Source organism: Pseudophryne corroboree, chromosome 7 (genome assembly GCF_028390025.1).
Source record: "Pseudophryne corroboree isolate aPseCor3 chromosome 7, aPseCor3.hap2, whole genome shotgun sequence".
Classification (NCBI taxonomy): domain Eukaryota; kingdom Metazoa; phylum Chordata; class Amphibia; order Anura; family Myobatrachidae; genus Pseudophryne; species Pseudophryne corroboree.
Genome location: NC_086450.1, coordinates 299,072,230 through 299,144,318, shown reverse-complemented (window position 1 = coordinate 299,144,318; position 72,089 = coordinate 299,072,230).

Sequence of the window (72,089 nt, the reverse complement as noted above, 5' to 3'; positions counted from 1 at the left end):
GGGAGATAGAGCAAGGCTGTTACTTCAGAAAGAGGCACGGTGGATACATTTGTTAAACACGGTGTCTCCCTTTGGCTTAAATGAGTCATTATCCTTTAATTGTTTTCTGTAAATTAGCCTTCTCTTTATAAATATAAATAAAGATATAAACATCTGTAAATAAATAATATCCCCTTGCTTGGACATTGCGGAACATACTGGCATTGTTTTATTGTTCTAACCCTGTCTTATACTTATTTATCAATGATATTAATAATGTTTCATTGTTATATATAAATGTTACTAAAGTGAATGTAACATTGATATGCTGACACATCCAGTGCTTTATGATATTTTAACATTGTATCCGGTACTCTTCATGTATTTTGTAGATGTTTCTATGGTGATGGTGTACACAGTGGCCGGGAAGCGTCATCAGCTGGGCAGGCGTGTCAGTGTGAGATGACGCAACCGGATATCCGCTTCCGGGGCTCCGGAGATTGTTTGCACGTGTGGTGAAATGTATATGTATAAAGGTATGTTTTTTGTAAGATGTATTTTGCTTCTGATGAAGGTTTGAATAAACCGAAACGTAAAGCGCTAAAGGGCTTCTGTGGTCATTTAGCTTTGAAAAGTCCGTGAGTGCCGCCTATCTTGGCTTTGTGTATTTTGTGAATTATCACCTTGGATGGCACCAGGCATGCTGTTTATTCCTATGGAAGTGAGTGCCGAATTTTTACTATATATATATATATATATATATATATATGTTGCTTTTATGGGATTGAACCTGGGAACCTTGATTTACTACATCAAAGCTTTAGTCCACTAGACCGGGGGTTCTCAAACTCGGTCCTCAGTACCCCACACAGTGCATGTTTTGCAGATAACCCAGCAAGTGCACAGGTGTATTATATTAATTACTCACTGACACATTTTAAAAGGTCCACAGGTGGAACTAATTATTTCACTTGTGATTCTGTGAGGAAACCTGCAAAACATGCACTGTGTGGGGTCCTGAGGACCGAGTTTGAGAACATGTGCACTAGACTACCTAAATGTGAGGACTCCATCCTGAACTATGCTCAAAGTACTACCACACTACTTACCATGCCTGCAACCCTAGACAAAAAAAATAAGGTGTGGCTATTCTTTTCACTCAACACCTTACAATTGACTTGCTTGATTCCCACCAGTAATGTACATTTGTTAGTGTCTATGCTCCAAACCAAGGCCAACCTGGCTTTTTCATAGTCTAGATCAGTGTTTCCCAACCACGGTCCTCAAGGCACACTAACAGTCCTGGTTTTAGTGATATCCAGGCTTGAACACAGGTGACTTAATTAGTATGTCAGTTATTTTGATTTAACCATCTGTGCTGAAGCCTGGATATCACTAAAACCTGCACTGTTGGTGTGCCTTGAGGACCGCGGTTGGGAATGCCTGGTCTAGATGCTCTCCTCTTTTACAAATGACAGGGCCCTCTCATCATCTCTGTTGATTCTGATGCAGTCTTGTACCCCACATTGGATAGGTCTACCCCAGGCTCCACTGGTTCTAGAAGAGTGGATCTCCAAAACTCTAAGGCACTCCATAGTCTCATTAAAAGCAGGAGCAGATCAAAATTCATCACTCTGCTCTTATAACCAAATTACCTGACTCGTAATAAGACATATATATGAACTCCACACATAAAGGAGTCAATTTATACTTGTACACCCTCCATTGTTTTCCACGGACAACTGCATCCATGACCACTCTTAATTGCAGTCTGAACAGTGAACCTGCTCATGTTTGCAACAATTTCAGGTTGTCAAAATAGAGTACATACAAACTACAATTTTGGATTATTGTTTAATTATACAAAATTATAGATTTCTTACACCTGTATGTACTCTCTATGGGGTGTTTTGTAGAGAAGCCACATCTCTCAACAGTATTTAACGAGGTTATTTATCTCTGAGAGATATTCTATTGTTCTTTTATATGTTATATTTTCACAATAGAGAGATTAGCAGAAATATTATTTGCTCTACTTCCTATATTGGATTGGATTTGGGCAGCACGGATGAAGTAATGGTTAGCATTGCTGCTTCACAGCACTGAGGTCATGGGCAGAGGCATAACTAGGGTTTTCGGAGCCCAGGACAAGATGGAAAATGCCCCCCCCAAAAAACAAAAAACAAAAAAACAAAAGAAGCATATGCGGCGAAAAAATGGGCATGGCCACACACCAGAAGGGGTGTGGCCATGCACCAGAAGGGGTGTGGCCACTGAAAATGGCCCACAGTGCCAGTTACATTGCCCCACAGTCCCAGATACATGCCCCACAGTGCCAGTTACAATGCCCCACAGTGCCGGATACATGCCCCACAATGCAAGATACATGCCCCACAGTGCCAGTTACATTGCCCCACAGTGCCAGTTACATTGCCCCACAGTGCCAGTTACATACCCCACAGTGCCAGATACATTGCCCTACAGTGCCAGTTACATTGCCCCACAGTGCCAGTTACATTGCCTCACAGTGTCAGATACATGCCCCACAGTGCCAGATACATTCCCCACAGTGCCAGATACATGCCCCACTGTGCCAGATACATGCCCCAATGTGCCAGATACATGCCCCACTGTGCCAGATACATGCCCCACTGTGCTCCCCTCCCCGGTCACTCACCGCTTGTGGCTACTGGCTCGCCTCTGATATGTGAGGGGAGGAGAGCGCAGCGCAGCGCCTCTCCTTCCCCTCACCGCTCCAGGTCTCCGGCGGCTGTGTGGCGCCGGTTCGCTAGCCAATCAGAGCTCGCGGACCGGCAGCCAATCAGGAGCCGGTCCGCAAGCTCTGATTGGCTAACACTGCCGGAGACCGGACACACGCAGCGCTGCTGGCAACGCTGCTGGCAGCGCTGCTAGTGCCGGCAGCGGCGCTGAGGGGAGGCAGAGATGCAGCGCTCTCCTCCCCTCACATTTCGGCGTGACCGGGGCGAGTGGGGCATGATGCCCTGGCCACCGGCGGCGCCCCCCCTCTCCTGGGCCTGCCAAGGCACCCAGGGCACGTGCCCCACTCACCCTACCTTAGTTACGCCTCTGGTCATGGGTTCGATTCCCACCATGACCCTAACTGTGTGGAGTTTGTTTATTCTCCCTGTACTTGCATGGGTTTCCTCCGGGTACTCCAGTTCCCTCCCGCAATCCAAAAATATACTGGTAGGTTAATTGGATCCCAACAAAATGAACCCTAACATGAATGTGTATGCATGTACATGTGGAAGGGAATATAGATTGTACGCTCCACTGGGGCAGGGACTGATGTGATTGGCCAAATATTCTCTGTAAAGCGCTGCAGAATGTGTGTGCGCTATATAAGTAACTGGTAATAAATAATAATAATTTAACTGTAACCTATCAATCTGTCGCATGTTGCCTAGATGTGTTTGTATTTTTAATTTGAAATATTAAAAGCTAAATTTTATCTACATAACATTCTAAATAACGTGTTCCCCAGAAAATATTTATAGTCCTTTTTGTTCTTTATGTCTATGCAGATTTATATTGCTCTTGTTGTGAGTCAAGTAATGGGTCAACCTGGAAAAATAGACGAGAGCGAGTATTGGTATATTTGAATGAAATAAATGGTTTAGAAGAAAAATTATCCTATTATTAAATTATACTAATCTATTTTTTAATTAAATAAAAAATTTACACACAGGTACATGGATTCAAAGCAGCTACTATGATAAATAGTGATGTTACAACTATACCACCATACCTGTAGGTGAAAAATTACTGTCTTTTGATTCCTACATAGTAAAACCTTTCTATTAGATTTCAGAAAGTGAAAACAGTTTTCAACAATCGCTAGTGCCTGATGTTGATAGCAGTTACAGTAGGACCAGCATGTGTAGGTAAAGTCTGCAGGACGTTTTGTAATCCTGCCTACAGTATCTCTGTTCGGGCTCTTCATATTAGACTTTCTGCTTACACAGCTGCAGTATACTGTAGTTTTCTGAATATGCCACCTGTTGACTGAAAAGCGGTACTGCACTATATTTCAGCCTCTTTATACATGGACCAACATATACGTCTTGGCAGAGAAGACTATCTCATGCAGGCCGTGGCACCATTTTCAGAAAGGTAAATGTGGAAACATCTGTATCTCAGCTGCTGGACTGGAGTGCTCGTTCCTGGCTAATCTGCCTCCTTGCTCAGCCTGACACCTTTCCTCAACTTTGTGGATTATCATTGCACCCTGTCAGCACTGCTCTCAAACCAGCCAGCATGCTGCCGGATCTTCAGCATGGCTGGTGGGAGTTTCACCTCTTCACTGCTTTGCCAGCATCTCACCATGTATCCTCCATTTGGGTGCCTACAGTCCCCCCTCATCTGCTGCCTCTACCTCTATGATGAAGTGCTCTCTGACTAGACTCCAGCCCAATGTACAAGGAGCTGTCCTAACTGCTGCAGAAAGTTTTCTAGCTCCAAGGTAAGGAGGAAGTCTGAGGTAGCAGTAGGATCTGAGGCCACTAAACACAAAAAAATTAGGTAGGATTATGGAATAATTGGGAATGTGGATAATATAGACCTGATTCTGAGATGCACACAATGCCAATATTGAATGATCTATGTTTTTCAACTGCTCATGCATCTAAAATGTTGCATGACACATGCATCCCCTGATGTGTACACTACTACTTGGACCAGTATCAGTGACTGACTTGGATCAGTGAGAGCCATATATCCATGTTGATGCCACCTTAGCTTTAACAGCTGTCAGAAGCATCTGACAGGGCCCGACCCATCGATTTGTAAAAGAACCAGAATGTAAGAATTGTCTTCTCATGATTAATTTCCAGCTTTTATGGAGTGGAATGTGAGAGGCAGTTCCAGTCATAGAGACTAGCAATTCATTTAAATGATTAGCCTTTTTAATCATAGTCTACAAAAATCACATTCGCATCCTGAGCAGTAGGTATGTCTGTTGAAGAGCTATTCATTAAACTAGTTTAGTTTAGTTTTTAGTATCTCAAAAGTCATCTTGGGATGGTGCTAATGGCATGCAGAAAAGGGGCAACAAGTAAGTCTATTGAATAAATGTAACCATACTTTCTTATGGCCTGCAGATTGCAAATGTTACTTAATACCTAAGAGGTCACATATTTTTTTTAAATACAAGTCAAGTAAAATGTTCAGAGGAAATGACCTGAGGTTTTCCATATCTGCACACAAATAATCTTAGCTGTAATACTTGCTGTCTGTTGTCTAGTTGCATACAAACCAAAGATTGTTTATCGGTTATAACATTAACAATGTGTCAAAAGCCTTTGCAGTAGCACCTGCCCTACTGATTGCTGTTATTTGTTTAGGCATTAACAGGGCTACCAAAAGTTAAAGATACAGACCACCATCAGCATGAACAGGTCAAAAAGAACGTTTTTATATCTGTGGAACCTGTGCAGCATGCACCATCACCCGAAACAGAAGCACAAAACCAACACACCAGGTTATGTCCATATGCATCAATACTGTGTTGGACATCAAGAGCACCATAACCTGCCACAGCAAAGGAGTCATTTACATCCTTGAATGCCCATGTCTAAAACAATATATCGGAATAACTATCAGGCAATTAAAAACAAGGATCACCGAGCACATATGCAACATCAAGAAGAACTCAGGAGACCACCCATTATCAGCACACTGCAAACAATTCCATAAGTGTGACTGGACTACTTAAATTCACTGGACTCAGGGAAGTCAAACCAAACTGAAGAGGATAGGGACTACATCAAACATATCAACAAGGAAGATCTCAGATGCATAATTAGTATGGACACATTAACACCAAAAGGACTGAACCTCCACAATGAAGTGAGATCTATTATATGCAAATGAAGAAATCCAATTGCCAGCTATCTATTACACAGAGTGTCCCACCTTTAAACATGAAACAACATTTACCATAGGCATCACTTCAACCCAAATTTATACTCCTGATACAGTATACTCTGGACAAAATATTCATCATGAGAAGTGACACATACAAGTAAGAACTACAACAAAAAATCGTTAGTACAAAACATAGAGTGATCTAGTTAACTACAGAATGCCATACATCAAGATCAACAAACTACAAAAGACAATTAAAAAACACAAAATCAAAAGCGAGTTCTATCTGACAGATTAAGCCCCATTTTATTAATATTATCGAAAGGAAAGTGGGCACAAGTATGACATCCTAACCCCTTCCAGGCACAACTGACACCTCATTATTCTCCCAGAGGAAGGCCCTGAAACACTGAAACACGTTCGAGCACATACTCACATCCACTGCCCGAGCGTCTGAACTACAGCCTATACACCAGTACCAAAGCAAACCCCCATTGTGGTCACATGACCGGCAACACCCAGAAGCATTCACTAGTTGAGGAGATGATAGTCGTGTGACACGGAGATACCAGGTGAGTCTCTGTATGGGTAGTCACACGGTGATAAATTCTAAACAAGAGCTTTCACCAATGGGCCCAACTGGTAGACAACAACCTGAACCAAGGCAGCAATCGTCATCTGCGGACTACCCCATAGGGAACCAACACAGATTGCCATTCTGCAGCATGGACAGTCAGTCCAGTCCAGTCCAGCCCCTGTTGTAACTTAACCTACCCCATTCAAATCCCTCCAGACGAAGATGGGAGAATGGTGTAACTTAACCTGCCCCACTAAAAACCCTCCAGAAGAACATGGAAGGATGTACAAAACTATATGAGGCCAGCTTCAAAGGTGCACAAATAGTTTCTAACAAAGTTGGATGCCACTATTTTCCTATTTTCGTTTTCATTCTATGAACTCTGACATTAATTGGAACTTTTTTTTATCAAAAACTCATAACATCCTGCAATATAGCATTTAGGACACAAAAAGGACGTTAGCAGTCAATTAGTCACTGTACAGCCTAACCACCATCTATTGCCAATGTTGTTATATATTGTTGTATTCCTGCTTGTGTAATTTTGACACTAAGGAGCAGATTTTCATTTTCTAAAAATGAATAGAGGTGATGTTGCCCATAGCAACCAGTCAAATTCTGTCTATCATTTCTCTATGGCATTCTAGAAAATGATAGACAGAATCTGATTGGCTGCTATCGGCAACATAACCTCTTATAATTTTTAGAAGCTTTAGTAATTTTACCCCTAAGTGTACCATGATAATAGATGTTTAATTGTTGAGCCTATATATTAAGAATAAAGAGTGCACAGTAACATTAGCATACAAAGTTAAATTAGCATAGTTCCTAACATTTAGCATTCAGAGAGAGGGACTTTTACGCGCGGCAAATCCGCACCCGCCTGCCCGAAAAAGGAGACGTGGCCTCTGGAAAATGGGCATGGCTTAATGGCAATGCCCCGATCACTAGCCATGACCCCATTTTTGACACAGTGGGGGCATGCCCAGCACTCTGTGAGCTGCTGGCATGCCCCCTCTCCCTCTGTCTCCTGTGAATAGACACTGTGCTCATGCACACAGCGCCTATTTACTGCTGCTCTGCTAAGCAGAGCAGCAAGTGACAGAGCCTCCCAACTGGCACCCCCAACATGAGACACTGCGGCCCACGGTTGATACAGCGCAGGGCTGGTTATATACCTTGTGGCACCAAGACCAAAAGTTTCCTTTGGCACTCACCCCCCCCCCCTCCCCTCCCAACAGGGTAAACAGAGTTGGTGCGCGCCAAAGGTGCGTGGACAGAAATAAAGGCATGGCTTCATAGAGAAGGGGCATGGCCACAGTTATGTCCCCTGTAGTTTTGCCCCCAGTAGTTTTGCCCCAGTAGCTGTGTCCCTTGTAGCTTTGCCCCTGTAGCTGTGCCCCAGTAGATTTGCCCCCCGTAGTTGTGCCCCCAGTAGCTCTGTCCCTAGTAGTTGTGCCCACAGTAGAATTGCCCCCTGTGTTTGTGTCCCCTGAAGATGTGCCCCCTGTAGTGGTGCCCCCTGTAGCTGTGCCCCCTGTAGTTGTGCCCCCAGTAGCACCGCTTACAAACACAAAAAAAACAACAGCACACAATACATACCAGCCCCGCTCCGGTTTTCCGACCGCTGCTGCGCTTTCCTCCATCTCTGGCTGTCTGCTCCTCTCTGTGGGAGATACATTATGATGTCTCTCCCATAGCAGCACTGCACACACACTAGAGGTCAATTATGACCTCTAGCGTCTGACACTGGTGCCGGCTGCAGTGTGCGCCCACACAGCCCATGGCGCCCGCTGCAGCAGGGGAGTGGGATGCGGGTGGGCACTTGCGGGGTGACTGCCCTGCTTTCCCGTGCATAGAACTGCTCCTGGAACAGTCCCAAAAAAGGGACTGTCCCGCGAAAATTGGGTATAGTTGTGACCTACAGTATGCATTGGTCTGTGGTAATTTTCAGAATTACAACATACCTGCACGTGTCTTACATAAGGGTTGAGCCATATAACCTACGACTATGGGCCTAATTCAGAAATGATCACTGCAGCAAATTTATTAGCAGTTGGGCAAAACCATATGCACTGCCGGGAGGCAGATATAACATGCAGAGAGAGTTAGATTTGGGTGGGGTGTGTTCAAACTGAAATCTAAATTGCTGTGTAAAAATAAAGTTATTACCCTGCACAGAAACAAAATAACCCACCCAAATCTAACTCTCTCTGCATTTTATATCTGCCTCCCCTGCAGTGCACATGGTTTTGCCCAACTGCTAACAAATTTGCTGCTGTGATCAACTCTGAATTACCCCCTATGTTATAAGTTTTAATTTGTGTGTTTTGTGATTTATGTGTAGCTTCTGTGTAATAATTTGCCATTTCTGAAAGATATTTGTTTTATATAAAAGGAATACGGGGGGGTCATTCCGAGTTGATCACTAGCTGCCGTTGATCGCAGCATAGTGATCAGGCTAAAAATCTGCACTTCTGCGTGTGCGTATGGGCTGCAGTATGCAGGCGCAAAGTACTCTCACAAAAAACTGTGTAGTTTTGCACAAGGTCGAGCGAGGCTTTTCATTCGCTCTGCTGATCGGTGAGTGATTGACAGGAAGTGGGTGTTTCTGCGTGGTAACTGACTGTTTTCCGGGAGTGTGCTAAAAAACGCAGGCGTGCCTGGGGAAACGGGGGAGTGGCTGGCTGAACGCAGGGCGTGTTTGTGACGTCAAAGCAGGAACTAAACAGACTGAATTGATCGCAAGGAAGGAGTAGGTCTGCAGCTACTCTGAAACTGCATGAAAACATTTCAGCACTGTTCTGCTAACCTTTCGTTCGCACTTCTGCTGAGCTAAGATACACTCCCAAAGGGCGGCGGCTTAGCGTGTGCACTGCTGCTAAAATCAGCTAGCGAGCGATCAACTCGGAATGAGGGCCACTGTGCAGGCTAAGTCTTGTTAATTGGTTTGCTTTCTGCATGCCATCATGTGAGTTATAGTTACGTTACCAATAAACTCATTACCAAATGTAATGGCTGCTCTTGTGTCTGTGTATGCAATAGAGAATATTGTTATTACACTGTCTAAAAGTAAATTTCCAGAATATGACATTAATGGCTTTGTGCAAAATATGTATCTGCATTATTCTTGACATCATGTGATGCCCATCACCTAAGGTGGTCCCACCTTTTTAATGAAATTGACTAAACATGTTTTTATAAATGTCCACTAAACACACTGGCATATCTATAATGGGTGAAATGTGTGCAGTGCACCCAGTCCTCTGAGTCCAGGGAGGCACACAATACATCTATTTCTTTAATACTCACCTCCCTGGAGTCCCTGTTGGTGGCAGCAACAGAACACAAAATACTGGGAAAATGTTGTGGTTGCCATTCTCCTGGAGTTTTGTGCATATGCAGCAGAGAAATCACTGGGAAAATAAACAGCGTGCCATTTTTCAGAGATCTGCGCATGCACATTAGAGTCTGAGCTCCCAGTGCTCAGACTCTACATGGCTAGAGAGGAGGGGGCCTGTGTGTAGTCTCTGATTGGGCCCCCTCCTCTCCGACAGCATAGTAGACTCTGCCATTGTGCCAGAATCTGCTGTCCATGCACTGGTCCCCTGGAACATGGTGCCTACACCAAAATCTCTGGGACATCTCTAGTGCACATGCAGGAATCAATGGAAAATAGCCGTGGCAGACATTTTCCATGTGATATTTTCCACTGTGGGCCGAAGGAGGGATAAGTAGAATTAATGGATGCAGGGTGTGCGGTGTGAAGACTCCCATGGACTCAGGGGGCCCGTGTGCACCGCACAGTTTACACCCATTATAGATATGCCAATGGATCCCAGACAGAGGTTTCACATGGGTCACTTTCTCTCTTAAAATGCCCCTGATAGGAACGACACATTGCACTTATTCCAGAGCAGGTCTGAAATATCACAGGAAATGTATATAAATGTAGTATTTCAACCAAAGCCTATATTTATTGGTTAAGACATATCAGGACCAGTGACAGCTCCAGAGGTGGGGCTGCAGCTCAGTTCAAAACGCAAATAGGGAAGCAACATTGACTGCCATTCAAAATGCTGCCAAACACTGCTGGCCAGGACTCACTGGCAGTTGCTATGGCTCCCTTACTTGAATTTTGAACTGCGCTGCAGTCCCACCTCTGGAACCACCATTGATCAGGACTAATACAGAGTTGCACGCTGCAGCAACCACTTTAGCTTATTTTGCTGTGACTTTATGTTAATATTAGTATAAGTCATTTCCATGTGGCAAAAGAGCACTTCTGAATGTTCAAGGACTGATATGCCCACTATGTGTGTCTTTAGATGCATAAATCCTTCTTCTCAATAGATGCTACCATTGGATACATCACTGAAACTTTCACCTGTCCAATGCTAGGTGTAAGGTCTCCATCACTGGGGTAAATTTACTAAGACAGGAGTTTTTTTTAGAACTGGTGAAGTTGCTCATAGCAACCAATCAGTTTCTACTGAACATTTATCTAGCAGCTTCTAGAAAATAATATAATCTGATTGGTTGCTATGAGCAACATCACCCGTTGTAAAGAAACTCCCACCTTAGTAAATTTACCCCAGAGAATGGCCTCCAATGTAAGCATCTGACTTTGCAACCCTTCAGTGATATGCCTGCAACACTCGCATAGCACAGCCATAAGACAGTGCTTCTCAGAATAGCTACCTCCCAGTTACCGCCAAGGAATGCATAATATATTTCTGAGACTATGTATCTCAATTCTGCTGTGTCTCTGTGTGTATACAAGAGAAACACTAATGTCACTGTAACTGTCTACAAGGGATATGCTGTGAGGTAAATTGTTTAGGAGGTGCTGGCTATTATCAGAGCCAGATTTACACACATATGAGATCAAGGGTTCATGTGGACATTATACAAATTCTGGAATATGGATGAGTTTTGATCAGAGATGTGCGGAAAAGGTAGGCCGGTGAGGCACTGCATCCTCTGTCGTAGACTTTTTACTCCAGAGTTTTGATTTCGACTCTACCAAACATAACTACAGAAAAAATATAAATGTAAACAACTTTCCACCTTTCTTCAACAACTTTTCTTTGTTTTATTTTCTTTCCTGATCTGGCATTACAACATCTTCATCAACTCTTGATCAAGTGTCTCCAATTGTTCTTGACCAAGTGGTTCATTCCTCTCAGGAGTGGACAATATGTAAGCTAATGCATAGCAGATTAAAGGAATGTGCAGCGTTCAAAATTCATGATTTAAATGGAATGCAGTTACATTCCCAACAGTCGGGACTGCGGCAGTCAAAATCGCGGCACTGAAATCCCAACACCTATTGAAATGCAGGTGGATGGATTACCGACCTCCGTATAGAAACTCCACTTAGGTAGTGGTCCATGCCACCACCCACCCAAGGGGGAATAGATTAGTGTAGCAACTGGAAGTTGCCACTGGGCCTAAAGCATGGTGAGCACAGTGAGCCCATAAGGGGACATGCTGTGCTCCAGGTTGGGATTATTACTGTTGGGATTTTGGCGTCTGTATTTCGACTGCCATGATCCTGACAGTTGGGATTTCATACTGAACCTATTTAAATATACTGCTAAATATCACTCATGTGACTGTCATTTCTTAAATTATTCTGGGCATATCTTGTTGAAATAAATCATGGTAGTTTGCTACAAGTGCGCTTCAACACTCCACCTATAAAGTGCTTTCATGTCATTGAGTATGTGTACTATTACAGCCTTTTAACTCCTTGCCTGTAATTTAATGTCTTAACCTCTTCCAGGCACAACTGATGGATTCAGTATGAAATTCAACTGTCGGGATCCTGATAGTCAAAATACACTGACACCTCATTATTCTCCCAGAGGAAGGCCGTGAAGGGCTGAAACATTTCATGGCGTATGTGCACTATCACAGCCTTTTATCTCCTTGCCTGTACTTTAACCGACTGTATGCATATTTCAATAGATTCACCATAATTATCCTTGGTTGATTATTGCAAGGAGCTCCTTATGTACAGTATCTAAGCCAGTGGTTCTCAAACTCAATCCTCATGACACCAAGCACTTCATGTTTTCAAGGTCAACTATACACAGAACCGGCCCTAGGCATATGCAAACTAGGCAAATTTGGTATGCCTAGGGGCACAAGCAGCTTCTGTTGATTAAAATGATATGCCACATGCCTATATTCTGTGTGTGAATGAGGCTGTATCTGCATATGTAATGCTACGTTATAGTGTATTCCTAGAAATCACGGTAACATAGCATTTCATATGCAGATACAGTCACAGTTGCACACAGAATATTTACATGTCACATAACATTATAATCAGCAAAAGCTGCTTGTGCATCCTAGTCACATATCAATGCAAAATTTACTAATTTTCATAAAATAAGGTGCCAGACATTAGCAGAGCTGCCAGCTGACTCATGCCAGGTGTCTCATGTTGCATGGTATATTGAGGCAAGATGTATGAGGACACATCTGTATCCAAGCAGAGGCAGAGGTCACAGTGTTAGCAGCCATGTGAGTGTTGTGTGCAGGTGGGTTGGTTGTGCAGTAGCATTCAGCATATGTGTAAGGGGCATTATGTGTGTCATGTGTATAAATGCATTAATAATGTGCAGCATATCTGTAAGGGGCTTGGTGTGTGTTATTATGTGTATAAGTGCACTAATAATGTGCGGCATATGTGTAAGGGGCATTATGTATGTCATTATGTGTATAAGTGCACTAAAAATGTGCACCATATGTTAAAAAGGGAAATTATGTGTGTCATTATGTGTATAAGGGCATTAATAAAGTGCAGCATATGTGTAAGGAACATTATGCGTTTAAGGGCATTAATAAAGGTTAATATAATGTTTAAGGTGCATTATGTTTATTAGGACATTAATAATTTGTGTCATATGTGTAAGGGGCATTACTGTGTGGTATTATGTATATAAATGCATTACTAATGTGTGGCATTATGTGTATAAGGTGCTCTACTGTGTGATGTAACTTAGAGAAAGGGCACTACTGTGCGGTCTAATGTGAATAAAGAGCAATATGGTGTGGTGTAATGTGAATAAGGGGCACTACTGTGAGGATTAATGTTTATAAGGTAAAGTGGTACTACTGTGTAATGTAACTTGATTAGGGACACTATTGCATGATAAAATGTGAATAAAGTTGCACTACTGTGTGGTGTCATTTGAATTGGGGGTACTAATGTATGGCCATGCCCCTTTTCAGCAAGAACACACCCCTTTTTGGGCTGTGCGCCGAATGTGCACACTGTTCCTATTTAAAATATTGGGGGTAGGAACACCAAAATGAGGATTGCTATGGGTGAGGGGTGATAGTGCTGGGAAAGGGGTGCAGGGTCAGAGGCAGAACTAGCGGTGGTGCTAGGGGACACCAGCCCAAATCTTGCCTAGGGCATCATATTGGTTAGGGCCAGCTCTGGCTATGCATCTTTAAAATGTGCTAGCTGGTAATACACCAATGCCCAGCAAAGTGATAGGGAAAATGTAAACTGTTAGGGGTCCTGAGGAATAGTTTGAAAAATGTTAATCTAAGCTATTGTCCATCATTTTCCTACCCCTTGACCCATGTTCTCTCTATTATCATATTCCTTGGACCCTCTCTGCCTATTTCCCTCTCCTGCATTAGTTATTTGGTACCAATACTTGTTTTTTGTTCTGACCTTGACTCTTGGATAGACCTTTAAACTGCCATTCATCCATTTGGATAATCCATAAACTGCAATGTTACCCACCTATTTCCATACCAGTGTGCTGATCTCTGCTCTTTGATTTGACATCACTTTTTTTCATTTACCTCACTTCCAACGTCTCTAATTAAAATATCTGTATTCCAACTACTGATCCCTGGCTTTTTGTTCTGGCCTGCATCTCAGATTAACCCTTTAAACTGCCGTTCAGCCTATATTGTGCATAACTGTGGGCTGACTGCTGTTCTTTCACCAACATTGCTCTTTAGATCATCCATAAACTGCCATGCCAACCATTCTTGTCCATAACACTGTACTGACCTCTGCTTTGTCATTTGGTCATTCTTCTCAGATCAACTACACTCTCCACATGTGTAATATTGACCGTCCATCAACAACTGGAAATATAATACTATTATTGGGACATGGACAATTGAATGCTGCCTCTCGCTGTCATCCAAGCGTAAGTTACATTAGTAAACTCTCTCTCTCTCCACATGGGTTTCATTTCAATAAATAATCAATTACGGAATTATGTTGTAGAATCCAATTCTAAAAAATGAAACTATTGCTGATCAATAATATAGCTCCTATATTATTTCTCATCTATTAACTACCATGACCCTCCAAGCTTTTTGAAGGGCTTGCCTGCAAAATAATACAAAATTAAATCATGACTATACAGCCCCCTGTATAATGTATATCTGTAACAGTAATAATAATGATAGGAAATAGCAAACTCATACTCAGCAATATATAAACCATCTTCATCTCTATTATTGATGTAGAAAACTGTCCTTTACTGAATGTCATGCAAAGTATCATGATTATTTTTTTAAATCAGGAAAAAATGCTAGGAATAGGATTTCTGCTGGTAATATCATCCCCAAATATAAAAGAAAAGCATAAACAAAAACCTGGCACTATATGAGGATTTTGCTATGCCTACAGTATACACGTATACATGACAAGACATAAGTGGAAAGAGATAAGCTGCCAACCAATCAGCTCCTGTCATTTGTCAAACACAGCCTGTAACATGGCAATTAGGAGCTGATTAGCTAGTACTTTATCTATCTCTACTTTATCTCCCTCCAATGTTTACTAAATGGACCCCTATATTAACTAAAATTTTATTTGGTTAACTAAACAGAACCCATCTTGAAATGTGTAATTATATTATTTTAGATGGATAATAATGAATCAATTTTGATGATATGACAGTGTAATTGCAAAAAACATTGAAACATTCTTCTCATCTAGTCATCTTCCAGTCATTTTTTTGTTTTTTGTTTTCCAAGTTTAATATCAAATACATTTGGATTTTCAGACCGATTTATGTCTTGTAGTTTAATCTATTTCTCTACACAATGAAGATTGAAAGGGTTTGCTAAGCTTGCAATCTTTAAGGGCTAAACCAATTCACTCATCTTTATTATTTACTTGGATTCCTCTGGGATGTTGGACAGGTAAATGTTACACTTGTTCACTGAATCTATTGACCGTAAATTGCCCTTGGTGAATTACAAACCAGTTGATTCTGTAAGCTGGTTTTCATGTTAACTTGAATGCTTTATCAGTCCTATAGTGGATTGGTCTTTACAAATATGTATTTTTGTTGATGTTTGTCTAAATGCTAAAACAAATCTGTTCATAAGCCTGATTAGTCTAATAATTAACAAGTGTATTATGTTTCTGTCCTGAGTGGGAACATCTCCAATTGATTATTGGCAATATAGAAACATTAAAAATTCTAAAAATTAATTACAATAGACTAGCTGATGTGCCCAATTTCAACTGACAAAGGTTTGCTGGGTGGAACATTTTACCCCTTTTCACCCCCTTAGGGGTGCATAGTGGGTGGCTGCAAATAACCATCACAGTTTCCAGACCACCCAGCAGGTCACATGTTCCAGGTCACCCAGCAGGTGCACAGGGAAAGTACACCAACTGTCACATTTTCCTGAGTACAATGTTGATGCAATGTAATTGCCAGGTGGACGTTTTGCTACTTAACTTCAAAACAAAGCAACCAATTACATCAATATTTTCTACAAATCTACAGACCAAGAACTTTAATTTGGTATATGAGGTGCCCTGATCAGACAACGACATCATAAATATGTCACTTATAAAAGTCATCCTTCTGCTATTAATACTGTGTATAGATAAAAATATAGGTTTATTAAAAAATGAAGGCATAAATTTATATTCTTTAGTTCAAGTACCAATTTTTTGTAAATCAGAAGTTGCTAAGATACCAAATGATAAGTCTGGGTAAAATAATTGTGTTCGTTTGCTGTAGAACTAAAGTGAAGATGTTCAGTTACTATAAGGCAACTTTGTAGATTGTTACTGCACTGGACAAAAATAGGACTCATTGTTATGGAGCAATGCTGTGATGCTTGTAGGTTTGTTCTTCCAATGACCTGTTTTTGTAGCTACAGAATGACCTGTTTGCTATATACTGAGCCCTTTAAATTTTATGTCACAGTGGTGCCTGAATTATTTGTCTACACGCTTCTCCATAGGCTGCAGTTGAATTTCTAGGACATAAAGCACTGAAATAAAGAAAAAGAACCCATCCCATAATATTAGAATTGTGCTAAAACATGCTTTTCTCTCATTGAAATTTAAATACATTACATGATTTCCACCATTGTAGACATAGGCTGCATTTTGCACACTGAAATGTTTATATCGCTTGAGGATACAAACATAATGTAATTGTGAAGACAAAACTATTATACTTCTCAGTCAAGTAAAACCTAGAAAAACCACGTTCTTCTGTTGTCATAGTTACCATGACCCAATATAGAACAAACAAATAATGCAGTATCATCTACACACTGTGTACTTGAAAAAAATCTATAAATATTTTTGAAGAGTGACATGGCATAGTTCTGGGTATATTAATATAAACATTGCCCCAAAAGCTACAACTCAATTATTGCGTGTTTGTATATACTATATATTAGACAATTTTGCTCTCATGTTTATAGTCTTTCAAGGAGTAGATTTTTTTTTGTATGTAAGCAACAGTGGATTGTTTATACAATAAATATTATACAATTATACTTACAAATGTGTATGAATATTTTGTAAAATAACTTTGGTATTCATTTTAAAAGTAGGTAAATAATAATTCATTAAGTTATTTGGACCTAAAACCTGAAATATGGATGTGCACACTCTCTGTGGAAATAAGTGCCCCTACTATTGTTTATAAAAACAGAAAGTAAAGTGATTTAATTTTAATAAAATGCAATGTGACCACTGTCAGCTGGGCTTTTGCTGACTCGTCCCATGCAACTGTGTCTGCTGCTGCATCCCCCAGTGATTTCAGAGGAGACCCATTATGCACATGTGCAGAATGGGTCTCCTCCTTCTCCTTAGACACCCAGACAGTGATGTTGTGGTTTGTGACAGCCAACAAGACCGGCAAAATTATGCCCCAGAATGCTGTTTGAATGGCACTCTGATGCACATGCACTGAAAACTGAAAGGTCAACAAGGGAAACTTAGTCCACCCTTGAGCAGTTTGAGTCCAAGGTCAGCCACAGAAGGGGGTATTGATGATCAGTCCACATTAAGACATGCTCCTCAGCTCCCTGTTTTAGGAGGGAGGGACAATGCCAATAGATAGGGGCATTTCTGATGGGGGGGGGGGGTAATAGGGGATGTTCTTTTGAAACTAGAGGGTGGAGTTTTACAGTTATATAGTGACACATAGAGGGAAATAATAATGGGGAGGGGGCCGCTTTGGACCCTGGTGGTAGGGCTTGGGTTTAACCACTTGGAGGGGGAATTTACTAAAGTTTGCTTATGATCTTTTTTGATTGATTGAAAAGCGCTCAAAATTTATGTTGTACTTCCAGGGTCAAATCACACATTTATTAATATTTAAAAACCAATATTAAAAAAATCACTTGTTAGCAAATGTGTGTTTCAGCCCCTGAACCCCAGAATAGATTGTGATCAAATTTTGTCAACTTAAAATCAGTCAGAATTTACTTTTAGTAAATTTTCCCCTAGGGATCTGTCACAATATATTGACACTTGTGCTGTGGGAGATAATTATACAATGTGGGCCTATGGACATGGTGGAGGGAGGCGGTGCAAGACCACCCCCAGGCATATTTCTTTTCAATAAAATATTTAATTATCTTATTAACAAATGGACTCCACTCTTTCATATTATGTGGCTCAATAATAGCTTTTGTCTGGTGATCATTTGTGATCATGTGGTGATCATTTGTGATCACTAAGCTACATAAAATTCCGTATATGTACCCTGTTAAGTGAATAATTACACTTGTAATCGTTACGTCCCTTATATATGAAAGAGGGGTTCCCCTCATTCAAATTATATGGCCCCCTTAGCAGCTATTGTCTGGTAATTAGCAGACAATATCACCCAGTGCTATGGCAAAAAATAGTTTTCCATAAATGGAGAAAAGCACAGTGTTCCCTATCTCCCTCATACTGACCTGTACATAAATGGCAGCTTACTAGCTTGAAAGAGCGGGTCTCTTTTCAAACAATATACCTGCTTAGTAGTTATTAAGTTTGCATGTTCATTTCAAGTGCCTATTTTTTTGTCAAAACCTTCACATAGAATCTTGCTGTTTACTATTTTGGCGAGGTGCTTTATTGGTGAAACAAGAACCTCAAAGTAATAATTTACGTTGTTATAAGGAGCGGGATGTACTAAGCGGAAAATGCAGTAAACCCCCTGTTTACCGCATTTTACTGATGTACTATCCCCCGGCCGCCAGGTCAGCACCGCAACGGGGTTCACCAGCTTTAGCTGGCGATAGTCCATAGAAGCCTATGGGCTTCTCTCCGCGGCACTGTGTGAGGGATCCGATCGGATCCCTCCCAGCATGCCCTGCGGCCGCCCCCGTCACCCCGCGCATGCGCAGACTGACTTCTGGGGCCGAATCCCGGAAGTCAGGATGCCGCTATGCATCGCGGAGGACAGCCCTTATCAGTAGAGCTGTCCTCAGCAATGCTGATTGCATATGTTAGTACATATGCGATCAGCATCGTGGCGCAGGGCGGCGATGGGTGGCGATGTACATTAGTACATCCCACCCAAGATGACCAAAAAAATTCACATTTGCACTTTCTGTAAAATTTCAATAAAAACACTTTTTGGGAATATCAGTTAACAACATGTTGACATGTTAGAATGATTAAAAAGATTAATGGTATTTTCTGAAAACATTTAATCTTCTGAAAAAGAAAAAATAATTTTTCTAGGTTCTGCATAAAAAAATCACTGATATTGAAGTTGTAATGTAATGAGTGATAATATTACAAAATGGCCTCAGCACAAATTTAAGAAAACCCTCTATAGCAAAGGGGTTAATACTGTGATACTGCTGTGAAAATGTCAATCACATGCTCTTTACAATAAAATTATTGCACATTAAGGCATGAGGTGGAGGCAAATACACCACACCACCGCTACAACTGGTATCCCAAAAAGGAACCTTAGATACACTCCCTGAGCTTGTGTTGTTCTTGTAGATGAGTATCAATCTCTTTTTAAGAAAGAGAATCACTATTAATTTTTTTAAATTAGAGTATATTTACCATTATATGCATATATTATACATCCCAACATGAAATATCGTGGAGCCGGGACTTCCTCAAGGGGAGAAGCCGCGAACACATGAAAGGGGCTTGGCCTCTGCAAAGGGGGCATGTCTTTGTGGGAATGTCATAATCACAATCCACGCCTCTCGTCTTGGTCACTGAGGAGGCATTTCCAGCACTCTTATGTCTCCTCAGTGACCAAGACTCCTTCATTATGCCTCCTTCATTATGTATACTACTGTATAAAAATTTGGTCTGTATTTGGCTCTTCTAACCCCTTTTTATGTTTATTCCTATTTTAGCTAATAATAAATAAATATATATATATATATATATATATATATATATACTGTATATCAGGGCTTAAAGTGTTCCTGGAGAGGTGTGGAACTCCTTTACCCCACCACCTACACCACCCCCTCACTTTAAGCAGGGCCAGTGTTAGTGTTTTTGGCACCCCCTCTAAACTAAAACTTAGAGCCCTACTTCCCATACTTTATAAAGGGACATTGATATCACAAAGAAGAAGAGTGTTCACAAAATAGTACCCCCTGATTCATATTACACCACATAGTAATGCCTCTTCTTCAGGTTACATCACTCACTATTGCACTTTATTCACATTGCACTAAACAATGGTACATATTATGACACGCAGTAGTGCCTCTTAAATACAATTCCCACATACACAGTTCAAATTGTGGGATACACAATTCCCCCATACACAATTCCAATGTGGGATACACAATTCCCACAGTAGTAGCACCCCTTACACATAATGCCCACAGTTGTAGAGCTCCTTACACATAATTACCACAGTAGTACCACTTATACACATAATGCCTACATTAGTAGTGCCGCTTATACACAATTCCCACAGTAGTAGTGCCCCTTACACATAATGAACACAGTAGTTCCACTTATACATATAATGCCCACAGTGTGCCCCTTAGTCACATCTCTGCATCTGTCACTCCAGCAGCACACCACCTGTGTCCCTTTAGAAGTTCCATGTCCTGTATCCCTCCAGCAGCTTCCCCACCTCTCTTGTCCCTCCAGCTTCTTCTCATCTTGTCATCAAAATGCAGAGATCCTGCTCCTCTTCATGGGCTATCTTGACTTCAGCAGCGGTGACAGTATGATATCACATACATCATGCCAGAAAATAATCCACTAGGACCTGAGGAGGGGATGAATGCTGGACACAGCATGTGTGAGTACCAAGAGGGGTGGGCTGTAAATGGAGGAGGACCATGGAGCCACCAGGACCTGAGGAAGGGGGAGGTGGCTGCAGCTCATCAGTAACACTAGCGCCACCTGCATCATCTATTGGTGTAGGTGATGGGGCAGGTTTTTCTGTTGGAATAACTGTTCAGGGCAATGGAGGAGGTAGAACTAGTTCCCCCTACCATTACAGGTGGTGGAACTCAGTTCCCCCTCATCCTTCCAACTTTAACCCCTTCTGTATATGTATGCTGATACTTATTCCAGTATCATTTACTGATGCAGCTATGTTAATATACCCTGTACTTGTCCTATATTGTCTTGATTTGTAAGCCAGTCTTTTCTTATTTTGCTTATTTGTTTATGTACTCTGTAGCTGGGTGCTGCAGATCCCTTGTGGCACCATATAAACAAGGTTAATCATAATAATAATAATTATATATATATATATATATATATATATTTTAAGTTGTAACACTGTAGGGGTGCAAGGCGCCTCTTCCTGGGGAATATGGCAGCACGCAGCAGCTGAGGAACAACACAAGTCCAGTTTCTGGTACAACTGACCCCGGCCAGTTTTATTGAAACAGAAAAATAAAAATAAAACAAAACACCAAAAGAAAATACCTTGCCTGTCCGGCACTAACTAAACACAGGATATTCCTAACTGTCACTAAACAAAAACACAGAGTTCTCCCGTAAATACTGTGTAGCTTACTTGTGTCAAAAAGCGTGTTCCTCTCACACAGCTTCTGCAGCCTTCCCAGGCAGTCTCCCCATACTAATCAGGCTAGCAGCCCTATAACACTCTTACACAGCTGAAACCCTGATTAGCCCTCTGTGAGGCCAAAGACCCGAACTGGGCCCAATGTCTAGAACTCTCCTTATCTCTCTCTTAGAGCCTATACCCAGCTTTTACAGCAAACTGAAAAGGTTCTGACAAAACCAAAAGCATTTTTCCTAGAAGTTAACACTTCCTAAAACATGTAAGACAAGAACCTGGGACAAACATACCTGCCCTAAAACACTATCCCAGTGTTCTTGTCACATATCCCCCTCCCCTGTTTCGACCTAGGGGCCGGAACACTTGTAGCCCCCAAACAGAAGATGCGTGACAATGCATCTGCGTTGGCCAATTGTGTTCCCGGTCTATGTTCGACAGTAAACTTAAAGTCCTGCAACGCTAGAAACCATCTAGTTACACGAGCATTCTTGCCTCTATTTACATACATCCATTTTAAAGGGGCATGGTCTGTCACTAGTCTGAATTGTCTACCCAAGAGGTAATATCTCAAGGTATCTAGTGCCCACTTAATGGCCAAAGCCTCCTTTTCCACAATGGCATACCTTTTTTCATGCTCATTGAGTTTCCTACTCAAATAAATGATAGGGTGTTCGTCCCCATCTCTGGTTTGGGACAGCACAGCCCCTATCCCTACCTCTGAGGCATCTGTCTGTACCACAAATTCTTTTGAATAATCTGGTGTTATCAATACCGGTTGTGAACACAAAGCCACTTTTAACGCTTGGAACGCTTTTTCTGCATCAGGGTTCCATTTCACCATATTTGACTGCTTCCCTTTGGTAAGGTCTGACAACGGCACGGCTGTGGTCGCAAAATTGGGAATAAACCGTCTATAGTACCCAGTAATTCCCAAAAAAGCCCTTACCTGTTTTTTATTCACTGGACGAGGCCAGTTTTGAATAGCATCAACTTTATTCAATTGGGGCCTAATCAGACCTCTGCCTATGGTGAAGCCCAAGTGTTTGACCTCCTCCATTGCGAGGCAGCACTTCTTTGGGTTAGCAGTTAACCCTGGCTCTCTGATTGAGTCCAGTACTGCTTGTACTTTAACCAAATGGGACCCCCAGTCTGTACTGTGAATTACCACATCATCCAAATAGGCAGCTGCATATTTTCTATGGGGCCTCAAAATTTTATCCATCGCCCGTTGAAAGGTTGCTGGAGCCCCATGCAACCCAAAGGGTAACATCTTATACTGGTACAGCCCCTCCGGAACCGAAAAGGCTTTTTTTTTTTCTTTGGCGCTATCAGATAAAGGTATTTGCCAGTAACCTTTGGTCAGGTCCAATGTGGTGAGAAACCTGGCTGTTCCCAGCCTTTCTACAAGCTCATCCACACGGGGCATGGGGTATGCGTCAAACTTGGACACCTCATTTAACTTACGAAAGTCATTACAGAAGCGTATGCTACCGTCGGGCTTCGGGATGAGCACTATGGGACTGGACCACTCACTGTTAGACTCCTCTATCACTCCAAGTTCTAACATGGTTTTAACTTCTTTAGAAATAGCTTCTCGCTGAGCTTCAGGAATCCTATATGGCTTTAAATGAACCCTGACCCCTGGTTCTGTGACAATGTCATGTTTTATTATGGTCGTTCGGCCAGGCAGCTCTGAAAATACCTCCCTATTTTGGATGAGAAATTCTTTAACCTGATTGTTCTGATCAGCTGATAATGTCTCTGACACCTTCACTGCGGGAAGCAACCGGGGTGAAGACACCGAAGGGCAAGGCTCCGCTGACAGAGACAACCTATCTTTCCTGGGTTTGATTAAGTTAACATGGTAGATCTGTTCGGGTTTTCTCTTTCCCAGCTGGTATACTTTGTAATTAACCTCATTCACTTTTTCCCTAATCTCAAATGGACCCTGCCATTTAGCTAGGAATTTGCTTTCTACAGTGGGTACCAAAACAAGAACTCTATCTCCAGGAGCAAATTCCCGTATCTTGGCACTCCGGTTGTATACCCTCTGTTGAGCACTTTGGGCCTGTTCCATGTGCTCTCTGACAATAGGTACCACGGCTGCAATCCTATCCTGCATTTGTGATACATGTTCAATAACGCTTCTATAAGGAGTGGGCTGTCCTTCCCACGTCTCTTTGGCAACGTCCAACAGCCCTCTGGGGTGTCTACCATACAACAAATCAAATGGAGAAAACCCCGTAGAGGACTGAGGAACTTCTCTGACGGCCATTAACAAGTAGGGCAACAAACAATCCCAATTTTTTCCATCTTTATCAACCACCTTTTTTAACATACTTTTTAATGTTTTATTAAACCTTTCCACCAACCCATCAGTTTGGGGATGGTAAATGGACGTCCTGAGGTGAGTGACCTTAAATAATTTGCACAATTCTTTCATGACCTTTGACATAAATGGAGTACCTTGGTCAGTCAAAATTTCTTTTGGTATTCCCACTCTACTAAAAACCTGCACCAGCTCCCTAGCTATCGCCTTGGTTGTGATAGTGCGTAAAGGGACAGCCTCAGGATATCGAGTGGCATAGTCCATTATTACCAGGATATACTGATGGCCCCGAGCGGACTTTAACAAGGGCCCCACGAGATCCATGGCTATTCTGTCAAACGGGACCTCTATAATAGGCATGGGAACTAGTGGGCTCCTGAAATGGGGTCTAGGGGCATGATACTGGCATTCAGGACAGGAAGAACAATATTCAGACACTTCTTTATAAACCCCTGGCCAAAAGAACCTTTGTAAAACTCTTTCAGTGGTTTTTTCTGCCCCTAAATGTCCTGCTGTAACGTGACTATGAGCTAAATCTAGCACCGTTCTCTGATAAGGCTGGGGTACTACCAGCTGTTCTACCACATCCTCACCCTTTTTGACAATGTGGTACAAGAGCTCATTACAGATGGCCATGTGGGGATACGTAACCCTGTCACCTGGTACCACAGGCTCCCCATTAACAATCTTAACATTCTCTCTAGCCTTTATCAAGGTAGGATCCTTTAACTGTTCAGATGCAAACAGATCCTTTTTTACCTCCAGGTCAGGCACGCTTTCGTTTCTAACCACTATGTCTCTGTTCCCAGCAAGAGGGTCCTCACTGGACTCCCCATCTGTCACTTCCCCAGCCAAACTGGCAAAAGGCAAAGGGTCAGAAAGTTCCGAAGACACACCTACATCCATACAATCACCGGTATTACCAACTGGCTCTTCACTTCTCACATCTGCTGATAAACGTGATTCCCACAGTTTCCAGAAATGAGGAAAATCCCTCCCTATTATGGCCTTATGCACCAAGGTGGGGACCAGTCCTACTTTAACCATTGCTGACCCACAACAAGTTTCTATATTCACTTCAGCAGTGACATAATACTGGGTATCCCCATGTATGCAAGTTACCCCAATAGGTATTTGCTGGACCTTTAAGGGGTTCACTAACCCAGTTTTCACGAGGGTAACTAAACTTCCTGAATCTAGCAAGGCCTCTACCCGGTTACCCTCTAAGAACACATCACACATTTGTTTTTCCAGCTCAGGTGAAGGTACCACAGTACAGGCTAACCTAGCAAAGAAAGACATTCTGCGACATTCAAAGGCAGCATCACATTGCATGGGTTCTTGCATGACTGGGCAATTGGCAATAACATGAACTGGCATACCACATCTAAAACATTTAACCACAATATTATCAACCCGTTTGGGCAACATAGACCGTTCTAGCCCCATTGGCCTGTCTCCAGGGCCAGTGTTTACAGTCTCTCCAGCCTTGCGTTCTCTTAACCGCCCAGCAACGTTTTCCCACGGAACAGTCTTACCAGTCTTTACTGAAGGGCGCTGTCGAGGATCTATGGGTTGCTGGGTGGTCATCAGTAGTTCCTTTGCTGCCAAATACCGCTCTACCATGTCCACTAATTGGTCAGCAGTACCCGGGTTTCCATGGCTCACCCACTTGCGCAGGACCATGGGCAAAGATCTTAAGTAGCGGTCCATGACGACTCTTTCAACCATCTGGGGACCAGTTAATGTCTCTGGCTGTAGCCATTTTTTTGTTAGCTGAATAAGGTCGTGCATCTGGGAGCGCGGAGGCTTCTCCATGGCGTACACCCAACGGTGCACCCGTTGTGCTCGTACTGACACGGTGACTCCCAGGCGGGTCAGGATCTCCATCTTTAGTTTATCATAGTCCCGAGCCTCAGCAGGGCTTAAATCAAAGTACGCTTTTTGGGGCTCACCTGACAAAAAAGGTGCCAGCAGACTGGCCCACTGCGCTTTCGGCCAGTTCTCACGCCCGGCAGTCCTTTCAAACGTGGTCAGGTATGCCTCCACATCATCAGCCTCTGTCATTTTCTGCAGGAAGTGACTGGCCCGTATAGAACTAGAGCTGGTCGGAGCACTGACGGTCACATCTCCAATCCGGGCTGCAAGGCTCTGCACCACTTCTGTTAAAGCCTCCCTGTCCTGACACTGTTGCCTGTAAAGTTCGTCAATAGCCACCTGCTGCTGTCTCCTATTTTCCTCCATAGCCACCTGCTGCTGTCTGTTGGCCTCCTGCTGAGCCGCTGTAGCTTGCAGCAAGGCTTTAAGCAGATCCTCCATGTCGACAGATTTTTCAGGCGGCCTTGTAGCTGCTTTCACCCAGGACATATATTAAACCCTCAGGGGTGAGTCTCAGTAACTTCACACTGGGCTGTATCTGCATAAACCACCGTTTTCTGCAGGCCTCACAAAGCTGCTGCTTTCACTTATGCGCAGAACGGCTTGCCCGCATTCTCCACCAAGTTGTAACACTGTAGGGGTGCAAGGCGCCTCTTCCTGGGGAATATGGCAGCATGCAGCAGCTGAGGAACAACACAAGTCCAGATTCTGGTACAACTGACCCCGGCCAGTTTTATTGAAACAGAAAACTAAAAATAAAACAAAACACCAAATGAAAATACCTTGCCTGTCCGGCACTAACTAAACACAGGATATTCCTAACTGTCACTAAACAAAAACACAGAGTTCTCCCGTAAATACTGTGTAGCTTACTTGTGTCAAAAAGCGTGTTCCTCTCACACAGCTTCTGCAGCCTTCCCAGGCAGTCTCCCCATACTAATCAGGCTAGCAGCCCTATAACACTCTTACACAGCTGAAACCCTGATTAGCCCTCTGTGAGGCCAAAGACCCGAACTGGGCCCAATGTCTAGAACTCTCCTTATCTCTCTCTTAGAGCCTATACCCAGCTTTTACAGCAAACTGAAAAGGTTCTGACAAAACCAAAAGCATTTTTCCTAGAAGTTAACACTTCCTAAAACATGTAAGACAAGAACCTGGGACAAACATACCTGCCCTCAAACACTATCCCAGTGTTCTTGTGACAATATATATATATATATATATATATATATATAAAATATATGTTAAAGAATCCCAATATGATGAAGTAAGGTGGATTCAGTATCGTCATCCTGAAAAGGGGTGAGTTTTACACCTTCAAAGATTTTTCATATAGGGAAACATAGAAACACAGAATTTGACAGCAGATAAGAACCATTTGGCCCATCTAGGAGAATGTTTCCCTCCTGAACTTTGTTAAGACCCTTGGTATATTTGAAAGTTTCTATCATGTCCCCCCTTTCCCTTCTCTCCTCCAAACTATACATGTTAAGATCTTTTAGCCTTTCCGGGGAAGTTTTGTGATGTAGGCCATGCACCATTTCAGTTGCCCTTCTTTGTACACTCTCTAATGTATTTATATCCTTCTGGAGATATGGTCTCCAGAACTGGACACAGTATTCCATTGACCTATACAGTGGCAGTATTACTTATTTTTTCCTGCTATTGATTCCTCTCCCTATGCAACCATGCATCTGACTAGCCTTTCTCATTGATTTGTTGCATTGCTTTCCTGCCTTTAAGTCACTTGAAATAGTGACTCCTAAATCCCTTATCTCCTCAGTAGTTTCCATTATAGTACCCTTGATACTATATTTAGCATTTGGGTTTTTGAGACCCAAGTTCTTGATTTTGCAATTTCAGCATTAAACTGTAGTTGCCACGTTCTTGACCATTTCTCAAGCCTACTTAGGTCATCAATCATTTGTTTTACTGCTCCCGGTGTGTCTATCCTGTTGCATATCTTTGTATCATCTGCAAAAAGGCATACTTTCCCTACAACACCATTTGCAATGTAACCAACAAAGATATTAACGAGCACTGGTCCAAGTTCAGATCCCTGGGGTACTCCACTGGTAACATTTTCCTCCATAGATTGCACTCCATTTACTAGAACTGCCTGTTTCCTATCTTGAAACCAAGTTCTTATCCATTTAACTGTTTTATTATCCACCCCTATGCTTTCAAGTTTATTTAGCAGTCTACGATGTGGGACAGTGTCAAATGTCTTACTAAAGTCTAGATATGCTACATCTACAGGTCCCCCTTGATCTATTATTTTTGTCACAGAGTCAAAAAAGTCAATAAGATTTGGTTTTCATGATTTCCCACCAGTAAATTCATGTTGTTTTGGATCCTGTAAATTGTTTGATTTAAGATATTCCACAACTCTTTCTTTTAATAGTTTTTAAAGGAAAGAGTTGTGGAATTTCTTAAATCAAACAATTTACAGGATCCAAAACAGCATGGATTTACTGGTGGGAGATCATGCCAAACAAATCTTATTGACTTTTTTGACTCTGTGACAACTTGCAAGATGCCGCAGGTGTACATTCTTCAGAGCAGTCATACAGTCAATTGCTAAAATAAAAAAAGAACAAGATTATTATTTACACTGTGTAACCCTATTTGATTATTTCAAAGAAAAAATTATCCCAAGGGGATTTAGAGTTTGCAACATCCCAACAAAAGGATGATTTAATCCAAACTTTTGTTGTAAATGGGCTGGCATTTTAAATAAAAGCTAATTCTACTTAATTCTGCTCGTGATATAGTAATCCACAAAAAAAGTTAAACCAGATGAAGGAATCCATCAAGGAATTTGAAGGTTTTAAATAAATTTTAAATAAATTGAAACTGACACCACTATCATTTGGGTTGAATTACTTTTTGTACAAATGGACAAATATGAAATGGATCTAATCAGATTTAAAAAAAAACCCCATAAAAAACAGACAAAGATTAAGGATTATGCCGTGCAGAAAATCTATAGCTTGGTCAACAACAAAAATGTCAGATTAGCCACCCAACAGCGAGCACAGAGATGCAGGCAACCACGCTTCTTAACAGATACATCAAGTGGTGCAACATTTTCTGCTAATGATGCTGAGAAAATGGGTGAAGAAAACCCTAGCACCTATAAGAGACCCTCTTTAGGGGTAAAAACCAGGCCACAATTGGCAAATCCCGAAGGTGCAAACAAAGATCGGGGCAATGGGCGAGGAAAAGGGAAAATGAGATACTGAAAAACAATATTGTACTGTATTTAATTTATCAAGCTGACTATCAGTCCTTAACAAGGGCCTATCTTTCAGCACTACTAACCTACCCAAAACCTTCAATCAAAAAATAGATCTGTTCAAGTAAAGCAGACATTTTACAGTAGATTAAAGGAACATTTTGCAGAGAAGCTTGATTATCATGAGAATAAAACTTAAAAAAAAAAAATATCTTCCTTTGATCTGCTCACTACAAATGTAACCATTAATCATTTTTCTAATGTTCTACAAGAACAAATCACACATTCCACCAAGGAGATGAATAATATCAACTTCAATTTAATACGCGCAGAAAGGGCTGCCTTATCTAATCTGGGCAGCTACCCCGATATGCTGTATTATTCCGTTGTGCAGATAAAGGAGGTGGGATTGTTGATCGGAATATGACAGATTATAGAAGAGAAATCTACAGTCAATTAAAGAATCATGATGTATATGAGAAGCTACATGAAGATCATACTTTGCAATTTAAAAGAAAATTGATTGACATATTAACCACAGTGGTGGACACTGGACATATTAGTCAGAAAATCAAGGATTCCCTGATGCAGGAATATCCAAAATTACACAAAGATGCAATAAATTTGCTGGGCAGGCCTGTCATCTCTACCAGAGATTCCATATTTTATATTGTCTCTCAATTCTTTGACTTCCATATGCAACCTGTAATAAAAGCACAGCCCACCTTCCTTAAGGATACAAAAAATACATAAAAAATCATTTATATTAAATAGAGCTGTGCAGCAGGCACATTTTGTGTTTTGGTTTTGGATCTGGATCCTTGCTTGTGTATGGATCTGAATTGGTTTTGCCAAAACCACCCTTTCAGGTTTTGGTTATAGTTTTGTTTTTGGATCTGGATGATTTTTGATAAAAATAGCTAAAATCACAGAATTTGGGGGTAATTTTTTCTCCTACGGTATTATTAACCTCAATAATATTCATTTCCACTCATTTTCAGTCTATTCTGAACACCTCACACCTCACAATATTGTTTTTAGGCCACAAGGTTGCACCAAAATAGCTGGATGACTAAGCTAAGCGAAACAAGTGGGCAGCACAAACACCTGGCCCATCTAGGAGTGGCACTGCATTTGCAGACAGGATGGCAGTTTTAAAAAGTAGGCCCAAAGAGCACATAATTCAAAGAAAAAAATAATGTGCAAGATAGAATTGTCTTGGGCCCTCCCACCTACCCTTATGTTGTTTAAACAGGACATGTACAGTTTAATAAACCTATCCTTTCAGCAACAGGTAAAAGCTTGCCAAGTTCTCCGAATCATAGCTAGCTGCAAACATACCACCTCCATATTTGATGACTATTCACATTATGAGAAGAGGCAAGAGGAAGAGGACAGTGTCAAGAAGATGATTAAAAAATAAAGAAGAACATGCAATCAGGAACAACACACAGGTTTTCACATCCACTCCTATATTGGTGTGGAACAGAAAGGACTTCAACCAAGCAAATATATAATTAATAATTACTACATTACTGGACAATCTGAAAAACTAGGGGCCAAAGCCTCCAAATTTGTACCCCCTTCTCCATTTTCAGGGATTAAGATAATATCAGATTTAGTGCTGGGATGCAAATAAACTGTTGTATACCACAGGATCAAGAATAGATATTTTCCACTCCACAGAGTCTGGAGACTTAATTTGTGAAAATCAAGTGGGTTTCTTTTTTTAAATTTTTTGTATTGCATTTTATTTACATATTTTGTGGCAGATGCCTTATTTTTGTTTTTCACAGCTCCCAGTTACACACATGAGCATACCTGTGTGTCCCAGTTACACGCATGTGAGCATACCTGTGTGTCTTGTTTATTTTATTGATATTTTATTTTTAAATAAATCAGTCCCTTAGATGTTTTAGCAGCCCCACCTGAGCCCCCACAGCAGACTCAGATGGGGAAAGTTGAGTTCAGGTGGGTTCAGTGAAGTACTAAGCATGACTGTGCAGTATTTTTTTTGTCATTGAGCCGCCTAGTGGAGCTTACCACTCTACAGTCCAAACTCATCTCATACTATAAGTAGGACTGAGGGAGGAAGCAATGCTAATCAGTGTGCCCACAGCATGCCTCAGCCTGGCAAGCCAGACATCTTCCTGGCTGTAAGCAACCATGAGACTCCATAATGAGCCTTATTCAGTAACTGTGCCTCACCAGAGCTGCTGGTCCATCTAGTGCTGCAGTGCAATGGAAATCTGATGCAATACAAGAGCACTGAAACTCTGTTCTTCTAACACCGCAAGGTCTTGCGATAACCGTACACACCCCTTAGGAAAAGAAGATCCCTGTACAACAAATGCACCTCTTCTAAATAAATAATACACAATGTGGAACATCAATAATAAATCAAATTTAAGGTTGACTAATTGGAGCCATTCATTTGAGTGAGTCCCTACCATGAAATAATTGAGAAGAACCTCTCTTTAATGCTCCAGCAGAAAATATCACTTTTATCTCTCCAGCAGTTGCACTGGATTATGATTCAGTCTCTTCTGAGTCACACTGACTTTGGCCAAACACTTTGGCAATTTCAATTTCTACCTTTGCAGCTGGTTTTCACAAATCTGTTTGTGATGTTGAAGCTTGTTTCATATCTGCTCTAGGCTTTCATTTAAACCTAGGATCAAGTACAGCAGCACCCCTGGACTTAAATAGCACAGGCAGCACCCCTGGAGAATTACACAGCACAGCAGACAAGCAACAGCACCCCTGGACTTAAACAGCCATGGGGCAGCACCCCTGGACTGATAGTGCAGAGGGGCAGCACCCTTAGAATGATGTGGCAAAGAAAAGACATGCAAGATGCATTATCTTGTATAAACAGGACATGCATTCTTTAACAAACCAATCATTTCAGCGACAGGGTCTGCCACATGACTGTGGTTGAAATGATTGGTTTGTTTGGGCCCCCACCAAAATAAAGCAATTAATCTATCCTTGCACAAACTGGCTCTACAGTGGCAAGATGTCATCCTCACTCTCAGATTCCCCCACCCCCCTTCAGTGTTTACATCCTCATCCTCACAGAGAAATAATATTAAAACAAAACCACAAAATTTAGAAGTCAGTGGACTGCTTACGCTATTACCCAAAGTTTCTGAAGTTCACAACGACTTATGATGAATGCACTGCAGGTGAAGTATTAGGGAGGATGTTCCTTGGTGGTTAATGTCCTTACCCCTACTTAATATGGATTGAAAAAGGCAACATATGGCTTGACACCTGTTGTCCGGATTTGTAGAGAAATAATTCCACACTGAAAAGGTGGCTTTTTTGATATTTTGCCCAGGCATGAAAATTGGCTTTTTCATCCATTGGCAACAGCTGTCTCTACTGGTGCCTTATTCAAACAAACCACATCACCATCAGAATCCTCATCATCAACTTCCTCCTCAGTGCCAGCTACACCACTATCCTCCTCATCCTTGTGTACTTCTACAGTGACATCCTCAATCTCAACATCAGCAACTGGACTGCGGTGATCCTCCCAGCACTTACAGGGGGCATGCAAATGGTGGTAGAAGCCTCTTCTTCCCATACAGTGTTATGAAGATCAGGCCTAGACATCGCAACCATGGACAATGCCAGCCCCCCTGTATTTTTACATTTTACATTTATTTTCACTGCACCCCAGTATTTTACACCATACAGGGCCAGTGTACATTTATTTTCATTGCACCCTTGAATTTTTACAGCATACAAGACAGGGCCAGTGTACACTGATTTTTACTGCACCCTAGAATTATTACAGCATACAAGACATGGCCAGTGTACATTTATTTTACTGCACCCTAGAATTATTACAGCATACAAAACAGGGCCAGTGTACATTTATCTTACTGCACCCCTGAATTTTTACAGCACACAGGGCCAGTGAAATGTTATATTAGCAGCACCCCTTTATTTTACAGCATACAGGAGCAGTGTGCTTTTAATTTTTAACAGATGTAGCCCTGAATTTTTACAACATACAGAGCTAGCAGCACCCCTATATTTTACAGCATACAGGAGGAGGACAGTGCCCTGTACAACAAAGGACAGCAACACCCATATACAACTGCTGCACCTGGCCGTAACAGCACATGAAACACCAGTGACAGCCAGTACAGTCAGGACAGTACCCCTAACACAGCACAGGTACACCACAGTGACTGCAGTAGCACCCCTACAGAGAACACACTAACCCCAACCATAAGCCACCACCAACAGAGAGAGACAGAGGTCTGTCTCCCTCACTCTCCAAGTCCAGAGTGAAAATGGCAGCAATGCATGGCTATTTAGATGGAATCCAAAACCCGCAAGAATCTGACAGCGGGATAACATTTTGCCTATTTCTGATTTCCAAGTCTGGCAGTATGACCCAAGCCGGACTCGGATTCTCTCTGGGAACCGAACCCTCTCTCTAATATTAAACTTGATGAGCTTTCTCTGTAATCCAGTAATCACTGGCTATGTAATATTGATGTTGTGAGTCTTTACAATAGAATACCTCACCTGAGAGGCTTGGATGCAACTCGACTATTATTATTGATGAGTAACAGGCACAGACATTGATTTTTTTATGTGTTTATTAGAGGTAACTCTAAAAAAGGGATTATTTCCCATTTGATGGACCTCTTTATATACAGTAGCTGGGATGTGCCATGGAATCCTGTGTCACACCTACTGTAGGTTCACTAATGCATTTATGTACCAAGTTGAGCACAATATCTTTTTTGAGGACCGGGAATTTATACAGCATCTCAGATACTAGTGCCATCTGCCTCCTCTGATCAGGTACAGAATCTTGCCTAAAGAAATTGTTGGCCAGCTGCAATGATAAGAATTACATTGTATTTATATATATACAGTGATATGCAGGTTTATTATCTAGATGTTGAAGCTACCTTACAGGACAATTATATATCTATAGCTTTATATCACAAATCCGTTGATGGAAATACCTTCCTTGAGGCTACAAATCACCATTCATCTGCTTCTATCAAATTACTTCCTTACTTATAATTTCTAAATATGAGTATTTGTAGTGATAAAACCACAGTTGACAAGAAAATAGATTGCCTTACAGACATTTTTACAATGGGGATATAATTACAAATTATTGAGGAAGATGAAAATGAAGGCCTCACAATTCACAAGAGCACAGCTATTACAGGAACAGCAGAAAACAGATTTTAGTGACAAAATCATATGGCCCTTAGATTTTGACACTGGATCGATCAAGTTGGTACAATCTGCTAGGAAGATGTGGTTTATGATTCAAATGGACCCTAGACTTCCATCATTAAGAGATAACTCCATCATGCCAGGTTTTCAGAGAAGTAAGAAGCTCAAAGATTTATTAGTACACATTGCACAATGACATTTCCTCTCAGAAATCAAGACCGATGGAAAAAGTCTTGAGGAGGAAGGCTGGCAATTTTAAATGTTTAGGATGTGTCACTTGTAGTTACCTTGAAATAGGTGGCTCATTATTTCACCCAACAACAGTCAAAAGATTTAAAATCAAATATCCTGTGACCTATACAACTACTCATGTGGTATAGTACATTAAGGGATCTATTTACTAAGCCTTGCATGGAGATAAAGTGGGCGGAGATGAAGTACCAGCCAAACAGCTCCTGTCATTTTTCAAACCCATCCTGTGATATGGCAGTTAGGAACTGATTGGCTGGTACTTTGGGGTGTGTTTGAAAAATGACAGTTAGGAGCTGATTGGCTGGTACTTTATCTCCATCCACTTTATCTTCATGCAAGGCTTAGTTAATAGACCCTGTCTCCATCCACTTCATCTCCATCCAAGGCTTAGTAAATAGACCCCTAAGTATCCATGCAGACTGCTTTACATCAGAAACACAATAAGACCTTTTAAAGAATGAATGACCCTACATAGGTCACATATCAAACAAGCCAGGTGGATTGATACCCTACAAACTTTACTTCTGTATGATTTAAATGAGATGCAAATTTTTTTTTTATTATTTATTTTTAAATGATGGAAAATATGATAGAAGGACCATTTAGTTATAGATAGTGGAACCACAATTTTGTTAACATTTTCCCCCTTAGAATGCTTGATGAAAATATGAATAGTATGGCCCTCATTTTTTATATTGTCTAGGTAGAGACACTCTAAGAAAAAAAACAGGCAGTGTTGTGTGTGTTTTAAAATCTCTGCAAATTGCTATTAACTTGTTTGCAAATTACCACAAAGCATCCATTGCCTCTCACCGCAAAAGTCTAGTTGATAGACAAGAAGACTCAAACTGGGCCTCTCCATTTAGTACAGGGGAACACGTAAGCCAGCTCTCTCTTGAGCAGTATCTGGTATATGGAAAGTTGTTTTTTCATTAGACTACTGTCACAAACCGGTCTCTCACCTCTGCGGGTTCTGGGGTTCGTCCGTTGCAAGTGCGGTTTCTCGCGGTGCTGTGCGCCCGTGTGGGGACGCGGCGTGATCAGTGGTACAGGTAATGCAGAGTCTGGGAACTGGGAGTGCGGGGACCAAATGGCCTAAGGCACTGCGGTGTGTCTGTGGTATAGGAGGTGGCCATGTTGGAGACCAAAGAGGTAATACAGAGCACTTGTGAAAACACCTGTGGGCAGGTGTAAGCCAATCCCGTGCTTGTGCTGCCTTTAAGTAGGCTGGGATTATGTTACTCTGGGCCAGTGCTTTGTTGTATCAACGCTGTGCTCTAGCTCTGAGCTCTCTCCGTGCATTCCTGTGTGATTCCCGTGGTCCAGATATCGCCTCCGTTCCCAGAGGTCCGTCTGCAGCCTTCACTGCTAAAGATCCACCGGCTCCCCGCTGTGGTGTCAGTTAATTGCACACCTACTGGAAACAGTTGGATTCCCAGAGTCTTGCATGAGGTTACCTTGTCTGCCTGCTTTCAACCATACAAAGTTTGGAGGACTCCACTACCCTCAGCTGTTCGTTTGTTCTACTCTGCATTTAACCCGTTCATCACCTTGTCATCTGCTACAGTTTTCACAGTGATCTCCGGAACCCGCAAGTAACCCAATTCAGTACTTTTATTTTCTATGTTACCATAACAAGGATAATTCTTCACAGCCTCTCAGTTAACTCTCAAAACTTCATTGCAAATCCTTACAGTTATTTCTTCATGTCTGCATTACCCAGTTAAACACATTCTGCAGTTCAGCATCAAAGCATGTTTATATTTGGACAATTCAACATTTATTCATCAGCTTGTTTTATATACAGTTCCATGAACATTTCTTTTATTTGTCTTTGAGATTTATCCTGCATATTATTTCTGCCATTCCTGCAATACTTCAGTATAATATGATGATTAACAACTTGTCATTTAACTCTTTACTGAATTGTTATTTTTAATAAATATATGAAACAGAACTTTCTTCATCCTCCCTGCTTTCTTCATACCCCAGCACCTACACCTGTGGTTGGTCCCGGGTTAACGGATTCACAAAAACACCCGGACCTGACAGTAAGCACTGGCCACATGGATCCGTCAAGTGACCAATTCGCAGGAGGCGGTGCTACGTCAGATATCCTTTCCCGTCTGGAAAACCAGGAGTCTATACAGACACAAATAGTTCAGTTTATGCAAACTATGGCAGACCGTTTAGAGACTCTTCATACGGCTATTAAAATGTCTCAAGTCCAGATTCCAACTCCGGTTGTCCCAGTTACCACTACAGCTTCTCCTGTGACGCTGCCTACGTCCCGCTTGCAGTTACCATCTCCGAGTAAGTTTGACGGAACTCCAAAACTTTGCAGAGGATTCCTGAATCAATGCGAGATCCAGTTCGAACTGTTGTCCGCCAGTTTCCCATCAGCTCGTTCTAAGGTTGCATGTATTATTGCCCTCCTCTCCGGTCAGGCTCTGGAGTGGGCATCACCATTATGGGAAAGAGGTGATCCTATCCTCTCTAATTACAAGGAGTTCGTATCATCCTTCCGGAGAATCTTTGACGAACCAGGCAGGACCACCTCAGCATCTTTGGAGATTCTCCGTCTACGTCAAGGTTTACGTCCTGTCAGTCAATATATTATTCAGTTTTGCACGTTGTCTTCAGAGTTAAACTGGAATGAGGAGGCCCTGATCGCCGCGTTTTGGAATGGACTTTCAGAGAGAATCAAGGATGATTTAACTATCCGGGATGTGCCAACTAAACTGGATGAATTGATTTCTCTCTATAACAAACTTGACCTACGCTACAGGGAGCGATGTTTAAAGAAATCCAGGGCAGAGCGATCCAGTCCACGTTATCATCCTAGGCCTCGACAAGATTCTTCAGCACAGTCTCCGGTAACTACAGAAGAACCTATGCAGATTGGGCGCTCTCGCCTCACAGAGGAGGAACGACTTCATCGTCGACACGGTAACCTCTGCATGTACTGTGGGTCCTCCGAACACTTAGTTAAATTCTGCAAACTCCGGACGGGAAACTCTCACTCCTAGCTTATTCAAGGGAGGTTAAGCTAGGAGTTACTTTAGAATCACGTTCTGGGAAAGAGCCGACCTTGTCTATTCAATTAGAAGTTCCAAGTTCTACAGTGAAAGTTTCAGCTCTCCTAGATTCCGGGGCAGCCGAGAACTTCATCTCCTCAGCCTTTGTCTTACGGTCTAAAGTTCAAACCATGCCTCTGGAAGCAGCAGTTGCTGTTACAGCAGTGGATGGAAGTCGAATTCCAGATGGTATAATTACTCATCGAACCGTATGTCTCAAGATGAAAGTTGGTGTGCTCCATTCCGAATACATCTCCTTCTACGTGATTCCCAAAGCCTCTCAAGATGTGATACTTGGTTTACCTTGGCTGCAGAAACATAATCCTAAACTTAATTGGCAAACCATGGAAGTCCTTTCGTGGGGTAAATCTTGTACCAAGGACTGTTTAGCCTTAATTGTACCTCTCCGGTCAATTAGCCTTCCCGACCTACCTCCGGTGTATCAATCCTTTGCGGATGTTTTCAGTAAACAAGCAGCAGACTCTCTTCCTCCTCATCGCGAATGGGACTGCCCAATCGTCCTGGTTCCGGGCAAAACCCCTCCTAGGGGACAAATTTATCCGCTATCCATCCCAGAGACGCAAGCTATGTCTGATTATATACAGGAAAATCTAACCAAAGGATTTATCAGACCATCTTCTTCACCTGCAGGAGCCGGATTCTTTTTCGTTAAGAAGAAGGACGGTGGGTTACGACCATGCATAGATTACCGTGGACTCAATGAGATCACTGTGAAAAACAAGTACCCATTACCCTTAATTCCAGAATTATTTGATCGGGTAAAGGGAGCTACTGTGTTTACAAAATTGGATCTCCGAGGGGCCTACAATTTAATCCGAATCCGGGCAGGGGACGAGTGGAAGACTGCTTTTAATACCCGGGATGGGCATTACGAATACCTTGTAATGCCTTTTGGTCTTTGTAATGCACCTGCAGTTTTTCAAAGCTATGTGAATGAACTTTTTCATGATCTTCTCTGCAAGTGTCTAGTAGTGTACCTGGATGATATCCTAATATTCTCTAAGGATCTAAAGTCTCACCGTCACCAAGTTAAAGAGGTACTGACACGTCTGAGGAAAAATCAACTTTATTGTAAGTTAGAGAAGTGCACTTTTGAAGTATCTTCCATACCGTTCCTTGGTTACATCATTTCTGGATCAGAGCTATGTATGGATCCCGGTAAGGTACAAGCTATCCGAGATTGGTCCACTCCTACAACTCTCAAGGGGATTCAGCGATTTCTTGGCTTTGCTAATTTCTATAGGAGATTCATTAAGAATTATTCTTCGTTAGCTGCTCCCATTACAGCCCTAACTCGCAAGGGAGCAAATCCTACGAACTGGTCTTCTGAAGCAATCAAAGCCTTCTCTGATTTAAAGCAAGCCTTTGTGTCAGCCCCCATTCTTCGACAGCCTGATTTGAATCGTCCTTTTCTACTAGAGGTGGATGCATCTACAGAAGCAGTAGGAGCTGTGTTGTCACAAGTCTTTGAAGATAAAAAGGTCCATCCCTGCGGATATTTCTCCCGTAAGTTCCTCCCGGCCGAACGTAATTATGCAATCGGTGAGCAAGAATTACTTGCCATCAAGTTGGCATTTGAGGAGTGGAGATACCTTCTAGAAGGAGCACAACATTGCATTACAGTTTATACTGATCATAAGAATCTTCTATATCTGCAGTCAGCTCAGTGCTTGAATCCACGACAAGCTAGATGGGCGCTTTTCTTCACCCGATTCACTTTCAAGCTCACCTATCGTCCAGGGTCTCAGAACAAAAAGGCACATGCCCTTTCTCGGTCCTTTGCTTCTTCTGAATTAAATGATGCTACCACGAATCAAGCCATTGTGAATCCTACATCCTTTTTAATGACTTGAACCTCTCCAGTTCCTCCGCCTGGCAAGACCTTTGTCGCCACAAATCTTCGAAAATGGCTGCTTACCTGGGCTCACTCCTCTTCCTTCATGGGTCATCCTGGGGTTCTAAAGACTCTCAAATTTATTCAACAGTCTTATTGGTGGCCACGTCTCAAAGCCGATGTCCAAGAGTTTATAGCAGCATGTCCTAAATGTGCCCAACATAAGAGTCCAAGAAGTTCTCCACCAGGTTTATTACATCCATTATCCATACCTAAACAACCATGGACTCATATCTCAATGGATTTCATGACCGATCTACCTCCATCAAAAGGGCGAAATACCATTTGGGTGATAGTGGATCGATTTTCGAAAATGGCACATTTCATTCCATTAACTGGATTACCATCAGCCCCTTTATTAGCCAGATTGTTCATCTCTGAAATCTTCAAGTTGCATGGTCTTCCTCGAGAGATCATCTCTGATCGGGGAACACAGTTTGTGGCCAAGTTCTGGAGGTCGCTTTGTTCATCTTTAAATGTCAAGTTGAATTTTTCTTCTGCATATCATCCTCAGACAGATGGACAAACTGAGAGAGTAAACCAAGACCTTGAAACATTTCTCCGGCTATATATATCGTCCTCACAGGATGACTGGGTTGACTACCTTCCATTGGCAGAATTTGCTCATAATAATCTCTTCCATTCATCTTCAGAATCTACGCCCTTTTATATTAACTTCGGCTTTCATCCTCGTGTGCCAGAGTTCCATCCATTGCCAGCCCTAGAGGATCCAGCAGCAGATCAAGAGCTTCAACATCTATCTAGAATCTGGAGTTGTGTGCTTAAGTCGTTGGTCAAAACTTCCGCTCGTTATAAATCTTTTGCAGATAGAAAACGTAAAGCTGTACCGAATTACAAGGTGGGAGACCAAGTTTGGATTTCTACGCACAATCTCAGGTTCAAAGTTCCTTCTAAGAAATTTGCTCCCAAGTTTATTGGTCCATTTCCCATTGTAAAGGTACTCAACCCTGTGTCATACAAAGTCAAGTTGCCACCGTCTTTGAGAATTCCTAACGCCTTTCATACATCTTTATTAAAACCTTTGATTCTCAATAAATTCCGAACTACCCAGTCCAAATCTCCTAAAGTTCACTCTTTGCAAGATGAGGAATTTGAAGTTAAAGAGATTGTGGACTCACGTTCCCGATATGGACGTTTACAGTTTTTGGTCGACTGGAAGGGTTACGGTCCGGAGGAGAGATCCTGGGTTTTTTCTGAAGATGTTCATGCTCCAAGACTGGTACAGAAATACTTCTCCAAAAATCCTGATAAGGTTCAAAGGTGTTCGGAGACCACCCTTAGAAGAGGGGGTACTGTCACGAACCGGTCTCTCACCTCTGCGGGTTCTGGGGTTCGTCCGTTGCCAGTGCGGTTGCTCGCGGTGCTGTGCGCCCGTGTGGGGACGCGGCGTGATCAGTGGCACAGGTAATGCAGAGTCTGGGAACTGGGAGTGCGGGGACCAAATGGCCTAAGGCACTGCGGTGTGTCTGCTGTATAGGAGGTGGCCATGTTGGAGACCAAATAGGTAATACAGAACACTTGTGAAAACACCTGTGGGCAGGTGTAAGCCAATCCCGTGCTTGTGCTGCCTTTAAGTAGGCTGGGATTATGTTACTCTGGGCCAGTGCTTTGTTGTATCAACGCTGTGCTCTAGCTCTGAGCTCTCTCCGTGCATTCCTGTGTGATTCCCGTGGTCCAGATATCGCCTCCGTTCCCAGAGGTCCGTCTGCAGCCTTCACTGCTAAAGATCCACCGGCTCTCCACTGTGTTGTCAGTTAATTGCACACCTACTGGAAACAGTTGGATTCCCAGAGTCTTGCATGAGGTTACCTTGTCTGCCTGCTTTCAACCATACAAAGTTTGGAGGATTCCACTACCCTCAGCTGTTCGTTTGTTCTACTCTGCATTTAACCCGTTCATCACCTTGTCATCTGCTACAGTTTTCACAGTGATCTCCGGAACCCGCAAGTAACCCAATTCAGTACTTTTATTTTCTATGTTACCATAACAAGGATAATTCTTCACAGCCTCTCAGTTAACTCTCAAAACTTCATTGCAAATCCTTACAGTTATTTCTTCATGTCTGCATTACCCAGTTAAACACATTCTGCAGTTCAGCATCAAAGCTTGTTTATATTTGGACAATTCAACATTTATTCATCAGCTTGTTTTATATACAGTTCCATGAACATTTCTTTTATTTGTCTTTGAGATTTATCCTGCATATTATTTCTGCCATTCCTGCAATACTTCAGTATAATATGATGATTAACAACTTGTCATTTAACTCTTTACTGAATTGTTATTTTTAATAAATATATGAAACGGAACTTTCTTCGTCCTCCCTGCTTTCTTCATACCCCAGCACCTACACCTGTGGTTGGTCCCGGGTTAACGGATTCACAAAAACACCCGGACCTGACAACTATCTGTCTGAAGTTTAAAAAGCAAAATATAGAAACCTGGGACCTACATATAAACAACTTTTTCATTCCCCATGTTAATTTTAACTGGTCAGTGGGCCTTATTCGGATATGTATGCATGTGCAGAACAGGCCTGGTGATATTGCTTGCAGCCCCTGTAAGCCGCAGCAGCCTTGGGTGGGGCGGCACCTGCTCTGTTCTTCAAAACAGGAGCGTGACACCCCTTTTTTGTAGGCGTGCTCCTCAATTAGCAGCGGATAATTGAATTTCCCCATAGTGTTTTATAAATTATACACTTTTAAGTATTTAATTGATATTATCTTTCATTACACTAGTTTTTAACAGTTCTACACACCTGAAATTGGTGGAACATTTGTCATTTTGCTGCTTTACTACAAACATTTAAAGAAATATCTTTTCTTTCTGGTGATTAAAATGTTAATTTATTTAAAATCTATGACTTATATGTGTGCATCACCTAAAAATATTATGGACAGTCTGATAACATATTATTTTCAGAGCTCTGAAATTAAAAACCATATGTTAGTAACATCTGTCTTACACTTAAAAAAGTGTAGTATCTGACCTATTTCCATATGGTATTTCTGTACTTCAATTATCTTCAAAAGATTTATAGCATTTTAGTTTTCCTTCATCTACACTTATTATTTACCTTAAAGTAAGCAAAAGTATACATTTTTTTTACTTTTGAAATAGTACATACAGTATTATGTAAAAAAGTAATTTTAATAGCAAAATACACTATAATAATATATAATGTAAGGTGTTATGCTTGTGACATCTAAAATAATATAACATGGATTTGTAACCCTATTAGAATAGAATACAACCCATCCCACATATAAAATGTTTAATATACAGTAAACAAATACTGTATGGTAAGTCTGGAAATATTTTATAATTAGTGGGTAGATATACTACTGTAAGTCTTGGAGACTGATAAAGCAAATCCACTCCTAACCTCCTTGTTACAGGCTGTGTTTGAAAAATGACCATTAGAAGCTTATTAGTTGATAGTATGTCTCTCTCCAAGGCTTAGTACATATGCCCCTCTGTCTGACATTGGCGCCAATAGGGGGGGACGGGAAATATCAAAAGTTTGCAACCTTACTTGGACTTTGTTTGATTTTCCATGGAGTGCCGCTATTGGAACACACAAACACATATATAAATATATATATATATATATATATATATATATACAGATTGACTCGGCACTCGCCCGCTCCCCAACGGTATTTCTTTGCTCCTGTGCCCTCCAGATCCGGAACAATGTCACGGTAATACAGCTTGCAATATAGGCGGCACTCAGAGACTTTCTTTTAGTTGCATAAAGTGATTTAATGCAATAGAATCAAATCTCACATCAACAGTTTCAGGGTCGCAGCCCCTTCGTCAGGATAACATGTTGCAAACGTGCAAGTGTTTAAATACCTTACAATTCAGAGGTCCTCCACACCACCTCCAATCACACTGCCCGGTTTCCGGTCATGTCTACCAGGAAGTGACAAAACACCTGTCCGGCCAGTAGTCATGTTGGGGCTAAAACAGAAGTAACCATAGTTACCAAACAGCTCTATATTTAGAACTATATATAAACAATATTGAATATACAAACATATATAAATTGGCCACTTCTATAATAAAACATTTAATATTACTACCTAAAGTTCATCAAATAACCTAAAAAACAATTATCCCTACCTAATATATTTTATACAATAAAAACATCTTATCCAGCATTTAAATAACCTACAAGTGTTAGAAGCATTTATTACTGTAACAAGCCATGTTACCACTCCTTCAGCTGTTACATTATAGTGTTACAAATGTTACAACACAAAAATGGCATGCACTGCAATTATGTTACAAAAACACCTGGGGGTAAATTTACTAACATGGGAGTTCTATTTAAGATGAGATGTTGCCCATAGCAACCAATCAGATTCCAGATATTATCTTCTAGAAGGTGCTAGATAAATGAGAAGTAGAATCTGATTGGTTGCTATGGGCAACATCCCATCTTAAACAGAACTCCCATGTTAGTAAATTTACCCCCTGAGGTTCAAAGCCTCATTTAGTCCTTTAGAGAACTGTGTGTTTAATTTAAAGACCCACATTGCCTCTTTCTGCAATAATTTTTTGGAGCTATCTCCTCCCCTAAGGGTTTTAGGAACCTGATCAATTATTTTATAACGCAGAGTTGCCATACTGTGTTTTGCTAATAGAAAATGCCTGGCCACAGGTTGATCACTGTGGCCGGTCTTAACGGCTTCCCTAATGGCATATCTGTGTTGTGCCATCCTGATCTTAAATTCATAATCAGCTTTCCCCAGATATGTCATACCACATGGGCAAGTAATTATATATACTACATATTTAGAATCACAAGGTAAAGGATATCGTATAAAGATTTTTTTTCCTGTGTGTAGATGCAAGAAAGTGTCCCGTGGACTCAAATAACTACATGTAGTGTACCCACTGCAATGATAACATCCATTCTTGCATGTAAGGAAATGTGTTTTAGATGTATTAAATCTAGACAAATCAGTTTTCACCACAATATCTCTTATACTTCTATCCCTGTGGAATAACTAAAAAGCAGCTTAGATTGATACACTTCCCCAGATCCTTATCTGAAGCCACTATAGGCCAGTGACCTTTTTAGCTAATTGTTGGCTACTAGTATTATATTGTGTTACCCAAGGATACCTCCCCTTCAATTGCTTCTTAGTCCCTGGTTCTAAAAGTTGTCTCATGTCAGGCTTAGTGCTTTTGTTCTAGCTTTTCTAAGCTCATCTAGGGAATATCTTCTCTGGAGAAATTTCTCAAACATTTGATCAAGTTGCAGGCCTCTCATCATTGCTGTTAATACGGCAAACCCGCAGGAACTGAGAATATGGAAGACCTTGGACAGTGGACCTTGGGTGAAAGCTGTCATATTTCAATAAATTATTCCTATCTGTAGGTTTGGAGAATAAGCTTGAAATAATTTTACCATCCTTTATTGCTATACAGACATCTAAAAAATTAATATGATTATAGTCACTCACCATAGTAAATTTAATTGGGCTGTCTGTCATATTGTGTTGTTCAATAATGGATTTGAGTGTTACTTCACTACCTTTCCACACTATTAGCACATCATCAATGTAGCGTTGGTACAACCACATCTGTGATGAAATCTCAGGGTTCTGGAAAAATATCTCTCTCTCCACTACCCACATAAATGACTTGGCAAAGGCCGGTGCCACAGCCGACCCCATTGCGCAACCAGTGCGCTCGATATAAAAGACTTTGTCATACAAGAAATAATTGTGGGTTAATGTAAATTCTAAAAGAGTCAGGAAGAAGCCAATATCAGGACCAATGTATCGAGAATTGTTAGTAACTAAATGTCTAACTGCTGACAAACCCGCCCCATGCGGGATACAGGTATAGAGGCTGGTGACATCAATAGATGCTAACACCAAGTCCTTAGGTACAGCCTCAAGTGTGGCAAGTCTACGTAACAGTGTCGACGTATCTAGCAAATGTGTTGGTGTATCTTGAATACAGGGTTGCAAAAAACTATCACAATATATTGAAAGGACTTCACATAACGAACCCCTGGCAGATATAATTGGTCTGCCGGGGGGGGGGGGGTTATGTGGGTCTTTATGCAATTTAGGAATTATATAAAACATAGGCTCTACGTGAAACTTCACCGGTAAAGCTTTACCTACTGCTGCTGAAATAATATTATCTTTAACAGCCTGAGTTAATATACCATCCAATTAATCTTTAAACATTTTGGTCAGGTCAGCTGATAACTGCCTATAAGTATCCATATCTGACAGTAATCTTGTACACTCCAATTTATAATTATCAGTGTCCAAGAATACAATCGCCCCTCCCTTGTTGGCATTTCTGATAATTATGTCTTCCCATTTGCCTAAATTCCTAAGTGCCCTGTATTAATCTATAGATAGATTCAAATAAGAGCTAACATTATTCTTATCAGGTACCATGTCCAACATTTTCCCAAAGGTCCTAATCGAATCGACGGATTCATAGAGTTAGGTTCAAAATTAGATTTAGAAAGTTTTCTCACCTTTGGATGTAAAGTGTTTGCATCAACCTCAGATATAACAGTCCCTTGTTTGTGAAAAAACTTTTTTAATTTCAAAGACCGTGTCAATCTGTAGCTATCTACCTTCCACTGAAAAGTGTCCAAGGAATTGGTCAGGATAAAGGATAATCCCCGGCCTAGTACCTGACTTTCCAATGGTAATAAGGGTTTGGAAGAAAGATTATAGATTAGTTGTTTCTCGCCCACGGTGGCCTCGAGCCTCTCCTTACTCCTTGCATGCCGCTTCCTTTGTCCCCCTCTCCTCGTCGGGGGACCTCTCGGCCTGCTGCAATAGCCCTGGTTCGCACCCCTGTAGGGATGTCATGCTGTGGTCGCTGATCATCAGGTCGACTCTCTTCAAAATCACTAGCTGACATGCTAGAATAGTGATTCTGCTAGCTCCGTTTCTTAAATTGTGTCATTCTTCCAGACCGAGTTTTACTGGGTTGATTGCTAAGCCAGGTGTATACTTTGTGCTGCTCATAGTCCTGTTGAACCCAAATTTGTTTGTGTTTTTCAAACTTAATCAAATTGACCTTATACTGCTCCTACTCTGCTAACATTTTAGTTAGCCATTCTGGTACAACCTCCACCACAATCCCATGCTCCTTTTGAAATAGAGTGATCTTCTCAGTATTATTATTCTCCCTCGTTGATTCTTCTATAACAAGGAGCATAAGGTCCATGGAGCACTTGTTAAGGACCGAGATCCACTTTTTATAAAAGGCTGCATCAAACTACCCGATCATCAGCATGTTATACACTCTGAAGCCTTGCGGGATTTATTTAGCCCTATGACAATCTGAGAGCGTCATAGCATGATACAGAAAGTCCATTTCTCTTTTTCGTAATTTTAATAAAGCCCTTTCACTTTAGGTGGTGATATTAAATGTTTTATTATAGAAGTGGACAATTTATATATGTTTGTATAATCAATATTGTTTATATATACAGATGGGTCCACGGTTATCTTGACTAGTTTTCTACGCCTAGGCACAACATGATTTATTAGCATAAACCCTTCATCTATTGTTCTCAACTGCAATACAATACAGAGAACAATACAGCAGGGGATTAAGACATTACAGCAGGGGATTAAGTCCAATTGGCCAGTCTCAGTTAATCCTATTAAATGTCAAGATAAACATGGACCCATCTGTAGTTCTAAATATAGAGCTGTTTGGTTACTACGGTTACCTCTGTTTTAGCCCCAACACGACTGCTGGCTGGACAGGTGTTTTGTCACTTCCTGGTAGACATGACCGGAAACCGGGCAGCGTGATTGGAGGTGGTGTGGAGGACCTCTGAATTGTAAGGTATTTAAACACTTACACGTTTGTAACATGTTATCCTGATGAAGGGGCTGTGACCTCCGAAACTGTTGATGTGAAATTTGATTCCACTGCATTAAATCACTTTATGCAACTAAAAGAAAGTCTCAGAGTGCCGCCTGTATTGCAAGCTATATATATATATATATATATATATATATACTGTATGTATACTGTGTATATATATATATATTTTATATATGTATATATACATCACAAAATCTCCTTACCCATAAGAACTAGGAACTTAAAATTTGGACAATAGCTTGCTTTTTTGATGTAGGCACTCACTAAGATGGGATTTTTCAGAATTCTACCCACAAATGGGATAAAAAGGGTGAGATAATTCCCCCCTCACAGACGAGAGTTAAGACAGCCCACCCAGTCAGGACTATAAAGAATGCATGGTGCCGGCGATACCAAATTGCGGAGGAATGAGAACATGATGCTCTGTTCCTGGACTTCCTTGCAGAGGCAGTTGCAGAGCAATCCATTATTCAAATAGGGGATCCACATCAACTGCCACCTCTAAACACTGTCAAACATCGCTATGTGTGGTTCCCCTATTTGAATAATGTACTTCTCTAAAACTGCCACTGGCAAGATTGTGCAGCCTTATGGTTTTTGTCATGAGTCAGTGGTATTTGCCTTTTATACATATAGATTTAAGATATACAGATGGAGCCACGCTAATCATGGCTCTGTCTGTGCCTGGGCGCAGCCACCTAAGCATGCACATCGCAGTGTCTGGGCCATGCATGCATCTCTGTACACTCCCGTTGCAGGGCTAGGTGCCTTATCACATTGTCCTGCCGATAGTGCACATCTGTGATGGAGCCACATTGGATCAGTGCGGCTCCCTCTGTAAGTACTTATCCAACCTATTTCCAGTCAGGAGAGGAAAGTGTCTCAATTATCAGAGGTTAATCTGTCACTTAAACGAAACGTTGCTGAACCTCTCAGAGAGCAATAGGAGGAAAGGAGACATACTGTAGTTATTTTGACTCCTAAATGCATTAAAGGAAAGTTTGATAGTCAGCAACTGCTTATCTGTTGTGTAAAGGGTACCGACAACTCTTCCAGTGACCTTAAATGTTGTGCGAAAATCTTTACCTTTTTACTGCAAAGAAGGAGCGCTAAGGAGAGGGAGAAGCTAAGCAAGGAGACCTAGGGCCCTTTGGAATAGAGTAAGCCTATCCCTCAAACCTTACATATTTAACATGCAGTAGGTAGAGCTTGGCCTGTCATCCCAGCATTTACAGCACTGAGCAGGGCAGCATCAGAGGCGGAATGGGGCAGGGAAGTAGGTTGATTATTCTCCTCAGTGCAAGCCTTTTAACAGCATCAATCCAGGGAAGGCTCGACCAGAGGTGCGGCCTGACAAAGATTGGCAGCAGCAGGCAGAACATGTTCTGTTGTAATTCTACTTCTAATTAGTTTATCAAGAAGTCCTTCAAAATGAAAGTTATATGCATGGAAATACTTGAAATGCCGTAGCGAAGTAGTACTAGCAGTATTTTGTTTCAAACCTCACCTGAGATTAACAGTGGAATTATACACTGCTCCTATGAGAAGAAAAAAATCCTTAAGACGAATAGATAAGCTTTTCTTCTTGTACATGTATCTGTTGTCATTTACTGTACTTTGTCATATATCTTGTGCCTTCTGTTTATTTCTAGTAATGTCTGGCCTTTGTAGTAAAGGTATTGTGAAAAAGAATGTCCAAAACATTATAAGTAACTTTTAGTGTAGTAAACAATACCATATTTTATCAAACACATTTTCTATGGACTTAGTATACAGTACAACTCTAATATTATTAAAGAATATGTTTTCCAACATGAACTACTGTACCCTCATTTCCCCAATCTTTATTTGTAATTTAAGTACTCCATTATATGAATTACTGTGGGTGCCCAAGTTCTCATGTTTCATTCTTGATTGAAAGAGGAGTGTGCTACTGTGCTACTTCCTGTTCTTCATGGAGGCTTCATGGCCTATCCCAAGATGACTGCCAAGATCTCCACTGAGCATGTTCAGGAGCAATCTTGAGACTGTTTTTAGTGACATGGTGGTAGACATGAAGAATCTTGATTAGCTCCAGAGAAACCTATGAGTACCTGCAATCCACAATGATTCCAGTAATCCTGCACCACTACCCAATATCTACATATTGTATACTCACTTGCTAGTAAGCTGTATGAAACCTGCTCAGCTCCATCACCAGTGTGCATGTAACAGTAAGTAGGCTGTATCTGCTGTCTTTCAATAAACCAACAGAGTCATCCACTGGTGTGTGTCTTTATAACTCTGCAATATCATCACCTTCTCACACGTCATTTCCAACAATGCCAAAAACTGTATCATGTATTCAAGATTTTTTTTCAAAGTATATCAGGTCCTGTCAAAGCACAAACCCAGAGCCGGCCCTAACCAATATAATGCCCTAGGCAAGATTTTGGCTGGTGCCCCCTAGCACCACCGCTGGTACCGCCTCTGATCTTGCACCTCTTTCCCAGCACCATCACTGTTCACCCATAACAGTCCTTATTTTGGTGTTTGTACCCCTATATTTTAAATAGGAACAGGTCGCACATTTGGTGCACAGCACAAAAAGGTGTGCGTTTTTGCTGGCAAGGGGCATGGCCACACAATAGTACATCCAATTCAAATTACGCCACACTGTACTGCAACTTTATTCACATTTAATCATGAGATAGTGTCCATAATTCACATTACATCCCACAGTAGTATCACTTTACCTTATAAACTTTACTCCTCATGGTAGAGCTCTTTATTAACATAACATCATACTGAATTGCTCCTTACTCACATTACACCACACCTTATTGCTCTTTATTCACATTAGACAACACAGTAGTGCCCTTTCTATACGAAACGCCACATAGTAGAGCACCTTATACACATAATGTCACACATTAGTAATGTATTTATACACATAATACCACACAATAATGCCCCTTACACATATGAGACACATTATTAATGTCCTTATAAACATAATGCGCCTTACACATTATGACAACCTTTATTAATGCCCTTTTAAATATATTGTCCCTTACACATATGCCGCACATTATTAATGCCCTTATACACACAGTGGCACACATAGTGCCCCCTACACATTTGCTGCACATTATTAGTGCCCCTATACACATAATGACACACATACAGTAGTACCCTGTCACACATATGCCGCACATTATTAATGCCCTTATACACATAATGACACACATAGTGCCCCTTACACATATGTTGCACATTATTAATGCATTTTTACATGACAAACATAATGCTCCTGTTAGGATCTCCTGTTCTGTACTGCCACGTCGCCATGGCAACCGGGAGGCAAGTGTTAGCGAAGTAACCTGAGTGCAGCTGATACTCCGGTCCGGGTTTTTACTGTGTAGTGGTTACAGGCTCTGTGCACGGCAGGGAATTCGGTGCTGGTTTTGTGCTCACAGTCTGTGAGGTCTGAGTGGGGTGTGGACAGCACCTGCTATATAAACCATCCTCTCAGGCTAGGCAAATGCTGCTGAATCTTTGTTTGTTAGTCAGTTCCAGAGAGTTAGCTAGTACTGTGTGACTTTGTATTTACTTGTTGCTTACTGCGAATAGGCCTTGGGATTCGGTACTTCATTCTGCCAATCCGGACCTAGCAGTAAGACTGGAGTCAGTTGTTTAACCTGCTGGGGTTCTTTTGCTATTCAGTGAACCCAGCAGGTTTACAGCTGTACTCTCAGACCTGCTTGCTTAATCCTCCCTCACTGTGCAGGGCGTCCAGGTGTCAGTTTAGTGTCAGTAAGCTGAACCTGTGCCCTGCAAGTGGGGGTTAGGATTGTGGATACTCTCCTTGTGTCTACATTTCTATCTCTGACCAAGGAGTTTATTCCCACACCCGTTGGTAACCCTTTGGGGTTTTTCCTGTTGCTCTTAGCAACATCATTTTGGGTGCTCTACATGTTAAATCACTACATCTCGCTTCATTGTCCGCTCTATTCCATCTGAGCATTCCTGACACTAGGGAGACACCCAATTCCTGAGCCTTTGGGCTTCCCCGTTCATTTTGTGTTTATTAGTTATTTCATCACCTCCTGTGTATGTTGTGTTATACTGTCTGTGAGTCCGTTTTGCCTTGCATCCCTCTCTGTTCATACACCGGTATACTCCTGTTAGCACTGGTGTGCGTAACATATTCAGCAGCCCTACTCCTGTTGAAATTTAGTGGGAATATGGAGCATACCCCTCAAAATACTTTGCAACAGGTGGTCGATCAAGTGCAGGTCCTGACTCGACAATTTAATGAGATGTCCATTAAAATGAACACCCCGCAGGCCGCTAGCGGAGCTCCCGCAGCAGCAGCGGCAAGTTTAGGGGTTAAGGAGCCGAAAGTAAATCTCCCGGATCGTTTTTCTGGAGATCGCTCGCAGTTTTTTTGTTTCAAGGAGAGCTGTAAGCTATATTTCAGGCTTAGGCCCCAGTCTTCTGGGTCGGAGATTCAGCGGGTGGGCATGGTGATTTCCTTGCTACAAGGAGACCCACAGGTCTGGGCATATGGGTTGCAGCCTGACTGACCGTCGCTTAAAAGTGTTGATGCTTTTTTTACGGCACTGGGCATTTTGTATGATGACCCTGACAAGATGGCTTCAGCCGAGGCTCAGATTACGGTCCTAAAGCAAGGGCGACGGCCAGCTGAGGTTTATAGTACAGAGTTTCGGAGGTTGGCTCATGATACCCAGTGGAATGACCCAGCCCTGAGAAACCAGTACCGAAGGGGCCTTTCTGACCAGATAAAGGACCAACTGGTACAATATCCCTCGCCTGATAGCTTAGATCAGCTCATGCAGTTATCCATCCGGGTGGATAGACGGCTGAGAGAGCGTAGGCTTGAAAGGGAGACCGCAGTTTCCTTTTTTCCCAAGGGAACCTCAGACTCTGAGGAATATTCCGAGGAGCCTATGCAGATTGGGGCTACCCGCCTCTCCTCGCGTGAGAAGACGCGGAGGAGACAGCAGGGTTTGTGTTTGTACTGTGGGAATAAAGGTCATGTCGTAGTATCATGCCCAGAAAAGCCGGAAAACTTCAGGGCCTGAGGGTGATGGGAAATATCCTGTCAGGCCAGAAGTCAGATTTTCCCAAAAAGACTTTTCTCATTCCGGTGACTTTGGAGATCCTCGGTCAAACTGTCAAGACTGAGGCCTTTGTTGACAGTGGGGCCGATGGGGTTTTCATGGACCGTCAATTCGCCCTGGAACACTCTGTTCCCTCAGTACCTTTGGCATCAGAGATTGAGATCTGTGGGTTAAACGGGGAACCATTGTCCCAGGGTAAAATTACCTCCTGCACCAGCCAAATTCCTTTGTTTATTGGAGCCACACACTCTGAAAAAATTGTCTTTCTATGTGACTGTCTGTTCTTTTGCCCCATTGGTTTTGGGGTTACCCTGGTTAAGGGCCCATAACCCTCAATTTAACTGGGTCTCTGGGGAGATTCTTAGTTGGGGTAGTGATTGTTTCATGAGTTGCTTGAGCCTTCCAGTCAGGCTCTCGCAGCTAAGTTTGCCAGGATTGCCAGGATGTTATGCAGATTTTGCGGATGTGTTCTCCAAAAAAGTTGCGGAGGTACTACCTCCCCATCGCCCCTATGACTGTGCCATTGATTTGTTGCCGGATGCTAAGCTTCCCAAGAGCAGGTTGTACTCCCTGTCATGTCCTGAGACTCAGGCTATGGCAGAGTACATTCAGGAGAACTTGGCTAAGGGATTTATCAGACCCTCACAGTCCCCAGTTGGGTTGGGGTTCTTCTTCGTGGGTAAAAAGGACGGTTCGTTGTGACCCTGCATCGACTTCAGGGAATTGAACCGTATTACGATTAAAAACTCGTACCCACTGCCTCTCATTTCGGTTTTGTTTGACCAGCTTCGTACTGCCACCATTTTTTCTAAGATTGACCTACGCGGTGCTTACAATCTAATCCGAATAAGAGAGGGGGATGAATGGAAGACTGCCTTTAATACCCACTCAGGGCATTATGAATATTTGGTGATGCCTTTTGGGCTCTCTAATGCCCCGGCAGTCTTCCAGGAATTCATGAACGATGTGCTCAGGGAATATTTGGACAGATTTTTAGTTGTTTATCTAGATGACATCCTAATCTTCTCCCATTCCCTGGAGGAACATCGGAAGCATGTACGCTTAGTCCTCCAGAAACTCAAAGACCACCAGCTTGGGGCGAAGCTAGAGAAGTGCGAATTTGAAGTCCAGCAAATCGCATTTCTAGGGTATATTATCTCCTCAGAAGGTTTCCAAATGGAGGGTTCTAAGGTACAGGCAGTCCTGGATTTGGTGCAGCCCACTAGTTTGAAGGCGCTTCAGCGTTTTCTGGGCTTTGCAAATTTTTATAGACGGTTCATCGCTGGATTTTCGTCTATAGTGGCCCCCTTGGTGGCACTCACTAAGAAAGGGGCGGATGTTGCTCACTGGTCTTGTGAGGCCAAAGCGGCATTTGCCCGTCTCAAAAGGGCATTTGTCTCGGCCAAGGTGCTGCGACACCCAGATCCAGAGCGTCCTTTTGTGGTAGAAGTGGATGCCTCTGAGATAGGTATTGGGGCAGTGCTCTCTCAGATGGGGGTGTCTGATAATCGCCTTCATCCCTGTGCTTACTTTTCCCGTAAATTTTCGTCTGCCGAGATGAATTATGATGTGGGTAACCGGGAATTGTTGGCTATAAAGGATGCACTCGGGGAGTGGAGACACTGGATTGAGGGGGCTAAGTTTGTGGTCTCAATTCTCACCGACCATAAGAATCTGGCATATTTAGAGTCAGCGAAGCGGCTCAATGCCAGGCAAGCACGATGGGCTTTGTTTTTTGCTCGCTTTAATTTTTTTATAACATATCGCCCTGGGTCAAAAAACATCAAGGCTGATGCGCTCTCGCAGAGTTTTGCTCCAGTCCAAGAGACCACCGAGGAGCCATTGCCCATTGTGTCCCCATCATGTATTAAAGTGGGCATTACCCAGGACCTCTTGTCATTAGTCCTTAGAGCACAGGAGCAGGCTCCTCCAGACCTTCCGGTAGGTCTCTTGTTTGTGCCTCCTAGGTTAAGACAGCGAGTGTTCCTGGAATTCCATGCCAAGAGGTCGGCAGGGCATCCGGGTATTGCCAGAACTCGGGAGTTGCTGTCTAGGGCGGTGTGGTGGCCCTCGGTGGCTAGGGATGTGGATCAGTGGGTTCGGGCATGTGACGTTTGTGCCCAAAATAAAACTCCTAGAGGGGTTCCTGTCGGCCCATTACATCCACTCTCTATTCCATCTAAGCCATGGACCCACATTTCCATGGATTTTGTGGTGGACTTGCCCAAATCCTCTGGGATGACAGCCATTTGGGTTGTCGTTGACAGGTTTTCGAAGATGGCGCATTTCGTTCCACTAGTTGGGTTGCCATCGGCCAGACGCCTGTCTAAGTTATTTATGCAGCATGATGTGCGCCTCCACGGGTTGCCACTTGATGTGGTCTCTGACCGTGGATCCCAGTTTGTGGCCAAATTCTGGACGACATTTTGTTCTGATCTCCAGATTTCTGTGAGCTTGTCGTCAGGCTACCATCCACAGTCTAATGGACAGACTGAGAGGGTGAACCAGTCCTTGGAGCAGTTCCTCAGGTGTTATGTCTCCAAGTGTCATACTGACTGGGTTACTCATCTGTCCATGGCGGAGTTTGCCTATAACAACGCGGCTCACTCTGCTACAGGGATCTCTCCCTTCCTTTGTGTGTACGGGCATCATCCTAAGGCCAATTCTTTTGACCCCCTGGATTCCACGCCTGGTGGTTCCTCTGTGGTTTCGGCCCTTAGGGGTATTTGGAGGAAAGTTAAGAAAGCCCTTGTGTCTGTGTCATTAGTGACCAAAAGGGTTTTTGATAAGCGGAGAAGACCCTGCAGCTTTAAATTAGGAGACTTCGTCTGGTTGTCCACCAAGAATTTGAAGTTGAGACAGCCATCTCATAAGTTAGGCCCCCGGTTCATCGGCCCTTATAAGATCACCAGGGTTATCAATCCGGTGGCATTTCAGTTAGATCTGCCCCGTTCATTGGGTATCAATAAAACACTTCATTGTTCCCTTTTAAAACTGGCGGTTAGTAATCCTTCTTCCAGTGGAAGACCTTCTCCTCTTCTGATAAGGGGTCAGAGGGAGTTTGTGGTTGAAAGGGTTCTTGACTCCAAGATGGTTCGGGGTCGGCTGTCATTTTTGGTGCACTGGAAGGGGTATGGCCCGGAGGAGCAGTCGTGGGTGCGCAGTTGTGATCTTCATGCCCCCAGACTGATACGCTCTTTCTTCTCGCAGTTCCCCGATAAACCCGGTGGTAGGGGTTCTTTGACCCCTCGTCAGAGGGGGGGTACTGTTGGGATCTCCTGTTCTGTACTGCCACGTCGCCATGGCAACCGGGAGGCAAGTGTTAGCGAAGTAACCTGAGCGCAGCTGATACTCCGGTCCAGGTTTTTACTGTGTAGTGGTTACAGGCTCTGTGCACGGCAGGGAATCCGGCGCTGGTTTTGTGCTCACAGTCTGTGAGGTCTGAGTGGGGCGTGGACAGCACCTGCTATATAAACCATCCTCTCAGGCTAGGCAAATGCTTCTGAATCTTTGTTTGTTAGTCAGTTCCAGAGAGTTAGCTAATACTGTGTGACTTTGTATTTACTTGTTGCTTACTGCGAATAGGCCTTGGGATTCGGTACTTCATTCTGCCAATCCGGACCTAGCAGTAAGACTGGAGTCAGTTGTTTAACCTGCTGGGGTTCTTTTGCTATTCTGTGAACCCAGCAGGTTTACAGCTGTACTCTCAGACCTGCTTGCTTAATCCTCCCTCACTGTGCAGGGCGTCCAGGTGTCAGTTTAGTGGCAGTAAGATGAACCTGTGCCCTGCAAGTGGGGGTTAGGATTGTGGATACTCTCCTTGTGTCTACATTTCTATCTCTGACCAAGGAGTTTATTCCCACACCCGTTGGTAACCCTTTGGGGTTTTTCCTGTTGCTCTTAGCAACATCATTTTGGGTGCTCCACATGTTAAATCACTACATCTCGCTTCATTGTCCGCTCTATTCCATCTGAGCATTCCTGACACTAGGGAGACACCCAATTCCTGAGCCTTTGGGCTTCCCCGTTCATTTTGTGTTTATTAGTTATTCCATCACCTCCTGTGTATGTTGTGTTATACTGTCTGTGAGTTCGTTTTGCCTTGCATCCCTCTCTGTTCATACACCGGTACACTCCTGTCAGCACTGGTGTGCGTAACAGCTCCTTACACATATTCTGAACACTACTGCACAACCAACCCACTCACATGCACACAGCACTCACACTGCCACTAACACTGTGACCTCTGCCTCTGCTTGGATACAGATGTGTCCTCATAAATCTTGCCTCAATGTTAATGTAAGGCACCTTTTTTTTAATGAAAATTCATCTTATTTGCATTGCTATGTGGCTAGGATGCACAAGCCGCTTCTGCCGATTAAAATCATATGCAGCATGCCTTTATACTGTGTGAGACTGGGCTGTATCTACATATGAAATGATACACAGAATATAGGCATGCTGCATATCATTTTAATCAGCAGAAGCTGCTGATGCCCCTAGGCATATCAAATACCCTAGGCAATTGCCTAGTTTGCCTATGCCTATGGCCGGCTCTGCACAGACCGAAAGCCGAGCATACATTTCTCCAGGAAGTGGCTTACTCACTTTACATACAGTATAAGGAATTCACCTAACCCATCAGATATCTCATTACTATCTGAGGAAAATTACAGATTTGGGAATATAATAACATAGCTATCTGATGCTCTTTTTAAAAAAATAAATAAAAAATAAAAGAAACCTCTCGTTTCCACTGACACAATCTGATAATTTGTCCCAATTGTCCATAGGATAGTTCTATTTCTACATCTTATGACTTACTGTGACACTCTCTGATCTGTATAGTGGTCATCTATTTATTTATTTATTTAATTACGAATCTCTGTCTAGAAATTGCTTTTCTGCATTGTTTAATATTGGCTCTAACTTTGACAACCTTTAATAAAGATTAAATGTTTATACCAAACTGATTTTGCTCTCACCTACAGTATCTATAATTTTGTGTTGTGTGCAATTCTTCAGTATTGGTACCACATGTGCTTTACTCCATTCACATGTCAATTATCCTGTTCAGGAGTCCTTAAAACTAAGAAATTACTGTTGAAACTAAGACATTTCTGTCTATCAAGTACTAAACTCAACAGCCCTAAAATGTGTGAATACAGTATATGGATGTATAATATCTACAGGGGAAGGGTATGGGATCCTGGCAGTCAGGATGTCGGCAGTCAAAATACCAGCATCCTGACAACCTGAAATCCCAACATGGGCACTGGAGCACAGTAACCCTCCTAACCATCATAAAAAACTCTACCCCAAACCCTCCCTCACCACATCCTAACACTAACCCTCCCTCATCTGCAGCCGAACCCTAACCCTGCCCTATGCAGCCTAGTCCTAACCCTCCCATCATACTAATGTTTGGTAATCCAGCTGTCTGGATTTCGGCATCAGCATTCTGACAGTTGTTGTGATTCTGCTGCTGGTATGCTGAACGTATGGATCCCGTATGCTGGGATATCAACTATATCCCTCCACCAGATTTGTCTATCTTCATCGTGTTAAGTCATATCAAGATGGCCTCCTGAGTAAGACCAGCAATATGTAAATTTCTATTTTCCTTTAGTACATACTTTATCCGAATTCTTCAAAAACATTCATTCTAGTTCATTTATTTTATTTGGAAGACTTCTAGTTTTTGTTACTATGTATTATGTATTTTTTTTTATTTGACAATATCTGTTCTAAACCAAGCCACACTACTGCTATAATTCACTTTTAGTACTATAATAAATAATTTTAAAACCAACAGCTGTGGCTATGTTTTTAATTAATCATTTATTGTTTGTGTAAGTCCAGTACTGTAGCTACATTTGTTTAGTAACACTGCACTATAAAACATATGTTTTCTTGAAGCTATATTTCTTAAAGCTGTATTTCTTAAAGCTATATTTCTTACTACTACTGTAGATGAACAACATGTGGAATTTGTGGGGCTGCAATAGACTAATTTCATTAGTACTGTAGCACTGCATGTTGAGCAAGTGGTGGACACAATTATGGGGTAATTCAGACCTGATCATAAATGTGCAAAAAAACGCACATCTACGATCAAATTCTTAGACACACGGGGGGATGCCCAGTACAGGTCAATCTGTGCCCCGCATGCCGGATCCAGTCCCCCATCACAGAAATGTGAAAACATTGCATGGCAAAGGCAGATGGCTACCCACCATGTTAAGGGTCGCAGCAGATGCGTGTGACCAGCAGTGGTCTGGATGCGCCTCCATTGTTCAGACCACGCAACTTAAATGGAGTAATGACACCCACAAAATGTGGCATTGACGCCCCATTACTGCTCCCCCCCCCATGTTTTAAACTGTATTCAGAAGAGAACGCAGTTTAGGACTTTGAACATGCGTGTACCAGCGTACACGCATGAGCAAAAATCACTTAATATTGATTTTTGCACATCAGCGACAGGGTCTGAATTAGGCCCTATGTCTGATGTACACCTGATGGCCATGGCAGAACTGTATGCATCTTGAGATGTGCTGACACAGTATGCACACATATGGCTATTATATGAATGTATTTTATATATACATCCATGTAAATGTGGCTCTAAGTGCAAAGGCAAAGCATATGCTGCTAAGGTGTTTATGCAGACCTTGAAAAACATATAACTATTTCAAAGATGTAGTGCCCTAATTCCCTCTCATTGATGTATCTAGCACAGAGAACAGGGTGATACTTACAGTAAGGTTTATCTTTATACACTTTGCATATATTATAATTATAAAATATAACTTTTAATATTTATAGTTAAAAATAATTTCTCACACTGAGCGATAGGGCGACAATTTCAATCCAATCGAATATAGGAGAAAAAATAATTCAATTAGGCAAACCAATATTGCTATTTTTTAAATTGTGATAGCGAAAAATATACGGTAATAAATACTAAAATAGTCAAAAATATCAAACAATCTCCCAGAGGTATGTTACCTCGTAATAATACTTTGAGAGACCAAAGCTTCTCAATACTCTCCCCTCAACCACTGTGTGGAGTTTCCATATGCCCACCAAAATGGAAATATTTCAAAGGAGGGAATTCCTAAAGTGAATTAGCATATTACATTGAGTTTTTTTCTGATGGAATCCCTTGGGCTTTTTGATTGGTCAAAATCAGATTTCTCTGTTCAATCTGGTACCAAGGTGATATAGCAGAAGTGATGCTAAAGAGGAATTACTTGCATATGTTTACTGTGTTTCTTTATAACTCAATTACCAGGATGACACAGTAGAATTGAGGCTAAAAAGAAATTACCTGCATGTGCGGAGCTTTATACAGGTCATTTCATGTAGAGAATTTTTTACAGATATGACCTGCGGCTTATAGATACGCTACGATTATGCAAATTTATTTTTGTTAGCAATGTGTTTATTTCCAAGTGATCAGATAAGACATGGTTCTGATCATCCCATGTGGGTAACCTGAGTTTGATACACAGCATATAAGAAGAAATCCTATTCACTGTTCATGTTATTTCCTGTGTTTTTCCAGTGAATATGTTCAAAAATAAAGCAGCATATTGCTGTTGAACTTTTTCCTTTTACGATCATATGGTGATTGGTTTGAAGTTTATATAAAACTCCATGGTACAGTGGAATTCCCTCCTTTGAAATATTTCCATTTTGGAGTGCATATACAAACTCCACACATATAGCTTCTTACTATCTGGTGGTTGAGGGGAGAGCATTGAGAAGCTTTGGTCTCTCAAAGTATTATTACGAGGTAACATACCTCTGGGAGATTGTTTGATCTTTTTGACTATTTTAGTATTTATTACCGTATATTTTTCACTATCACAATTTAAAAAATAGCAATATTGGTTTGCGTAATTGATTTATTTTTTTCTCCTATATTCTATTGGATTGAAACTGTCACCCTGTCGCTCTGTGTGAGAAATTTTTTTTTAACTATAAATATTAAAAGTTATATTTTATAATTATAATATATACAAAGTGTGCCCCAGGTTAGACTTATAGGGGTATATTTACTAAAATTCGTATTAGTACCGATTTGGAGTGTGATTCATCACGAATGACATCGAATGTGTAATTGTGCAACTTTTTGAATTTATTACGACTAATTTACTAAGCTGTCGTATTTTTCTTTTTCGTGTTTTCCGATGTCGATGTCATTCGTAGTTTTGTAAGGTAGAATGCGGTCGATTTATTGGTTTTGCGGCCGTGTTATGTGGTTTTTTTATGACTGCGTCACATTTTGGTTACGGCAGTGTTTGTCCGTTCACGGCCGCGGTTTTTTTCTAAGTTTCGTTTTTGTCACTCGTCCGTGATTGGTTTGATTCGTGATGGAGGAGTGTCTGTGCACATTACTATAAAAACGCCCCAAACCGTCAGCACCTCGTGGGTTTAGCTAGTGGAGAGGTGAGAGGAAGGTGTGTTAGGAGTTGGAGAGTTGTTTGGAGTTTGTGGAGGATTTGAGGAGCTTTTTTTGCGATTGTTGAGTGCTGTACTGTGTGTTGACAATGCTAAATTCCCTTGTCGTATAAACAACCCTTTATGAAGTCTAAGAACACTGTACGCTGTTTACTTAAGAAGTACCGTAATGGTACGCTAGTTGCGTAACGATCGCTCAGCCGTAGGCGAGACGCTCAAGCGTCACGTTCGCTCACGGCCCAGTGATCACAGGACACGTTATTGGCTATGACTAGAGTAATGATTTGCTATGGCGTAGCGGACGCTCGAGACCACGAGGAGATCACCAGCGGCGCAGACGCTCACAACGCTATACCTTTTTGTCTAAACCTTATACCAATGAAATACACGGAATACCTTAATGTGAATACAGGGTGTAAGTGCAACCTTGTGTAACCTGACTAACTACAAAGCTGCTTGAGCGTCACCGACGCTCAAGTGAACACTTAACACTATAGGAAATACACAGATACTGGTTTAGGGTCCAAAGCCTATTAACTGTATTATATCTAATATACTTGTAAAAGGGGATAACAGTACAAATGATACACTACAATATAACAGAGACTTCCTAACCAAAATACAATACTATCTAATACAATACAATACTAGTCTAGGGGAGATACGAGAGAAAGAGAAGGGAAAGAGAGAGAGAGACGGAGAGAGATGAGAGAAATTGGCTCACAGAAAGACAATGATTACAGAGAGAAAACTTACGCACAGGGTAAACGATCGCATGCGCCTGGACATCCAGCACCCGATTTTCAGCAATGAGAACCGTTGAAGAGTGAGAGCTGGATGTGGTCGGCCTGCCTATTTATGCCCCACACACAATGCAATCTCATAGTCCCTACAATCCCATTGTCCATTGGATGAAGGAATTCGACCCTGTATCACAACAAAAGGTCATAGGTTGATTCATACAGGTGGGCTGTGACGATTTCCAACAGCTCAGGTGGGTGGGAAACTAGGTTTCCCGCCGCATACCTGAGTATGAGTAAATAATAGAAATGGACATAAACTTCTTATGTCCATAACTACTCGCACGAGCGATTAATACGCTCCAAACCAACACCGGAATATTGCTAATTAAATACTCTTCCGATGGGTACCAAACACTGCTGTATGATTCCTGTTAGACCCTTCGTACAATACAAAGAGGGATTACTTTAAACAGGGACCTTCTATATTAACCAAACTTTCAGAAACTATCAAAGGGATCATGATCTATAAACTACATTAATTGTGAAAATATGTAACGAATGAGTCGCACGCTACGACTACATAAACTCTACCGTAAATACGCATACCGCGCCTGCGAGTGCACGCTATTGCGGGTATGCGCCTTCACGGGAGAGCGTACGCATGCGCAGCGCGGACCAGTGTGCGGTGCAAATATGGCAACGTGCATAGAGACATTTTTCTGACTTTGACAGTCCACCCTTTGGCAGTCAATAATAACTGCCACCTTCTAAAACATTTCAAAAGGAGAAAAATATATGTCAGGGGTTAATTCATTTCCATGGTTGGGTGAGGGAGGAGAGAGGAGTAGGTGTGAAGAGGGTATGACCTAGTGTGATAGCAGAAGCATGTGTGTATGAGTCCATGTTTGGAGGGTCATGTATCATCGTGCCGTACGTGTTGTAAATCAAGCTTCGAGGTATTGCGAAGTATACATTTGAATTCCTTCTTATCCTGTGGTACAGGTCTGTGGATGGGCTGTCAAACTTTACCGAGCTCTTTTCGGATTTTGAACAAAATGGGGAGCACATTTTAGTTGATGATACATGAATGGGGGAGGTATGTGGTTGCTGATATCTGTGCCTGTATTCCCTATCGTCTATGTGTGTCATTTACCTGAGGGTTGTAGAGATGAAGATGAAGAACACTTATGGAAAATGCAATGATATTCTATGTCAGGTAAATGTACATCTGTCGTCGAAGTTGTGTTCGGTATCTGTTGAGAGTCGTCTTCTTTGCGCTGTATTGCTCCTTGGGCATGAGCAAATAGCTTTGTCAGAGCCATCGGATTTACAAAAAAAATGTTGGGCTAGCGTGAGTTTAAAAGTACTAGGGAAACTGGGGATCCATGGCAAAGTTCATCAAATGTCCATTTCTCAAGTGGTCAAAACTTCATCTTTGGTGCTTGTCTGTTGTCTGTATAGCGTCTCGTCAACTTCCTCGTCCAAGGGGGTCTTTGTATCTTGGAGAAAAGCAGAAAAACAGGTGAAAGAAACGGACCGTATAATCGCATTTTCATCACATTCTGGTTTCTATCATTGGGTCATAAATCAAATCCAGGTTAATTACAGTTTCCTCACTCCTCAAGCTCATCACTTTTGTACTTTGTTTGCACCTCATTAAAGCCTGCCCGCATCTAAATATCAATCCAATCGATATAACAACACCTAAGATACATAGTAGAAACTTTCCAACATCCATTATGACTCCTTGAGCCCAGTCTCCTAAACCGGAGAACCAATTTCGCGGGTTCAACCATGACACCCAACCAGTCAGCTCATTACCTACAGCAGCAAGGGTGAGATTGTGTTTTCGACGAAATTCCCACTTTAATTGCAGAATATCGTCCATCTTTTGGTCTATGACCTCTACCGGATCCTCGGTGCTATTCGTGATATAAGTGCAACACTTTATGCCGTACTGTGTTGCCAATGTAACACAATATCCGCCTGTTACTGCTGTAAGATAATTAAGAACCATCCTATGCTGAACTAGTTCCGTTTTGTAAGCTTGAAGTTCTCTTCCAGTGTATCTAAACGTGTCATCATACATTTCAGTGATATTATCTAACAAATTGGCGAGTGCGGAAATGTATCTATAATTCATCACTCCTCGAGCGGTGCGAGTGAAATCTAACGCTACCAGGACCTGAATCCCGGTGGATTCATGGATAAGATCAGAGGCCGGATGCTCTAACCTTTCTGACAGTTGTCTTTTAACTCGGTGCTCGTAATGAGTGTGAGTATAAGGAGCTTGGGCACCACGGTGTATGTCCTTCATTTTGTCATGTGTAACAGTCATCACTTCAGGCAATACTTTTCCAATATAACACAATCCTTCAGAGTTTGGGGCAAGCCACTTGTACGCCTTTCTCCCGCATATGAAATATGCATCATCGGGGAGAACATATGGGACAGAGAAGGACATTACCATATTACAAACCTTCCAGGTGAAATCTCCTGACCCTAATTCTTCCATCTGCTTAATGCACGTATCAGACTGTACGATATGTGCACAGTATCCTGGTGATACCTCTCCAACTCTAGTAATCCTATTTCCTAAGGTATATCGATACCGGAAAGATTTTCCTCTACTGGCTATGTGGCGTACCAGCTCTGTATCTGTAGGCATTCTATCTGCTCTGTGTGAAAAGGTCATGGTAAGGTTGCTCCATGACACTTCCCAATTTCCCGGCTTACGGGGATTGGAGATATTAAAACATAAGAGGGACCTATCCACATGGTATTGGTGGAGCTTCAAACTAGGAGGGCTGGAGATGTTAAATCTCCGGTCCACCGGTCTCCCACCATTTAGCTCAAGTACCTCCCCTAACGTTAAAGGAAATGGTACTAGCCCTGATTTGCTATGACCCTGAGGTACTTGAGAGCATACCCAACAATCTGTTTTGTTTAACACATTACCCACTAAAGAGTGATAGTCACTCAATGGATGCCGGTCCATATGGATATTAAAACTGGATTGGCATTTCTTTATGCATCCATCTTCAACCAGATTATCACAGAGCCTACAGATACAATTTTCTTCAGCTAACAATCCTTCAAAGAAAATGTTTACAGATAACATGGTTGTTAGATCGTGCCCGGTACTCGCCTTTGCTTGGTGGTTTGGTTGCTATTGGAAATTTACACCTCCGTCTCAGTCATTAGAACCTTTCTGGATCCTTTCTCGACCTCACTGGTACTCTCACCGAAACAGACTGCTCTGGTCAACATCCTGGTTAACGGGAAAATCCATATTGCAGTCTCTTGGGGCAAGTCCATCTTACAGGAGGAGAAAAGAAGAAATTTGTAAAGGGGGTATAAGAAAACAGTTTGAGGGGGGGGAGAGAACTTGTTACGATAATAAGTTCTCTCGTCTTGTTGTTCTTCTTGTTCTGCTGTCTTCTCAAAGGTGCTGTCTCTCAGTCTTCCAAACGAACATTCTGGTGATGCAATATTCCTTCCCAACCGACGATCTTTCTGTAAGGAGCAAAAATCTGGCATTACCATTGGTCCAACTGAGGGGTGACATACCATCTTTAAACCATGGAAACATGAGTGAGAAGAGAGAGAAAACACAAAAAGAAACAACAGAGATAGAGAACAATTCATGTGCATATATACATTACCTAACTCGACAATAACCATCAATAAGAAAAGAGAAACAAAGCATTTTTAAACATTGTCAACATTAAGAAAACATTGTTCAGCATTAGGAAAACATTGTCAGACTTATTAGGCTGTCATATCTATGTGTCTAATGGTTTCCTTGAGCAGTCCCTCCCCACCAGCACCTCCATATTCCACTGTCTGTATCTGGCCAGAAATACATTGTGGCGGATAGGTCATGCTGGGGTTTGGTAGACTTCTGCAAGGACCAAGTGGATATGCAATGTGTGAATTCTTACCACTAATCGTCAAAGATGGGGATAGAGAGAGAGAGAAAAAAACATTTTTTCTTCACAAATACATTTACAACTTTTCACCTGGTCATTCCTGTGTCTTCAGTGAATGACCTCCCACTTCATTAACCGTTACCTCAGGCTTGCCTCCATTCCTAATAATCACCTTTCCTGCCTATGTGATCCCTGATTATAATGGTGTGTATTGTAATTTTGCTCATTTCTTGGTCTAGGGGGTCTAACTTTATGTGGGTTATTACAGTTGTTGGCATAATGCCCTTCTCTCCTACAATGATAACAAATCCTGGGCTTCCTCCACGTGTCAATGACCTGAGGTTTTGGTTGATTTGATGCCTCCTCAAACGCTCGGATGCTCATCATCATCAATCGTTTCCCCTGTACTTCCCTGATTCCTTGGATACCATGATTATGTCGTTGTCTAGGGAGTTGATATACCTTCTGTGAATCTTTGATCATACAGTTAGATCTTTCCTAGGATCTGGGTAATCAGATCTGATTGATCTCAATTCTGTCCGGGACCAGGGATGGCGCATTGCACTGTCCTTGACGGGAATGGTTCCCTGATCATCAGTCTTCCCATTGGGGACTGTGATCACCCTGACAGGACTAAACTCAATCACATCACCTTGTTTTGGTCTTACAATATGGGGTACATTTGTTTGTGCGTGATATAAAACATTGTACGTACCTGTGGACACGACCTCACCTGACCCTCCGTTAGGGGGTTTGATTATTGCCTTTACCAATTTGGTCGCGTCCACCTGGATGGCTTTTGTGATGGTTGCTGGAAGAGGTGCTGACATCGTTCTGGGCTCACTTTCATGAGTATATTCCTGGGGGAAGTTCGACATGGGGTGCAACTTGCATAGGTTAATAGTTGTACATTCAACAGTATTACAATAATCATTGTTACATTTATTACACTTATTCTTATAATCTATACTACAGTTGCTAAGAGCGTTTTTATTGTTCAACCTTGTGCTTTTCTCCGCAACCATAATCCTCCCCGATGCCATGTCTCTCCTCTCAAGATAAGATTCAGAAAAGTCAATTGAATCTCTTTGTAATTCACCTTCCTGTTGCCCTAACTGCACATGATCATAATGTTTACTTCGTCTCTTTGTTGGTTCAATGAGACATATCCTCCTCCTTAAATTTTGTAACACTTCTGGACTGAAGCTACCTATTCTTGGGACTTTGTCCCTGTCTTGTACAGTCATTCTCTCCCATTCATCACATAAAGATTCTGTGTGACTTCCGTATTTTTCACACATGATGTACCTTGCCGACCCAACGGGTCGGTTCTCTGAATCAACCCGAACCGAGGTTGATCGCCCCCTACCTGAACAACTGGCCCCCATAATTCTGCAGGTGTTGCTTATTCCTCCTTGGATCTTTATCTCAAGGTTTTCAGCGAACCCTTACAAACAAACCAAGATGTCCTGGGCAGGCCGGCGGTGGCGGTTTACCAAGTACCCCACTTACTTCTCGCCCACGTTGGCCAGTACTGCAATAACTGTAACCAGAGCTGCTGTACCCAACCCAGGGCCCCTGTGAACCTTCTGTTTACTGGAACATATGAGGGTTACCCGAAGGACACTTACTCTTTCCAGTAAAGGTGGGGTTGTTAGATAGTTCCTGAGTGACCAGCGAACTTCCCTTTAAAAATAAAAAATTACACAAATCACGTCAGAATGTACAGATAGCGTTTGTGACCACTTTACTCTAATGGTATTAGGTCAGATTACTAACTACTGCACACAATTACGTGCGGTCCAATCGTTCAGTACATAAGCACTACTTGTCATGTACTGAAAGATCAATGGAATCGATGTTTCCGGCCGCGATTCCTTCAGCAAGAGCTTATGGCCTATATGGGTTCTGCACCAACACCCCAGGCGTTGTGCCTCTTGTACCTTTATAGCGGACCTCTTTGTCTATTTTACCTGTTACCTTATGACCTCCTGGTCTGTTACCGTCTGTTAATGACCTCCTGGTCTGTTACCTTATGACCTCCTGGTCTGTTACCTTATGGTCCGCTATACTCTAATGCTCAAATATTATTTAACCAAGGATGCCTCCCTAGCCACCGTATATGTCACTTACACGTGTGTCCCTTGACGAGTACCCGACTTTCCTTTTGGTTCAACCTCTAAGTTATATAAACTTATGTGATAAAAACACACTCACTCAACACATGTACACTTTGTTTCTATATCTATTTCTGCGCAGAAATTGTCTTCAGTCCAACTGTGTTACCAATTAGGAGCAGGATCTGTTAAACTAAATTTCAGATTTTTCCAAAAATAGATTTGCGTTATTTACCGCGTCGCGTTATTTATCGCCTTTGCGCTAATTATCGCTTTGCGCTAATTCAACTTTTCGTGACTTGAGCTACGTGGGCGTAACCAGACGCTACGTTGCGTAATGTACGCTGCGTGCGTCTGCCGTTTGGATTGCGTACGCAAGTCTTTTGTTAGGGACACGTGTACGCAAAACAAAGATCCACCGTAACACAATTTCTACCTTTATCAATGTAGATGATCCCTGATCATCTACCGCACACCACACTGACTGCCTTATCTCCCAGACAAGCCGTGTGTTGGTCTATACTTTAACTATTACCTCTACTATGAAATAACAGCAAATCTCTTTTTGCACTTTCTATCAACTATAAAACTTGGCAAACAGGAATAGTGATATACGAAATTTGAAAAAGCAATGCAGATAAATGTATGCGTGCGTGTATACGCAAGACAGAAGAGAAATAAAACAGTTTTAAAAGACACAAGCGTTTTGTTCTTACTTCCGGTTCCCGGATTCCTTCAGCACTCTTTATCTAAGCGAAGCAGACGCTTATCCCGTCAGCACTGCGAGACAACCTCCCACCCTTTGCTGGGGGGATAATGTCTGCTGATCTACCTAGTGCAGATATGAGAAGGATAGGACGAGTCCCCAATTGACAATGCTAAATTCCCTTGTCGTATAAACAACCCTTTATGAAGTCTAAGAACACTGTACGCTGTTTACTTAAGAAGTACCGTAATGGTACGCTAGTTGCGTAACGATCGCTCAGCCGTAGGCGAGACGCTCAAGCGTCACGTTCGCTCACGGCCCAGTGATCACAGGACACGTTATTGGCTATGACTAGAGTAATGATTCGCTATGGCGTAGCGGACGCTCGAGACCACGAGGAGATCACCAGCGGCGCAGACGCTCACAACGCTATACCTTTTTGTCTAAACCTTATACCAATGAAATACACGGAATACCTTAATGTGAATACAGGGTGTAAGTGCAACCTTGTGTAACCTGACTAACTACAAAGCTGCTTGAGCGTCACCGACGCTCAAGTGAACACTTAACACTATAGGAAATACACAGATACTGGTTTAGGGTCCAAAGCCTATTAACTGTATTATATCTAATATACTTGTAAAAGGGGATAACAGTACAAATGATACACTACAATATAACAGAGACTTCCTAACCAAAATACAATACTATCTAATACAATACAATACTAGTCTAGGGGAGATACGAGAGAAAGAGAAGGGAAAGAGAGAGAGAGACGGAGAGAGATGAGAGAAATTGGCTCACAGAAAGACAATGATTACAGAGAGAAAACTTACGCACAGGGTAAACGATCGCATGCGCCTGGACATCCAGCACCCGATTTTCAGCAATGAGAACCGTTGAAGAGTGAGAGCTGGATGTGGTCGGCCTGCCTATTTATGCCCCACACACAATGCAATCTCATAGTCCCTACAATCCCATTGTCCATTGGATGAAGGAATTCGACCCTGTATCACAACAAAAGGTCATAGGTTGATTCATACAGGTGGGCTGTGACGATTTCCAACAGCTCAGGTGGGTGGGAAACTAGGTTTCCCGCCGCATACCTGAGTATGAGTAAATAATAGAAATGGACATAAACTTCTTATGTCCATAACTACTCGCACGAGCGATTAATACGCTCCAAACCAACACCGGAATATTGCTAATTAAATACTCTTCCGATGGGTACCAAACACTGCTGTATGATTCCTGTTAGACCCTTCGTACAATACAAAGAGGGATTACTTTAAACAGGGACCTTCTATATTAACCAAACTTTCAGAAACTATCAAAGGGATCATGATCTATAAACTACATTAATTGTGAAAATATGTAACGAATGAGTCGCACGCTACGACTACATAAACTCTACCGTAAATACGCATACCGCGCCTGCGAGTGCACGCTATTGCGGGTATGCGCCTTCACGGGAGAGCGTACGCATGCGCAGCGCGGACCAGTGTGCGGTGCAAATATGGCAACGTGCATAGAGACATTTTTCTGACTTTGACAGTGTGTAAGTAGTCTTGTCATACTTGTTGTGTAGTTATTTAAAAGTTTGTTTACTTTTTTTGTCATAGTTTTTTATTTAACGTCTATTGTCATTGTTTGTGAGTGAGTGAGTGAGTGAGTGTGTGTGTGTGTGTGTGTTTGGTGTGTGTTGTGTAGTGGTAGTGGAGGAGTGTGTTTATTGTTTTTTTTTTCTCAGTGTTATTTGTCCTGATTATGTCCCAGTCAGAGGTGAGTGAGGTGGAGGAGGTGAGTGAGAGGGAGGAGGTGAGTGAGAGGGAGGAGGTGAGTGAGGTGGAGGAGGTGAGTGAGAGGGAGGAGGTGAGTGAGAGGGAGGAGGTGAGTGAGGTGGAGGAGGTTAGTGAGGAGGAGGGGGTGGCTGCTCCTGCGGCCTCCAGTTATAGTGATGGTGTTGTAGCTCCGCAGCCACGCACCACTACAAAGACTGGCCGCAATGTCAAATTTAGCTATGCTGAAAATATGGCTTTGGTGCGGGAGCTGATGAGGCATCATCGGCAGTTGTTTGGCCATGATGCTGCAAAGGTGTCGTCACGCAGGAAGAGCATTCTGTGGGGGAAGGCCATTGCGGCTGTGAATAGTGAGGGTGTGGTGAGGCGGACCGAGGACACGTGCCATAAGCGTTTTTACGACATAAAGCGCAGTGTCAAGGCGAAGATGGCCAAGGAGGCTAAATCGGCCCGCCAAACCGGGGGTGGACCCCCCTTCCCTTTCTCAAAAAGAGTATCATCCTTCTTTTCTTTATTGATCACCACCTACAATCAGTCCATATGGAATAAGTTTGATATTCAAGGTAACAATAAAGTTAAAGATGGGGTATCTGAGGATATCCATTGAGATAAGACAGTCTTCTTGTCTGCAGTAGCTATTTTAGCTAACAGTATGTGTCAACCCAAAGAAGGCCTGCACTGCCATAGGTATGCATAGATATCAAAAAGGACACATTCAGGAGAAACAGTGAATGGTATACCCAATTTATCCCTGATGTAGTACTGAATCAGAGTCTGAAGTTTATGGACCTATGCATATCCTCACATATTGTTATAAAGGTCCACTTTTGGTGTGTGACATTTAAAGCAATCAACATTTGATGATATCCCCATCAGGCAGCAGAGATTATGAGTGATATAAGAGCAGTGTAATAATTTGTAATTTGTAATACATTTTGGTAATGGATGCCAAAATAAGACATTTGTTAAGACGGACAAAATCAGTAAGTATGGTCTTAGATGTTAGAGTGGGGAAGTCTATTGTGCACTTAACCAACCCTTTATGAACTCAGTCTATTTGAACATTTAAAGAAAAAATAAAAGAAAGAGGTTGAATAACCCCTCCCAGGGAGCAGAGCAGCACACCATCGAGCACATGTCAGTCTCAGTCAATTTGGATAAAAATCTAACAATGCAACAACAATTTTGGTAATAAACAGTGGGACATGAAAGATGGGAAATTGTCTCACAAAGTTGGGCATAAGAGAGCATCTTAAACATTTGTTGGTCCAAGAGCTGGTAAACAAACTGTATACCCTGGAGATGGGGTTCCTTTGATACCCTTCATTAGGAGTCAATGGGAGAAAAATTGTGTTGTGAGCTGAGACATGCATCCTGGTGTGTGATAATCGCCATGCAGCACAGGTAGTAGTCAGCAGCAAATTTGCAATTACAAATGGCAGGAAAGAAGTTGGTCTCATGTGTAGTAGACTAGTGAGCGGAATCTCTGAACAAAATGCCTGTTCCAGATTAGTATTAGCAAATTCATATGAATCACATAGCCAGTCCACCACATTAACTATAAATTACCACTAGTTCATAACTTCTAATACAAGGTAAATTAATTCCTCCCAATGTCGTGGGTTGACTCAGTTTGAGTAGGGATATTCTAGGC